At 39.2% G+C, this 72089-nt stretch overlaps 3 protein-coding genes and 2 pseudogenes across 5 annotated transcripts in view; 4 read left to right on the plus strand and 1 right to left on the minus strand.

Annotated features, from left to right (window-relative positions):
- The first annotated feature begins 290 nt into the window (after positions 1–290).
- LOC104586334 (ras-related protein RABF1-like) lies at positions 291–31984 on the plus strand. Of its 2 annotated transcripts, XM_010243522.3 has the most exons (8): positions 291–449; positions 746–825; positions 9899–9982; positions 10654–10748; positions 10956–11061; positions 30750–30839; positions 30988–31074; positions 31661–31984. In XM_010243522.3, exons 1-8 carry the CDS (start codon positions 425–427, stop codon positions 31697–31699), a joined length of 606 nt encoding a protein of 201 aa, XP_010241824.1. In that variant the 5' UTR covers positions 291–424; the 3' UTR covers positions 31700–31984. The 2 variants fall into 2 exon arrangements, with proteins under 2 accessions (XP_010241824.1, XP_088754627.1); XM_088898501.1 differs by lacking the exon at positions 9899–9982.
- On the plus strand, positions 20810–22101 carry LOC148802234 (protein JASON-like; annotated as a pseudogene).
- Positions 31985–55103: 23119 nt separating the features above from the next.
- LOC104586333 (protein SMALL AUXIN UP-REGULATED RNA 12-like) lies at positions 55104–55481 on the plus strand. Its single transcript, XM_010243521.2, has one exon. It carries the CDS (start codon positions 55104–55106, stop codon positions 55479–55481), a length of 378 nt encoding a protein of 125 aa, XP_010241823.1.
- Positions 55482–64127: 8646 nt separating this feature from the next.
- Positions 64128–68917, plus strand: LOC104586332 (thylakoid lumenal 15.0 kDa protein 2, chloroplastic-like; annotated as a pseudogene). The gene is made up of 5 exons (XR_016082007.1): positions 64128–64507; positions 65200–65340; positions 66446–66536; positions 68563–68631; positions 68720–68917. The product of XR_016082007.1 is annotated as a thylakoid lumenal 15.0 kDa protein 2, chloroplastic-like (transcript).
- Positions 68918–71973: 3056 nt separating this feature from the next.
- LOC148802235 (protein SMALL AUXIN UP-REGULATED RNA 16-like) overlaps positions 71974–72089 on the minus strand; it is a 342-nt gene continuing 226 nt past the window's right edge. The window contains exon 1 of the mRNA XM_088897849.1: positions 71974–72089. This exon is cut by the window's right edge and continues 226 nt beyond it. Within this exon, the coding sequence (XP_088753975.1) occupies positions 71974–72089 (116 nt within the window).

Raw genomic sequence — 72089 nt, forward strand, 5'->3', positions numbered from 1 at the left:
GGAAGGTCCCAATTGGATTGGGGAACAGTAATTAACACCAAAGTTCTGATATGGCCCACTCAACCGGGCCCCTGCACTCCAACCGCTGATGTAAGGCAAAGTTCTGATAATGACACACTGGGCCCACTAAACCCGGCCCATGCACTCCAACCGCTGATGTAAGGCAAAGTTTTGATAATGACAAACTGGGCCCACTCAACCCGGCCCATGCACTCCAACCGCTGATGTAAGGCAAATGGCGGCAACGCTACAACAACCTGTTTCATGGCAGTTGACTACAAGCTTTTCCTGTCACCCGTTCCTATTAAAAGGAGAAAAAGGAAAACGTGTTCATTCCTGGAACTGGAAGTTTCTTTTTATAGTGAGGACCAAACTCCTCTAATCGAATCGAGCCCTAGAAGAACCAGGCAGGTCTCACCGCGCCATGGGTTGCTCCTCCTCCCTTCCAGGTAAGCTTGGTTTCTCTTTATTTGATTGGAGTTTCTTTCCGAATTTCGAATTTCGGCCATGTGGGTTGGATCCTGGTTCACCTTTTAGGCGCCATGCAATTCCTATTTGTTCTTTTGGAGGTTTTGAGGTTGACTTAATCTTGAATTCCTTTGCATTTCATTTTCGAAATTTGCTATGTCATTACTTTTATGGTGGACATAAGCTGAATGATTGATTGTTTTCATGGTCATCTATTCATCGTCCTATTCCCAAATGAATAATTCGTTGCTTTTCATGGTCATCTTTTTTTTCCTAGAAAGCACGTCTTCTGGACGGTTGGATGGTTTCAGTTCTGAGAATGTTGAAGCAACTGACTCAAAAAATTTACGAGTGAAGGTGCGCTTGTCTCTTCCCCGGCCCCTTTTGCGTAATGATCTATGCTTCTGGTTTGTCAACTTGTATTACTGATGGATATTTGTTAGGAGTTGAATGTGTTAAATTGAAGCTTTGGTTGGTTGAAAGAATTAGGGGAGAGGAAATGGGGAACAAAATGTGAGAGATTATATATATATATATATATATATATATATATATATGTATGTATTCATAAAACAATTGTTAGAATGGAAGTCTTTGCTATTTAAGATGAGTGCCTCATGAGGTTTGTTAGTATGAACTGTCGATGAAAGAACATGCATTACTAACTACCCAATTGTTTTTTGTTGCTTAACAATCATAGGTGCTTTGACTGAAATCTATAATGCAAACTTGTCAATCAACCCTCGTCCCCCTCCCCAAAATAAAAAACGATGAGGATGTAAAACATCATCAACTTTTTGTTTTCACTTAAAATGATAATTAAAAATAGTAGGTTAGTTGGCCCCTAGCTTTAATGTTGCATGGGCTCCCCTGAATGGATGAAGTATTTGTGTTCCACATGCATTGTATTTTGATACTCCATAGATTTTTTTTTTTGAGAGAAGGGTAACACAATTTCATTAATCACAAAAGGGAAGGATGCACATTAGAAGATGTACAAAAGACCTTGATAGAACAAAAAAAGAACAAAGTCGACTTATAATGGCATTGTAATCCCTTTTGTTGGAATGCACATGTGAGTGTATGTGGAGAAAGTCCCACATAGGAAAGATACAAGAGATACAAGGGACTTATATACAAGGATTGGCCCACAACTTAATGTCTTAAGATTTTAGGTTGAAGGTGGTTTCTAACTGTTGTGTATCAGTCCTACATATATGTACATGAGCTCCTTGGTTTTGGTGACTCCCTCGATGCACAATAATTATATTAGAGCTGAAGGTTCAGCCGGGCGAGGTACTGATAGATGCATTTGGTGACTTCGATGGCTTGCTGGTTTCCCCATTGTTGAGCAGTTGGCAAGGGCGGTTAATCTCCCAAGATGACTTCACCCATGGGATTATTCTTTCATAGTTGAGAAGTTGGTGATTCCCATGGATGACTCTCCATTTGGTAGCTTGCAGTTGAGCGAGAGCTTCTATGGTCATGAGTAAAGGGCTCTTGGGTGGTGCATGTCAAACTTGATGATGTGATAATGACTTCCGTTCAATGGGGAGTATGGAGTACCTAATGTGGAAGAAAAGTCTCATATGCAAAGGGGAGATTGTTGGGATGCATGTGTGAGTGTATGAGGAGAAAGTCCCCCATTAGAAAGATGTATGAGGTGGAAGGGATTCATATAATTCTAGAAATTAAAAATAATTATGAACTGTACTGTTCTATGACATGTCTATAAGTCCATGTTTTTCCAATTGCCAAGTTGAACTCTTGAATATTGTATGGTGTAAACCTACAATGTTTTTTCCTTAGACTATATGAAGGGTATTATGAGTGTGCATGTGCATGCATTCTCCAACAAAACAAGTCTGTTTGAATTTTATGATTTACTTATTTTTTTAGTAATTTTCTTATAGGCCTTTATGATCTATACCCAATTAGATCCGTATAAAGTCCTCTCCTCACAAGATCCCAAATAGCTAGGACTAACTTTGAGTAATGGCCTATATGAACTATTCTAGATTGCCTTAGAAGGATGAGATGGGAAATGGTAAGGGACAAACAATAGATGGGAAATACTTGTGTTGAAGATGATTGCATGGCTAGCCTTATGGGATTAGTTGATTTTAGATATGCCTTCTATAAAGGTGGAGGCTATAATGCACTAACCCTACTCCCTATGGGTTACAATTGGGATTTTGCCTTCTGAATAGGTCTAAGGGATGATGAATTGACTACTTGTTTGGAACTTTGGATCTCTTACAAATTCTTTAGAATGTGTGCCTAGATCCTACTAAACCAGATAGGCATATTTGGCCCCCCCGTCCTAAGGGTTTTTTTCCTATGCTTCTTTGTTCAAGTTTCTTTGCAATTCCTTGTCCTCTCCTCCTTTTCCCTTTGATGAGTTTTGGTGTATATACCCATTCTCCCTAAAATAAGAGGTTTTGTTGGGAAGTAATTCATGGAAAGATCAATACTTTGGATATGGTACAGAAAAGAAGACCCTCATCGTGCAGTTCTCTAAACTGGCGTGTTTTGTGTAGATCTAATGGTGAGATTTGCTATCACTTACTGATATCCTGTTCCTTTGCTGCAACTATTTGTGAGTGGTTCTTTTCTTTGTTTGGGTGCAGGCGGACTCTTCCAATGGAGGTTAATATGCTATTTGATCCTTCTACGTTCACTTGGCCCAAAAAGAGGGAAAGAATAATGTGGAGATGTGTGAGATCAGCCTTGGCTTGGACCATATGGGAAGAAAGGACTGCAAGAATCTTCTTAGAGAAGGAGAGGAGCAAAGAAAAAGTGAGGGATTATGTGATGGCTAGGGTGATCCATTGGATCAAGACTGGAGTTGTTCTCCAAGTTTTCTTTTGATGATGTTTGGAGAAACTGGAAAGTTGTTGCTAGAAGCTCATCCAAAAAGAAAAAAAGTTATGTTAAGCTGAACTATGATGGGAGCAGTCAAGGTAATCTACGCCCTTTTGTAATAGGAGGGGTTTTGAGAGATTTAGAAGGAAACTTCATAGCTTTGTTTTTCTGGCCCTGTGGATATGGGTGATTCTGTTAGAGAAGAACTACTTGCTGCCTTACAAGGAGTACATATTACTAATAAACTGAATATAGTGAGTGTAGTGATTGAAGGGGACCCAAAATTGGTGGTGGGGTGGCTTAAGGATCCAAAGTCCATAATCTGGTGCTATATGAGTGAGATGAAAAAGTTTAAATGGCTTAGAACCTGAGAATACAATGGGTGAGGAGATTGGCAAATCAGATTATGGATACGTTAGCCAAGCAAGGAGTGAATAGGAATCAATTGTTTTGGGGTCAAATGTAATTTGTTTTTGTTTTATTGCAAAGAAGTAACATCTTGTGCCTCTCTAAGGGATGCTACTAATACTTTAAGCTATTATTTATTATTTAATAAAATTTGAAATTACTAGTCAAAATAAAAAATAATGCACCGACTCTTACAGTAATTGTTGCTTCTTTAGATTATAGTTACTAAATGTACCATACTGATCAACAATAGAGACAATATCACTGGCAGTGTTCTGAGCACCACACTCTTTATTTCTTCAACACACCTATGCTTCCTAAGAGAAGAGAGGGTTATTCCCAATTAAATTATCATTTGTGAACAAAATCTCCTAAGTCATAATTACTTATCATTTGTATGTTGTTTGAGAATTATTTGTCAAACATTTTTTTTTTGGGTTACCATGATAATAAGGTATATGATTTTTAGATGTCATGGTTAAAACATAGAAGAAACCTAAGAATTTTACAGAAGCCATTTAATTCCATATACTTTAAATTATCATTAATATTTTTTGATCTTTTTACTGATAAAAAAGGCATTCCACATTTCAATCACTCATGATCTCTTTTGAGTATGAATGAAATTTGTCTGTGGCTGTAAATCTTCCTAATGTTTTTGAAGTTGTGGGCAAGGACAATGTAGGGGAAACTTAATTATCTGTAGAGAACACTGATGTGGGCCCCACAGCTACGGTCCCACTGTGTTCGTAGGGCAGAAGGTGTTCTAGTCTGCCTAGGGTTAGTTATTGGTCATTTAGTTGTTTCAGTTGTTATTTATTTCAGTCTTATTTTTGCTCTATTTGTTATGTAAAGACTAAGGGTAGATCTGTCCTTTCCATGTAATGAGCATAACATATAAATATTAATTAAAGTGGTGGCGGCAGAACATTAAGCTTCTGCTCCTCCTTTCAACTCTTGTGTTCTACTGCTTCTCCTCCCTCTTCCTCTTCTTTCCTCTTACCTTTCTTCTTATTTTCGATCCTGAAATCCATTAGGGTTCAAGACTGATAACAATCCTGAACTTCTACTTGGTATCAGAGCTAGGGTTTCTCATGTGAGTCTAGTCCAGCCGACCACATGAGAACCATCTAAGGCTGGAAGCTGAGAAAGCAGAGTTCGTTGACTGGTTCTTGGAAATCTCCAGAGGATTAGCAGCTGCTTGAAGAAGTGCCACAGTTGCAGCGAGTTGGTGATCAGGAAGAATCAGAGAGGGCTAGGGTTCGGGTAACCTTGGTAGGCAGTGAACTGCATCCTATTGTAAGTCTCTTATTTTCTGAGAGAAGTAATATTAGAGAAGATAGGTTGGACCTATCTAGCAAGGGTGGCCGAACCACTCTAGGGTTTTATCTCTCTATTCTCTAGGGTTTTGTCTTATCCCTGTGACAAACCCTAGTATTGGACTGAACCTTGTGATCTTATCCCTGCGGCAAACCCTAATAGTTCTCCTCAACATTGATCAGTTTTAGGGTTTCATATTAACCCTAATACAAACCTTATCCGTACGGTACTACCTAGAGTGTACGACTTTTAGGACTGATTAAAACCTCAAATTGGCTTCAGCATATCAGATTGTTCTTCAAACTGTTTTTCAGTTTTCTTTTGGGGTTTCGAACTCTTCTAAGAGGGTGAAAATAGTTCGGACTGTTGCTGTTGTGTGTGGTTACTGATTTCAGATCAGTTTATACCTGTTTCATGTACATCTACTGTGAGTACAGATTGGTTCTATACTGATTTTGTGATTGTGGTTGATAGTCCAAGTGTTGGTTTTGACTGTTGTAACCCTTTTTTGAGACTTCTGACCGAAATGGAGTTTAAGAATCAGGCAGAAGGCAGTATTGGGAACAGCAGTTATGTGGTATGTGGGCATTGTAAGAAACCCAAACATACAAAAGAAACATGTTGGAAGCTACACCCTTATTTGGTCCCGACAAAGTTAAGAAGCAAGAAGGGTAACGTTCATGTGGCAGTGCATACTAATTCAGCACCCTCGTCTGGCACAAGAGGCACATTCTTAGAGACCTTAGCCGCATTTCGGGCTGCTCTTACACAGTTGGAAGGGGAAGTTGGGAACTCAGCTCAGCCACCGCAGTCACCATTAGCCCCCGCCACATTTGCTTCCGCAAATTCAGGTACTTGAGCCTCAGCCTGCCATGCCTTAGCTCCAGGTACCACTGAACACTGTTGGGTAATAGATTCAGGTGCATCCGACCATATGACTAGCTTGCCTTCATTGTTTACCACTTATCATTTATCTTCTGGTAGGGATAAAGTATCTATTGCTGATGGCTCTCTTGTCCCCATTTCTGGCAAGGGTGACATCAAGCTATCGGATACCATCTCCTTGTCTTCTGTCTTACATGTCCCTAAGCTTGATACTAATCTTCTTTCAGTCAGTAGTATTACCAAACACATGAACTGCTCAGTAACCTTCTTCCCTGACCGGTGTATTTTTCAGGACCTGAAGACGAAGAAGGTGATTGGGACTGGCCGTGAGACGAATGGGATCTATCTGCTCGGGGAGAGTTCTCGTCAGAAAGAGTCAGGGGATAAGAAGTCACTTGTTTCCCAGAGTGTGAGTTCGGTTATGCCAAAGCATAACCGATTGGGTCATTTGTCTTTTCGGTCCTTAAGGAGTCTGTTTCCTAATTTGTTTGAGTCTGTTGAGTTGTCCCAGTTGCAATGTGAGAGATGTGAGTTTGCTAAACATTGTAGACACTCTTATTCGTTGAGCAATAAAAGGAGCAATCGCCCTTTTGATCTTGTGCATACAGATGTTTGGGGGCTATATCACATTCCTTCCATGGGTGGGTACAGATATTTTCTGTTGTTTGTTGATGACCATACCCGATTTTCTTGGGTTTATCTTATGCGTTCACGAGATGATGTTCCCACCTTGATCCAAAACTTTCACCAAATGATCCTAACCCAGTTTGATGCCAAGATCAAAGTTCTTAGATCTGATAATGCAAAGGAATACTTTGCTAAGCCATTGGCTTTCTTACCTTCTTACTCATGGGGTTATTCACCAGAGCACTTGCCCTCATACACCTCAGCAGAATGGGGTTGCAGAAAGGAAGAATAGGCACATCTTGGAGGTGGCTAGAAGCATTATGTTTATCTCCAATGTCCCTATTTGCTTCTGGGGTGATGCTATCCTCACGGCAGTATATCTTATTAATCGGGTTCCTTCCCAGGTTCTTGATATGTCATCTCCTTTTTCCCTTCTATACCCAGATGAGGAGTTGTTCACTGTTCCCCTCAAAACATTTGGTTGTACTTGTTTTGTTCAGCTTCTCGGTCCCCATCACTCCAAGTTCGCACCCAAGGCCTCCAAATGCATATTTCTTGGTTATGCACAAACTCAAAAGGGTTATTGCTGCTATGATCCTGTCTCAGGGAAGAAGTTTGTATCCATGGATGTCACTTTCTTTGAGGAGAAGCCCTACTATTCTTGGGTCTCTCCTCAGGGGGAGAGTAGTGAGCGTGGAGTTTTGGGTTCTTTTCTTCAGGGGGAGTGCAGTGAGGGCAGGGTTAATATTAGTAGTGAGCGTGGAGATTTTGGTCCTTTTCTTCAGGGGGTGTGCAGTGAGGGCAGGGTTAATACTTTTGGGGCTGTTCCCTTACCTATTCCAGTGGGTGATGAGGGCTGCAGTAGCGAAGGTGGTCAGGGGGATCGGGAGTTGAGAGTCTATCACAAGCGATGCAGGCAGGTTGATCCCGGTCATCAGCAGTCTCGGCCAGCTCCAACCTCTTATGCGGCTCCAAGTCCAGATATTACAGTCCCAGGGCCCACAGAGACTCCGTCCATTGTTGCTACCTCACCCCCTGCAGATGACCTTGACCTTCCCATTGCCATCCGTAAAGGAAAACGACATTGCACTACATCTACAGCCCACTGCATCTCCCAGTTTTTGTCCTATGATCGCCTATCTCCCTCCTACAGGACCTATCTCACTTCTGTTGCTAATGTCCCTATTCCAAGAACAGTGCAAGAAGCCCTATCAGTCTTGGAGTGGAGAGGTGCAATGCAAGTTGAAATGGATGCCCTGCTGAAAAATAATACCTGGGAGCTAGTTGACTTGCCTAAAGGAAAAAAACCAGTTGGATGCAGATGGGTATTTACTGTGAAGCACAATGCGGATGGTTCCATTGAGAGGTACAAAGCTCGACTAGTTGCAAAAGGATTTACTCAGACTTATGGTATAGATTACTTGGAGACATTTGCCCCGGTAGCCAAGATGACCACCATTCGGGTTCTATTATCTCTTGCAGCAAACTACACTTGGCCTTTGTACCAAATGGATGTTAAAAATGCCTTCCTGAATGGAGACTTGCAGGAAGAGGTTTACATGCAGTTGCCTCCTGGATTCTATGATACAGAGGCAGGTAAGAAAGTCTGCCGGCTCAATAAGGCATTGTATGGTTTGAAGCAGTCACCTAGAGCTTGGTTCGACAGATTCAGACTAGCCCTTGGGAAGTTCGGTTATGTACAGGCCCAGTCAGATCATACACTGTTCATCAAGAGGGTGAAGTCCTCACTGACACTACTTGCAGTATATGTTGATGATATTGTGGTGACAGGAAATGACAGCCATGAGATTGAGTCCCTCAAACAGCTCCTTCATCAAGAGTTTGAGGTGAAAGATCTGGGTACACTACGATATTTTTTGGGTATTGAGGTTGCTAGATCTAAACAGGGGATCTTTGTCTCTCAGAGGAAATATGTTCTAGATCTGTTGGCTGAAACTGGAAAGTTGGGTGTCAAACCTGCAGATACACCCATTGAACAGAACCACAGGATTAGTGCAGAGAGTGGGGAGCTGCTTGAAGACAAAGTTATGTTCCAGCGGTTAGTGGGGAAGCTCCTATATCTATGCTTCATTCGGCCAGATATCAGTTATGCAGTTAGTGTTGTCAGTCAGTACATGCATTCTCCTAGAACCACGCACCTTCTAGCAGCAGAAAGAATACTAGCATACTTGAAGAGATGCCCGGGTAAAGGTATACTGTTCAAGAACAATGGCCACATAAAGGTGGAAGTCTATACGGATGCCGATTGGGCTGGGAGTGTTGATGATAGGAGGTCTACCTCTGGATATTGTTCTCTTGTGGGAGGTAACCTGGTCTCTTGGAGGAGTAAGAAACAGAGTGTTGTCTCCAGATCTAGTGCTGAAGCTGAGTACAGATCAATGGCTAACGGAGTGGCTGAAATTCTTTGGCTGAGATCACTACTTGAGGAGTTGGGTATTGAGTATGAGAAGCCCCTGATGCTGTATTGTGATAATCAAGCGGCTATTAATATAGCACACAACCCAGTGCAGCATGACAAGACTAAACATATTGAAGTTGATCGACACTTTGTACGAGAGAGGGTCTCATCACAAGAAGTTTGTCTCCCATACATCACCTCCAACATGCAGCTGGCAGATATCCTCACCAAAGCTGTACCACGGAAGAAGCTAGAGGCAGATCTATCCAAGTTGGGAATGATAAACATTTATTCCCAACTTGAGGGGGAGTGTAGAGAACACTGATGTGGGCCCCACAGCTACGGTCCCACTGTGTTCGTAGGGCAGAAGGTGTTCTAGTCTGCCTAGGGTTAGTTATTGGTCATTTAGTTGTTTCAGTTGTTATTTATTTGTCTTATTTTTGCTCTATTTATTATGTAAAGACTAAGGGCAGATCTGTTTTTTCTATGTAATGAGCATAACCTATAAATATTAATTAAAGTGGCGGCGGCAGAACATTAAACTTCTGCTCCTCCTTTCAACTCGTGTTCTACTGCTTCTCCTCCCTCTTCCTCTTCTTTCCTCTTACCTTTCTTCTTATTTTCGATCCTGAAATCCATTAGGGTTCAAGACTGATAACAGTCCTGAACTTCTACTTTATCAAAAAAAAAAAAAACAATGTAGGGGAGACTTATCAAGAAAAAAAAAATGTAGGAGAGAGAGAAAGAGACCATCATAATGAATGATGGATGAAGGTGTTGGTGGGTGGTATTGAGAAACTACCCACAAACTCACTCTCATTTCCAGTTGTTTCCCTTGTTCCCAAAATTAAAAAAATGAAAAGATAGTTAAATGCAATTGATCTTATATTTCAATATTACATGCAGCTGGTGCTTTTAGGGGACTCTGGTGTTGGAAAAAGCTGTATTGTTCTTCGCTTTGTTCGTGGACAGTTTGATCCATCATCCAAGGTAAGAAACATCTGGATTAATTTTATCCTCTGATAATCTTGTCATTGTTATTATCATCTTCCATACCCCACCTATCTGCCTTGACTACAAGGCTCCTGTTCTCTACTCTGCTATATCTAGGCTGAAATAATGAGCAGTCACATTTTACTTACCACCTGAACCTGTGTTCTCTGATGTCTTCTTGTTTTTTCTAAGTCTCTTAGAACCTTTGACTTGCACAAAAGTCCAAGTGGTTCTTCTTTCTGCTGCATCAGTTGGCAGCCCAGTGCACGATGCTCCCACCAATGAGGGGTCTGGGGAGGGACAGATGTATGCAGCCTTACCCCTGCACATACAGAGAGGCTGTTTCCAAGATTTGAACCCTGGTCGCCCAGGTCACAATGGAGCAACCCAACTGTTGTGCCAAGGCCCACCTTCTCTCTCTGGTGTATCAGTTGCTGCATTATATAAATTTCCATTTTGCTTGATTGATTGTGGCATTTTCTATTGCTTAAGAAGCTGTTTTTTTTTAGCCCATCCCCCAACCCTGGTGCAGGCGGGATTTGATCCCAAGCCTCTGCTACAACCAGCAGGAGGCCTTACCAACCGACCAGTTGGCTTGTGCCAACAGATCTCAATAGTTTGTTTCATTACATAGAGTTACTCATATTGTTGATTTATAATGATTTCAGGTGACTGTTGGAGCTTCATTTTTATCACAGACAGTAGCATTGCAAGATTCTACAACAGTCAAGTTTGAAATATGGGACACTGCAGGGCAAGAGAGGTATTTTATACTGATTGCACAATCCAAGTAGTAGCAGGAAGTAATTATTTTTGTCCTTTGGCATGAAAACTGCACTCACCATTTTGAAATGAATCCCTCCCTATTCCTGGGGAAAAAATATACTCCATTGTCCTTTTTGCCACAATTAAATCCATGGTAAAATATCAACTTGCAACTGCCTTATATGTTGATAAATATTTTTGTCAGATATGCTGCACTGGCCCCCCTTTACTACCGAGGAGCTGCAGTTGCAGTAGTTGTGTATGATATAACAAATCCACAGTCATTCAACAAAGCTCAGTACTGGGTTAAGGTATCTTTCATTGGTGATTTGAATTATATTTGATTGAGTTTCTTATTTGTTCCTTTGGTTTCTTCAGGTTGGCTGAAAATTCTTGTTGTCCACACTTGCTACTTTATTCTGTAATGGTTTCAGATGAAGTAATACAAATTAGCTGATAAATACCACTATGGTGACATGTTAACTCAGTGAGAATGTATCATGAGACCATCTAACCAAAGTGAATGAAGCATGTAATTTAGTTCTTTCTCCTTGAAGGAAATAGGTAGAGCAAAAGGATAATGATTAAAGTTATGATTTGCTATTTCTGTGATCTTGTACATAGGGAACTAGGAAAGGTTAAAATGTAAAATGGTAAGCATGTTACTTGAGTACCACATTAAGTCTCAGTTTGTTAGCACCTAAAATTTTTGAAACTGGATCTTCATGGCATGATAATATCTAAGGTGAGGTCAAGGTGGTTACTCTTCTTATTGAGGCCCTAATTGTCTCGTACTCTTGTCTCACTTAGCCTGGCAATTGAAGAGTCTAGGACCTCTAGGCCAATCAACTTGAATAAATAAAGGAGATTGAAGAGAAAGGATAAGAGAAGAGAGGAAGAAGAAGATAATGGAAGAAGTGAGAAAGAGACAAAAGAAAGAGATGGAACGAATGGGGTATGTCTTAGAGTCAGCCCACCCGTTCTAGTTTATGCTTATGTGTTTAAAACAAATAAAATTACAAATGTATACTTCTACAGAACTACGTATTCCTATAGTCCCCCTCAACTCAAGTGAACTATAGATGTCAATCATGCTCAACTTGTCAAGTACACTGTCAGGTGTCTTCTTTATCAAACCCTAGTAAAAAGATCAACAAGTTGGCCATCAGTCTTGACATATGGGAAGCAAACCTCATTCCAGTCAATCCTCTCTTTTATAAAGCGTCTTATCAATTTCCACATGTTTGGTTCAATCATGTTGCACAGGATTGTCGACTGCTTTATTGTCACAGTACAACTATGTCATCAACATATACAATAAGAGCATAGGTGAGACCATGCTCAAACTTAACAAATAAAATTTGATTTACTTGGCTCTGAGTATACCTGGATTTCTTGATGGCCATATTAAATCTGTCAAACCAAGCTCTTGGAGATTGTTTTAGTCCATAAATAGACTTTTTCAATCTGCAAACCTTACATGAAGGTACCACAATACTTGGAGGTGGAAGCATGCACATTTCTTTTAATTCACCATGGAGAAAAGCATTTTTAACATCTAGCTGATGTAGGGGCCAAGATCTATGGGCAACCAAAGCCAATAGAACCCTTATTGAGTTCATATTAGAAACAAGAGCCAATGTCTGAATATAATCAATGCCATTAGTATGGTCTAACCTTTGGCAACTAGCCAAGCCTTATATCTCTCCACATATCCATCTTATTTATATTTCACTATATAGATCCACCTACACCCAACTGGTTCCTTCCCTTTAGGTAGATTAACCAACTCTCAAGTTTCATTTTTGATTAGAGCTCCATTTCATTGTTCATGGGAGCTTTCCTTTGGGTTTAGATAAGGCTTCAGATACACTTTTGGGGATAGGGATGGATGAGATAGCAACAAGGAAGGTGTAATAGGACTGGGATAAATGATAATAGGAACAAACTTTGATATAGGATGCAAGGTGCATTTCCTGACCCCTTTTTCTCTGGGCAATTGGAAGATTAGGGTCCTCAGCAATAGGTTCAGCATGAATAGGAGAGGAATCATCAACAGGAACAATGGGTAATGAACCAACAATAAAAGGAGGAAGTTCATAATTAAATGGATTTGAATCTAGATCCACAGGAGGAGACTCAACTAGACTTTCATTGATAGTTCCCACATCTTTCCTCTTATCCAGCCACGAAGAAGAAGAAGGAAGAAAAAATGGAATAGGAAGAAGTAATGGCCTCTCTTCAATAGTAGTATTCTCTCCCTGAAGAGAGAGGAGGAAAGAAAGGAGTGTCTTCAAAGAAAGGAGTCTTTACTAGAGGTGAAATTTGTTTTGTGCAAGTTCCCTAGTTGAAAATGTGAATGAAAGTAAAAGTCTTTCTGGTTCCCTGACCCCCCTCCTATAGTAAAGATTCTAACTGATAAAGCAAGGTGCCAACTGACTAGTTGGTAAGGTCGCCAACTGGATGTAGCAGAGACTTGGGATCGAATCCCACCTGCACCAGGGTTGGGGGATGGGCTATCCTCTGTTGTGTAGCCCCATGGAGACCCCCCACCCCAAAGAAAAAAAACTGTCATGTCAGCAAAAAGACTAACTGATAAATATTGCTCATTAATTTTCTTTTCCAATCAATTAGAGTCTTTATTTGAGTATTTCTATTATTACTATTGTGGTTATATTGCCACCTAGAATTTTTGGTAATTTATAGGGCTGACATGTATATATTTTTTTTTGTTGTACATTTCGTGCATTCTCATTTTTTTCAAATGTTGATACAGTTATTCAGTTATCTACAAATGATTTAAGGGCCTATAACTTAACAATGAATATGACACTGAACAGAGAAGAGTGGGACAAGGTTTAGCTGAGTTGAGTTGAGTGTTGATTCAATTCTTTAGTTACCTTCTCCCCTTCAAGAAAAGAAGCAAGTTCATCATTTGAAGAAGGCCTAATCTTGGAGAATTGAGAATAGAGGAGATTATGATTGGTTGTTGTGTCCACAAGATAGAAATACCTTTTTGATTTGAGGTTTCTTGGCAAAAAAGTTAGTGATGAGGACCGTGATAGGATCTCACATAATAAGGGGTTATATTAGGTATTAGATTAAATTGTTACATATGATAGTTGCATTCTGTTTTGATTTCTTAGGCTAGAATTCACTTGCTATGATATAAAGCTTGTGATTTGAGCAATGTACATATTCCATGTGGAATAAAATTCAATGGTAAAGCATGACGATTTGGTGCTTATAGTGGGTTTCTTGCTTGAGCTTTCTTTAGTGGTCTTTCACTTCAGATGATCTTGAAGAATGTTTTTCTGCCTCTATTGAGAATAAGGATTTTGACTCCTACCATCCTTGTACAAGTTTGTAGGGGTGTAACTGAATCAAGTTTTAATCAAACAGTTTTGGCTTGAATTCGATTAAACTTGATTCAAGTTCGATGCTAATCGAGTTCGAATCTCAGGTAAGTTCGATTGGTTTTTCATACTTGAATTTGACCAATAAAATATTTGGCAAAGACTCACAAGTCATGTTCTGTCATCACAGTTTAGAATCACTAGAACATCTATTCTTACACTGCCCATCCAGTGCAAAGATATGGTGTTTTTTCTTGAACCTATTCAATATTAGCTTGGTCTTTCCTAACACTGTTAATGAAAGCATTGAAGACTGGTATACTGGTAGATTGAGCATGAGAGGAACGATAGTTTGGAAAACCCTTCCCACTGCTATCATGTGGTCCATAGACCAAAAGAATCTTTTGAGGGCAAATATATACAGTTTTCTGAATTAGTATGGAAAACATATTCTCCCTGTTTCTTGTTATCAGTTACACAGGAGTTTAAAGATATGGCATACCATAGCTGTTTTCGAGATGAAGTGCTTTGAAGCTGAAGGAGTGGCTCTTCATTATTGTTTTGTTGCTGAAGAGCCTTTATGTGTGCAGCTTCTTTTTTCTTTGGGAACCCTCCTACCACCTTTATTAGATATAATACAACATATTACCTGTTCTTAAAAGAAGGATATACGTGGATTATATGTGAAATCATGTTGGTGCCAAAATTTTCCATAAATGATTTCTTTTCTAAGTCCCAAGCACAAGACTTAGAAACCAAGAATCCAAATAGGGGTGGGGACTTCAGAGGGGGGGATAAATTAAGGAGATAAGAAGACCTAAAAATAGATTTAGACAAGTTAAAAGACTGAAAATGAGATATAAATGGATTAAATAAGATGGAGATACTAGTTGGTTTTATAAGAAAAGATTTAGTCCCTAGGTCTAGACATATGCTCCACACTCAACATCTTCTCATTTTTTCTACCAAAATGCTGGAAGGTGTTAAAACAATACCTTCAAGGATTTGCATGAATTCTGTTGAAGAGTTGTTTATATATACTATTATATTGGGTGGGTTTTGGGTAGGAGAGGAGGGGAGGGGGTGGTGGGGCTGCCATCCAATTTTCAAGCTTATTGGCCTTTGCAAATAATAGAGCAAGGATTCTCTCCCCTTTTCAAGGACAATATGAAAATTGTGATTGAGTAGATGGGAGGTAATATAGTTTATCCATAGCATATTACCCCTTCCATTAGAGAGGCCTATGCCTTGATATGCATGTTGAATACTTTTTTCATGTGGATGGACAAATAAAAAATTCTCTATTTGGTTTAATTTGTTTTGATGTGGCATTTCTAGGCCAATAATAGATTAATTAATTAATTAATTTTTTTTGGGTTTTGTTTGTTGCATCTTGTTTCTGTTTTTTTATTTATGCATGCATTGTATTTTCCCCATGGTTCACAGCCCTTCCATTAGAGAGGCTTGTGCCTTGATATGCATGTTGAATACTTCTTTCAGGTGGATGAACAGATAAAAAAATTCTCTATTTGGTTTAATTTGTTTTGATGTGGCATTTCTAGGCCAGATAATAGATTTATTAATAGTAGTCATACAAGACTGCAATCAGTCTTAACTAAAAGAAGAAGAGGAGAAGAGAGAGGGAGAGGGAGAACTCGTAGAGAGATTTTTGAGAAAAGAGAGAGGGGTTTTGTTGTGTATACTGCCACCCCTCTTAATTGTTATTTATAATCATTAATCTCCTTACAATGGTAGGAGTTATTCTAATACCCCTACTTAAACTCCAAGGAATAAAAAAAAGGATGGACATAAACAAGGCCCAGCCGGCCTAACTAAAAAAGGAAAACATAATAAATGTGTGGTTGGAACCACACACACTACTAACTATCTCTACACTCCCCCTCAAGTTGGGATAAATGTTTGTCATTCCCAACTTGCGTAGATCTGTCTCCAATTTTCTCTTTGTGATTGCTTTAGTGAAGAGATCAGCTAACTGCATGCCTGATGCAATGTAAGGAAGGCATACTTCTTGAGATGCAACTCGCTCTTGGATAAAATGTCTGTCTACCTCGATATGCTTTGTCTTGTCATGTTGTACTGGGTTGTGGGCAATATTAATTGCAGCTTGATTATCGCAATACAACACCAGAGGCTTCTCATAATCAATCTCCAACTCATTAAGCAAGGATTTCAGCCATAATACTTCTGCAACACCATTGGCCATGGATCTGTATTCTGCTTCTGCACTTGAGTGAGCAATAACATTTTGTTTCTTGCTTCTCCAAGAAACAAGATTTCCCCCCACAAATGCACAATATCCAAAGGTGGATCTCCTGTCATCAACACATCTAGCCCAATCTGCATCTGTATATACTTCTATTTTCATGTGACCACTACTCTTGAAGAGTATACCTTTCCTTGGATGTCTTTTTAAGTAGGCAAGAATCCTCTCTATTGCAAGGAGGTAGGTGGTCCTAGGAGAATTCATGTATTGGCTAACAATACTGACAGCATAAGAAATATCTGGCCGAGTTAGGCAAAGATAAAGAAGTTTCCCAACCAGCCTTTGGTACATAGCCCTGTCTTCAAGAAGTTCTCCATTTTGTGCACTTATTTTATGGTTAAGCTCAATAGGTGTGTCAGCAGGTTTCACTCCTAGCTTTTCAGTTTCTTCCAATAAGTCCAGAACATACTTCCTTTGAGAGATAAAAATGCCATGCTTAGATCGAATTACCTCAATTCCTAGGAAATAGTGCAATTCCCCCAGGTCTTTCACTTCAAATTCCTTGTGAAGATGCTGTTTGAGAGTTTCAGTTTCACTAATATTGCTCATTGTTATCACAATGTCATCTACATAGATCGCTAGTAGAGTATGTCTTCTTAAAGAAGAGGGTGTGATTTGACTGAGCCTGTATATAGCCAAATTTGTCCAAAGCCAGTCTAAACCTATCAAACCAAGCTCTCGAAGATTGTTTCAACCCATACAAGGCCTTCTTCAAAAGGCAAACTTTCTTTCCTGCTTCTGTACTATAAAAACCAAGGGGTAACTCCATGTATACCTCCTCTTGCAAGTCTCCGTTGAGGAAAGCATTCTTAACATCCAACTGAAATAGTGGCCATGAGAAGTTTGCAGCAATGGATAGTAGGACTCTGATAGTGTTCATCTTTGCAACAGGTGCAAATGTTTCCGTATAGTCTATACCATAAGTTTGCGTGAATCCCTTTGCAACCAATCTAGCCTTATACCTTTCTACAGTACCATCAACATTATATTTCACAGTAAACACCCATTTGCATCCAATAGGTTTCTTCCCTTCAGGTTGGTTAACTAGTTTCCATGTGTTGTTCTTAACAAGAGCATCCATTTCTACTTGCATTGATTCCTTCTATTTAGGTATCAAAAGGGCTTCTTGTACTTTTCTGGGTATAGGAATAGTAGCAATAGATGCCGGGTAAGCTCTATAGGATTTTGGGAGACAATCATAGGAAAGGAACTTGGAGATGCAATGGGCAGTGGATGAGGTGCAACGGCTATTCCTTTACGAATTGCAATTGGAAGATCAAGGTCATCTGATGGTGAGGGCTGTGCATCTGCAATAGTGGGATCAACTGTGGGAGCAGTAGTAGTGTCTAGACCTGGGGCTGTAGAAGATTTTGGAATTGACCTGGATTGTTGTTGAGCACGAGAGTCAACCTGCCTCCACCACTTTCTGTGATACACTCTCAACTCTCTGCATTTTTGACAACCCTCACCCTCTTTACAACTCTCTCCCTCAGTAACTGGGATGGGGTAAAGGAACTTTTGGGGCTGAAACTAAAATCCCTTCCTCACTACTCTCCCCCTGAGGAGAAGCCCTATAATAGTAGGGCATATCCTCAAAAAAGTGACATCCATGGACACAAAACGCTTCCCTGAAACAGGCTCATAGCAGCAATATCCTTTTTGATTTTGTGCATACTCAAGGAAAATACATTTAGTAGCTTTGGGATCAAATTTGGAGCGATGATGTCCAAGAATTTGAACAAAACAAGTACACCCAAAGGTTTTGAGGGGAATAGTGAATAGGTCCTTATCTGGATGTAGAAGACTGAATGGAGTTTGCATGTTTAGAACCCGTGAAGGAACCCTATTAATAAGGTACACGGTTATACGGATTGCATCGCCCCAGAAGCGTATGGGAACATTAGAGTTGAGCATGATGCTTCTGGCTACCTCTAAGATATGTCTGTTTTTTCTCTCAGCAACCCCGTTTTGCTGAGGTGTACGAGGACAGGTGCTCTGATGAATGACCCCATGATCAAGGAGATAGGATGCCAAGGGTTTTGCAAAGTACTCCTTAGCATTATCGGATCTAAGAGTTTTGATCTTGGTTTCAAATTGGGTTAAAACCATCTGATGGAAAGCCTGGGTTAGAGAAGGGACCTTATCTCGAGATTGCATAAGGTAAACCCATGAGAAACGGGTATAATCATCAACAAAAAACAAGAAGTACCTATACCCTCCCATGGTGGGAGTATGATATGGCCCCCAAACATCAGTATGCCCAATTTCAAAAGGAAGGTTGCTTCTTTTATTACTCAAAGGATAAGATGATCTACTGTGTTTTGCGAGCTCACAACTTTCACACTTAAATTGGACACTTCTACTAGCTCAAATAAGTTTGGAAAAAGACTCTTCAAAGACCCAAAAGATAAATGACCTAATTGGTTATGCGAAAGCATAATCTTACTCCAAGATTGAGAGACAAACAATTTCCCAACTTCACTTTGCTTCCCTTGTGAATGTTCAAGCAGGTAGACTCCATTCATCTCACGGCCAATCTCAATCACCTTGTTCGTTTCTAGATCCTGAAAAACACACCGATCAGGGAAAAAGGTTATTGAACAGTTTTGATTTTTAGTAATACTACTAACCGAAAGCAAGTTAGCACTAAGCTTGGGAACATGCAAGACTGAGGATAGGGTGATGGCATTAGACAATCTGATGTCTCCCTTGCTAGAGATTGGCACAAGAGAGCCATCGGCAATAGAAACTTTGTCTCTCCCAAAGGATAAACAATAGGTGCTAAACAAAGTAGATAAACTGGTCATATGGTTTGAAGCACCTGAATCTATTACCCAAAACAGTTCTGTATTACCTAGAGCTGAATCATGGTAAGTTGAGGCCCGATTACCTGAATGAGCAAAAACTGCGGTTGAAGGAGCTGATGATGGCTGATGAGATGGAGCTGAATTACCAACTTCATTTTCCAGCTGAGTCAAAGCAGCTCGGATTGCAACTAGTGTGTCTAGAGGAGCGCCTTTTGTGCTTGATGAGGCTGTACTATCAGTGTTAACAGCCATATTAGCATTCCCCTTTTTGTTTTTGAGTTTTACTGGAACTAGATGTGGATGCAACTTCCAACAAGTGTCTTTAGTATGTTTAGTTTTCTTGCAATGTTCACATACTAGGTCCCTCTTAGCTTCTTTCTTTACATCCCTCTCCTTATCACCCCCAGACTTGGGTCTAACTTCTGCCAAGACTGATTCGAAAGGCTGTTGTTGCAACATAACCTTTCTCCTAGTCTCTTCACTGTGCACTAGGGAATAGGCTTGTGATAGAGTCACACTGTCTCTTATCAACAACTGCTGTCTTACAATATCATATTCAGAATTCAGACCAGCCAGGAACTCAAACACTATTAGTTTCAATCTGCTTTCTGTAAGTTTGTGCATCATTCTGACTCTCCCATTCAATTGTTTCAAGGTAGTCAATTTCATGCCACAGGGATTTCAAGGTTGAAAAATAAACAGAGACCTGTTTCTCTCCTTGCTTGAGATTTCTAACCTCACATTTCAGCTCATAGGCCCTAGCAACATTAAGGGGCTGGGAGTAGGTTTCTTTCATAACATCGCATATTTCCTTAGTTGTTTTTGCCCATAAATAGTTTCAGCTGATATGTGGCTACATAGAGTTGCACAGCCATGTCATCACCAAATAATTCTCTTGAACCCACTTAGCATAAGTGGGATCCTCCTTAGTGGGTTCCTTCACATCTCCCAACAAATAGGTTAGTTTTCCTCTACCCCCAATGGCCATTATGGCTGATTGGGCCCATTCTAAGTAGTTTGATCCATCAACTAACAGTTGTAATCTGAAAAGTGTTCTCAGTCATGTTACCTGAACCACCAGTCCCAAAAACACCTTCCCGTTGGCTCTTAAACTCCAATTTTGGTTAGGAGTTAATTAAAAACACCTTCTAATCACTGTAACAGTCGTCCTACTGGGTCTAAAACTAATAACAGTCGACCTAGAGGCAGAATTCAGATTCGGCAATAAAAAAATCTAATCATTGTAACAGTCGGCCTAAGCAAGTAGTTCTTGAAACAAGTAATTAGTAGGCAGAAATCAGATTTGGCAGTGGCTCTTGAAACAAAGAACAGCTCTACTGGGTCTTCCAGAGAGCAAAAATAAACTTAAATTGAGAGAAGCAAGTTTAACTACCTATCTGGAAACAATAACAACCCTGGATTTTTTTAGGGTTTTTCTCTTAAAACCCTAAAGAGATAAAAAAGGAAATTTTTTTATAGCCACACCTCTCAGATTAAACTAACCTTGCTGCCGGGCTCAAGAAAGGATGAAAGCTTACCCAGAAAAATCTGAAAAAACTGATCGCCACCTTTAGTCTTGATCAAAAAACTGATCTTGATCTAAGAATCCTCTGGAAATTCTGGTCGCCACCTTCAGTCTTGATCAAATAACTGATCTTAGACTCTTTATCTTCCTCTGATTCTTCCTGATTATCAAGAACACAATGAATGCAGTGAGGTTGAAAATCATACATCTATCAGCATGCCAAAGGGGCAGGAGCTGGTAGGAAGGGACTATACCAGGCATCATGAATGCAGTGAGGTTGAAAATCCTAGTACAGCAATAACATTTCCTCTTCATCCTAGTACTAATGAAACATCCGCATTAGTTACTCCGGAGATACCAGCCGTTGCTTCCGAATCTAAAAACAAGTGTGTGCATTTCAAATGTGAGTTAGATACGGAAAATCTTCCTTCAAATGGCAAAAGCTTGAAATCTAACCTCGGGTAGACACAATGAATCAGAGTCTTCTCCTTATCCAACTCCATTAAAACTAACTGATGAGATGCAAACACCTGGAACCATTTATCCAGTAAACCTAGACAAATATGCAAATGTGAATAATGCCCGGATCAGGTCCCAGTATGTTTATCCAGTTCTGAACCCTGTTGAGAACTTTCTCAGTGGAAAGCACTGAAGGAAGAAGATTTTTGCACCCATCAGGAACAACTTGGTCACACAGGAGACTCTCTTGAGGAGATTGCAAGTGCAGTTCCTGAGTATGCATCTGTTTCTTACTCAAACAAGTTAGAAATGGAACAGGAGAGAGAAAATATGGCTGTCAAGGAGTCAAAGGTTGATGCAAGCTTGTCTCACTGGCTGAAGCCATCATCACCCCCAAAAGATGATGCTGATCAAAATTGTGGGGTTTTCCCGGGTGGAAGATCTTATTCTTCTAAAACTTCTGATGGGGATAGGCCTATTCTTGGAATGGTTGCTGCACACTGGAATGATGAAGAGCCTTCTCGTATCTCATCTAAGTGGTGGGATGGGAACGGGATCCCAAATTCAACTAACAAATACAAAGGGGACCAGAAAGTCCATTGGCATGCAACACCATTTGAGGAAAGGTTAGAGAAGGCATTATCAGAAGAGAGTCTTGGCTACAAAAGGAAACTTATTAATGGGAGACCAATCAACTTTGAAGAGAATGAGGAAACTGATACTGCTGTATCTCGACTACAGTCTTCTTTACATCCTGAATCAGTGGTCTCTTTCTGATCGTAGGCGGCAATGCCTTTAGTCATTGATGATGCAAGGTTGATTATAGCACTATGCATTCTTAATGGGGTCTAAGTAAAAGTTGTCTGCCATGTACTATTCGGTGTAGTGTAAGTATGCAAGGCTGATTTGGAGGATGTTATTAGACTTCGAACACACTTGGGAAAGCTTGGGTTTTCTTCGAGTTACAATGTTTAGTTGTTTTGCAGTCCAAAAGAGCTTCTTGCTATGTATATAGTAATTGACATGGTTTGTGAAACTATGCAAAGAGGTATATCAGGGTTTCAATCAAAAAAAAAAAAATTCTGTCATGCTGCACTGGGTTGTGGGCTATATTAATAGCTGCCTGATTATCACAATACAACATTAAGGGCTTTTCATAGTCAATACCCAACTCTTCGAGTAGTGACCTCAGCCACTCCATTAGCCATTGACCTGTATTCCGCTTCAGCACTGGAGCGGGAAACAACACTTTGCTTCTTATTCCTCCAAGAGACAAGGTTACCTCCCACAAGGGCACAATATCCAGAGGTAGACCTTCTGTCATCAACACTCCCAGCCCAATCGGCATCTGTATAGACTTCCACCCTCATGTGATTATTGTTCTTGAGCAATATACCTCTACCCGGGCATCTCTTCAAGTATGCTAATATTCTCTCTGCCGCAAGAAGATCAGAAGTTCTAGGGGAGTGCATGTACTGGCTAACAACACTAACTGCATAGCTGATATCCGGCCGAGTGAGGCAGAGATATAGGAGCTTTCCAACCAACCGTTGGAACATAACTTTGTCTTCAAGAGGCTTCCCACCCTCTGCACTAATCTTGTGATTTTGTTCGATGGGTGTATCAGCTGGCTTAACACCCAACTTTCTAGTTTCCGCCAACAGATCTAGAACATATTTTCTCTGAGAGATAAAAATCCCCTGCTTGGATCTAGCAACCTCAATACCCAAAAAGTACCGTAGTGCACCAAGATCTTTCACCTCAAACTCTTGATGAAGGAGCTGTTTGAGGGACTCAATTTCATGACTGTCATTTCCTGTCACCACAATATCATCAACATATACTGCTAGTAGTGTTAGAGAGGACTCCACCCTCTTGATGAATAGTGTATGATCTGACTGGGCCTGTACATAACCAAACTTTCCAAGGGCTAATCTGAACCTATCAAACCAGGCTCTAGGTGACTGCTTCAAACCATACAATGCCTTGTTCAGTCGGCAAACCTTCTTACCTGTCTCTGTATCATAGAATCCAGGAGGCAACTGCATGTAAACCTCTTCCTGTAAGTCTTCATTCAGAAAGGCATTTTTAACATCCATCTGAAACAGGGGCCAAGAATGATTTGTTGCAAGGGATAACAGAACTCGGATGGTGGTCATCTTGGCTACTGGGGCAAAGGTCTCCAAGTAGTCTATACCATAAGTCTGAGTGAACCCCTTTGCAACCAGCCGGGCTTTGTACCTTTCAATAGAGCCATCAGCATTATGCTTCACAGTGAACACCCATCTGCATCCCACCGGTTTCTTTCCTTTTGGTGGGTCAACCAGTGCCCAAGTATTATTCTTCAACAGGGCATCCATTTCGACTTGCATTGCATCTTTCCATTCTGGAACTGATAAGGCTTCTTGCATTGTTCTTGGAATAGGGACATCGGCAATGGAAGTGAGATAGGACCGGTAAGATGGAGACAGACGATCATAGGATAAGAACTGTGAGATGCTGTGAGCTGTAGAAGTGGTGCAATGTCCTTTCCCTTTGCGAATGGCAATAGGGAGATCAAGGTCATCCACAAGAGGGGAAGTGGCAACAGTGAGAGGTATCTCAGTAGGCTCTGGATTTGGAGCCGCAAAAGGAACTGGATGCTGGTCGGGACTGCCGAAGACTAGGATCAACCTGCCTGCATCGCCTGTGATAGACTCTCAACTCCGGCTCCCTCTGACCACCCTCACCACTACAACCTTCATTATCCAGTGGAATAGGTAAAGGAACAACCCCACTCAAAACAGCCCCACTTCTACCAGCCCCACTTCCACTCTCACTGCTCTCCCCCTGAGGAGAAACCCTAGGATAATAGGGTGTCTCCTCAAAGAAGGTGACATCCATGGAGACAAACCATTTCCCTGAAACCGGATCATAGCAGCAATAACCCTTTTGAGTTTGTGCATAACCAAGGAAAATGCATTTGGAGGCCTTAGGTTCAAACTTGGAATGATGAGGCCCGAGAAGCTGAATGAAACAGGTACAACCAAAGGTTTTAAGGGGAACAATGAACAACTCCTCGTCTGGGTATAGAAGGGAAAAGGGGGTTCTCATATCAAGAACCCGGGAAGGAACTCGATTAATGAGATAAACTGCTGTGAGGATAGCATCACCCCAGAAGCGAATAGGTACATTGGAGGTAAACATAATGCTTCTAGCCACCTCCAAGATATGCCTATTCTTCCTTTCGGCAACGCCGTTCTGCTGTGGTGTATAAGGGCAAGTGCTCTGGTGAATAACTCCATGGCTAAGAAGGTAGGAGGTCAATGGCTGAGCAAAGTATTCCTTTGCATTATCAGATCTAAGGACTTTGATTTTGGTCCCAAACTGAGTGAAAACCATCTGATGGAAGTTTTGGGTCAGAGCAGGAACCTCATCCCGAGAACGCATAAGATAGACCCAAGAAAAACGGGTATGGTCATCAACAAACAGTAGAAAATATCTGTACCCACCCATAGAAGAGATATGATATGGCCCCCAAACATCAGTATGCACAATATCAAAAGAGGAATTACTCCTTTTATTACTTAAAGAATAAGAGGTTCTACAATGTTTGGCAAACTCACACCTCTTAGACCTCAACTTTGATAACTCAACAGACTCAAATAAAGCAGGAAACAAACTCTTCAAAGACTTAAAAGACAAATGACCTAATCGGTTATGCCAAAGCATAACCGAACTCACAGATTGGGAAACAAAAGACTTCTTATCCACTGACTCCTCCCGACGAGAACTCTCTCCAAGCAGATAGATCCCGTTCGTCTCACGGCCAGTCCCAATCACCTTCCTCGTCTCCAAATCCTGAAAAACACATCGGTCAGGGAAAAAGGTTACTGAACAATTCATGTGTTTGGTAATACTACTAACTGAAAGCAGGTTAGTATCAAGCTTAGGAACATGCAAGACAGAAGATAAAGAGATAGTATCCGATAGCTTGATGTCCCCCTCGCCCGAAATGGGAACAAGAGAGCCATCAGCAATGGATACTCTATCTCGGCCAGAGGACAAGTGATAAGAAGTGAACAAAGATGGCAAGCTAGTCATATGGTCAGATGCACCTGAATCTATTATCCAACAGTGGTCAGTATTACCTGGAGCTGAAGCATGGTAAGCTGAGGCTTGAGTACCTGAATGTGCAAATGCAGATGTGGCAGGAGCTGATGGTGACTGAGATGGCTGAGCTGAACTCCCAACTTCCTTTTCCAACTATATGAGGGCAGCCCGAACAACAGCTAAAGTCTCTAGGGATGTGCCTGATGAGGATGCTGAATCAGTGTTCACTGCCATATGAGCATTACCCTTCTTATTTCTTAGTTTTGCTGGGACCAAGTGAGGATGTAGCTTCCAACAAGTATCTTTTGTGTGCTTGGGTTTCTTGCAATGTTCACATTACCAGATCCCGTTTATCTTCCTTCTTCCGGTCCCTTTCTGAGCCACCCCCTGGCTTAGGTTTAATAGCTGTCAAGGCTGGGAAAGAGGGCTGAGGCTGCATCATGACTTTCCTCCTGGTCTCTTCACTATGCACCAGGGAGTATGCTTGAGAAAGGGTCACACTATCTCTTGTCAATATCTGTTGTCGCACAATGCCATATTCTGAATTCAAACCAGCCAGAAACTCAAATACCCTATTCATCTTGACTTGCTTTCTGTGAGTCTGTGCATCTTTGGGACTCTCCCACTCAAGGGTCTCTAGATGGTCAATCTCATGCCACAAGGATTTCAAGGTAGAGAAGTAGACAGAAACTGGCTTCTCTCCTTGTTTAAGGTTGTTCACCTCACACTTCAGTTCATAGGCTCTGGCAACATTAAGGGGTTGGGAATAGGTTTCTTTCACAACATCTCATATCTCTTTGGCTGTCTTTGCCCACAAGTAATTTCAGCTGATATGTGGCTGCATAGAATTACACAGCCATGCCATAACCAAATAGTTCTCTTGAACCCACTTGGTGTATGTTGGGTCCTCCTTGGAAGGTTCTTTCACATCTCCCAAGAGGTAACCCAGTTTTCCCCTTCCTCCAATAGCCATCATGGCTGATTGAGCCCACTCCAAATAATTTGACCCATCAAATCTCATAGTTGTAATCTGAAACCCGGTTTCAGATACACTACCATAACTGTGGTTTCCAAAACTACTTTCTCCTTGACCCTTAAACTCCATCTTTGATCAAGATTCAGTGGCTACAAACTGTTAGAGCCACTATACCAGAAAACAGAGTCAAACAAGCAAGTCTGAAATCTGATCCGAAACCAACACAAATCTGATCTGATCTGATCCGAAATTTATGTACTTCGGTTTACTGTCTTCTAGGGTTACCTGAACCCTAACCTTCGCTGCTTCTTCCTGATTACCAACTCTCTGCAAGCCGTGGCAAGTCTTCAACTGCTGCGAACCTCTCCTGGTAATCTCCAAGATTCAGCCATATCTCTTTGGCTGTCTTTGCCCACAAGTAATTTCGGCTGATATGTGGCTGCATAGAATTACACAGCCATGTCATAACCAAATAGTTCTCTTGAACCCACTTGGTGTATGTTGGGTCCTCCTTGGAAGGTTCTTTCACATCTCCCAAGAGGTAACCCAGTTTTCCCCTTCCTCCAATAGCCATCATGGCTGATTGAGCCCACTCCAAATAATTTGACCCATCAAATCTCATAGTTGTAATCTGAAACCTGGTTTCAGATACACTACCATAACTGTGGTTTCCAAAACTACTTTCTCCCTGACCCTTAAACTCCATCTTTTATCAAGATTCAGTGGCTACAAACTGTTAGAGCCACTATACCAGAAAACAGAGTCAAACAAGCAAGTCTGAAATCTGATCCGAAACCAACACAAATCTGATCTGATCTGAAATCTGATCTGATCCGAAATCTGATCTGAAACCAACCCAAAACTGATCTGAAATCAATCGCCTATCACAGTATATGCAAGAAATCAACTCAAATCTGATCTGAAATCAATCGGCATGCACAGTACCAGGCAGCCTATCAATCTGAGATGCTATTTTCTGAAATCACTACTGTGGGGCCCACTGCTGCGAGAGCAAAATTAGGGTTTCAACTGTAGGTCTGAAGTAAGTGCTCAGCTGCACTCTCCAAGCAGTCCGCACAAGTGGGACTTGTCGTAGGGCAATATGAAACCCTAAAAACTAATCACCTCTGAAGGGGGGGGGGGGGTTTGGCCCAACAGTCAAACCCTAGAAACAAACTTAAACACAATTCGGCAAGCCAAACCCTAGAAACAAACTTGAACACAGTTCGACCCCTCTTTCTAGATAGGTCCAACCTATCTCGACTGATTGCAGTCTCTGAAACTCAATAAAAAAACTTGTGTACTTCGGTTTACTGTCTTCTAGGGTTACCTGAACCCTAACCTTCGCTGCTTCTTCCTGATTACCAACTCTCTGCAAGCCGCGGCAAGTCTTCAACTGCTGCGAACCTTTCCTGGTAATCTCCAAGATTCAGCCACCGAAAACTTCTTCAAAGCTTCCAGCCCTAGCTAGTCCTCATGTGGTCGGCTGGACTAGACACACATGAGAAGCCCTAGATAGGCTCTGATACCAAGTAGAAGATCAAGACTGTAATCAGTCTTGAATCCTAATAGGTTTTAGGTTTACAAAACAGAAGAAAAGTGAGAGAAAGGAGAGAGAATAGAAGAGAAACAGGAGAACACAAGTGGTTGAAAGGAGGGACAGATTCTAACAGATCTGCCGCCGCCACTCTCTTAATATTTATAGGTTATGTTTAGTACATAATGGAAAGGACACATCTGCCCTTAGTACTTACATAATAAATAAAGTAAATAAAAGCTGAAATAAATAACAACTGAATTAACAAACTGACTCAAACTGACACTACTATAACTGAAACAAATAACTACACTGCTGTCCTACGAACACAGTGGGGCCCACTGCAGTGGGGCCCACATCAGTGTTCTCTACACCACTCTTTGAACAGCTGCTACAATTTCTGATAACCTCCAAGAATCAGCCAAAAAAATCTTTCTAATCTTCCAGCCCTTAGGCAATTCTCATGTGGTCGGCTGGATCGGACTCACATGAGATGCCCTAAACCTTGCTCTGATGCCAAGTAGTCGTACAAGACTGCAATCAGTCGTAACTAAAAGAAAAAGAGGAGAAGAGAAGAGGAGAATAGAGAGGGAGAGGGAGAACTCGTAGAGAGATTTCTGAGAAAAGAGAGGGGTTTTGTTGTGTATACTGCCGCCCCTCTTAATTGTTATTTATAATCATTAATCTCCTTACAATAGTAGGAGTTATTCTAATACCCCTACTTAAACTCCAATGAATAAAAAAAAGGATAGACATAAACAAGGCCCAGCCGGCCCAACTGAAAAAGGAAAACATAATAAATAAGTGTGGTTGGGAACCACACACACACTACTAAAACTATAATAAGTGTGGGATTGGAACCACACACACTACTAACTATCTCTACATTAATTAATTAGTTTTTTTGGGTTTTGTTTGTTGCTTCTTGTTTCTGTTTTTTATTTACTATCTCTACATTAATTAATTAGTTTTTTTGGGTTTTGTTTGTTGCTTCTTGTTTCTGTTTTTTATTTATGCATGTATTGTATTTTCCCCACGGTTCACAGCCCAGAATTTGTCCTTTTGTGTCAGGCATTCTCAAATCACCTTTATATTAAATCTACATATTTCACAGCCCAGACTTTCTCAAATTTTTGTCCTTTTGGTGTTGTTCCAAATATCTTTGCAAAATTTCAGCTAAAAGTTCAATTACTAAAGGGCTTTTTGTTAACGACTGAAGTAGAAGATTGAATAACTTATTGCTTTGTCTTTTATGGATAAATTGTCGTATAATAAAATATTTAGGAGTATTATAATCAACTAACATGCTTTTCAGCAATTAAGGAGATTAAAGCGTACTTAATGAGATTCACTAAAAGACAGTTCAGCCACTTCGGTCATTAAAGGTCTCTAAATGTAGTTTTCAATTTCTTAGAGTTTTTCCAAGCTTCAAAGTGAATCTCCAATTCCTCCATCTTAACCTTACCCTAGAATCCTAATCACCTTTTCCAAGCAAGCCCAATAAACACTAAGACCTCACTTGCAGTTATTTTCCAACTCTTGAGTGGTTATTCTTCAATTTCCACAGCTCTGGGTCGTACCTATCCCGCATCATAATGTATTCATAAAAAAGCAGAATGGTGGGATTGAGTCCAGAATAGAAAAGTTAAACTGTTTTGGTCTGATGATGTATGTACAGTGGTATAATCTGTATATTTTCTAAAGTTAACAAAAATGATGGTTACAATCTCGAAATTCAGACAGCTCTTTCCTTCAGAAATTGTGATTGTTCCATTCTTTCCAATAACCAACATATTGCAAATGGGGTCAAGTTCCAGAGAATATGATATCTCCTAGAGAAGCCTTTCATTGGCCAAGCCTGAATAAGCAAAATCAATGTTCCTGGTTTGACCCTTTGCAGCCAGAAAGGCCTAAAGTGTAGTGTCCACACTTTGATAGATAAGGGTGATAGAGATAAATGCATAATTGCGTGGTACTAATTATCACAAATTCTATATGAGGAACGGTCATTTCTGATATTCCCATGCCTTGATAGGTTTTTGCCAATAGTTACTATCTTGTCCAAAGAACACTTTCTTTTCCATGCCAATGGTTGCAATCTTATCCAAGTATGCCAAATTATGATACTTATTAGTTACTTGCATAGTAATGAACCTAGTTTAGTGGAAACTTGTCCAAGTACAATGTGACTGACCAATTCAGCACCAAGTGTTATTGGTTTCAGTTTTCGAGAAGTTAGGTGATGAGACCAGGATTTAATTTCTTGTTCTGGAGTAAACCTAGGATTTCTGTGTTGTGTGTTTCCCTACTTTATTGTTATGTGGTACTTTCAGAGCTACAAGTTAGTATTGTTGCAGTGTCTGGTAGTATTAAAAGTTTTCTTTTCCAAGGTCCCTAGATACCTAAGTTGCTTCTATCAGAATCTCAGTAAACTCTAAGAACCATGAAGATTATAAAATGCACCATTATAGAAGATTGAAATTGTTGCTTCTAAGTTCACTTTTTAATATTTCTATAATGTGTCTATCAGGATGTATTCTTCACCAAATCTTTACATTTGTAATTGCTGTATTTATGTGTATATATGTGTATGCTGTGTATGCTTGTATGTGTATATACATAGCCATGTATTTGTGTATGTATACATGTACACATTTGTGCTTTTCGACAACTGGTTGTCTGGTTGCTTCTATTCTTTTACTGATATACTCTTTGCAGATTTGTTTTATCAAGAGACTGTCAAACTCATACATATACATAAATATTCACATACATGCATGGTGTATTAATTACTTGTTGCATTTGACAAGTCGGAAACACTGTACTAGACAAGTAGTGGATTTCAATGATGTGCCAATATATATTCACACACACACACACACACACACACATATATATATATATATATATATATATATATATATATATATTTCAAGCAATTGATGAATTTTAATTTCTATTAGGAGCTACAAAAACATGGGAGCCCCGATATTGTCTTGGCTTTGGTAGGGAACAAAGCTGATCTCCAAGAAAAACGAGAAGTATCCATTGAAGTATGTGTTTTGTGCCCAAAACTTGAAACATTAGCTTCTGTATTTGGTATTTGATATGCATTCTCAATCAGAATTTTATTTGGTGCATTTCATGAACTTTTATTAAAGACTGTAATAGTTCACATTTGTCATTATTCTTTTTGTGAAGGATGGTATGAACCATGCGGAGAAGAATGGGATGTTCTTTATTGAGACATCTGCAAAGACAGCAGATAATATTAATCAGCTATTTGAGGTACATTTGTGGTACTTATTTTTTTCTTTTCTAAGGCCTGAACATGGCTTCTTATAATTAGTATTTTAACATGAGTGGCCACTTGATGTGGAAAAGTCTAGAGTTCTGTATTTTAAGTACCAACATTTTGAACTGGAGGTCAAATTAGAAGACCTCCAGTTACGGTTTTTCCATGTTTAACCATAAGTTGGACCAGTCTGAAGGTTAATATGTCCAAAAACTGCCAATCCCGGAACCCTGTTGTTTTGTGGTTGTACCAGTAAGTTTTCAAAACATTGGTGACTAGCAGCCACATATCAGCAATGGATTTGCTCTTCTTCTGAATGTTGAGAAGAATATTGGTATAAAACAATTCAATAACTAGATCATCAATAGGTTATGTTTCCATTAATTATTTGGCTGCACGGTAGTGGTATCTGCTTTGGTTGCAATTTGCAATTTGCTGCTTCTAATGCTTGATGATGTATGGAGGAGATGATTACAAATTTGTGGCATTAGTGACATGCCCTTCATGGGTTCTTTTCCTACTTGATATGGAAAATCTATTTTATATGCAATTCGGGGACTGACTTTTCTTCCTTGACAGGAAATTGCTAAAAGGTTGCCTCGTGCTCCCTCTTCATGATTGCAGAAAGGACACCAATTGCACTACAGATTACAGAATTCCAATACCTCTCTTTCTTCTGCACTGTACTACTGAGTTTGTTTATATCGTGAATTACCCTGTTATCTTTGATCTATTTATAATGGGTTTTCGGTATGGTTCATTGATTTGACCACTTCAGGTAATTATGTTAGATACTGGCATTATACTCAACAAGTGACTGGATGTAAGCATTGGTGGATCTAATTGTTTGTGATGCTTACTGCACATAGAATTATAGAAAAAGAATCCACTCCTTGCTGAACCCACCCAATTTGCTCATTGCTTTAGTATTGGGAGTGTTGTCAAGACCTGGATAGGACGTAAAATTGTGATTAAATTGCTCATCCCTTAAAAGTTGTCAAAAAAAAAAAACCAGGATACAGAAAGATCATTGAGTCACCCATTCACCGATTCAACCATTTGATCTTATCTGATCCGGGTCTCACAAAACTGGTTTTGTTGGAACTGATCCGAAGCTCAACTCATGGGCCATTTGATAATGGCTGAAATGGCCGACTTGAAAAGCATATTGCTTATTCAGACTGGTCTCCGGTTCTTAAGTCATACGGTTAAATAATGGTTTAAGTTGGGTCACACGGTTATTCAGCCTGGTCTCTGGCTGACTTGAAAAGTTGATGACTAATTTGGAATCACCCAAGTAATGATAGATTTTTCTAAAGTTTAGTACCAAGTTATGAGTTTTGCAAGTAGCTCAAGCTTCAGCAAGGTTGATCATGGCTTTCCCTAGGCCTTTAAATCAAGCATTCTACCCATATAATCAGTAGTATATACGGATTATTACAGGTGCAAGAAGCATCAAAATTAATTTTAATTGAATTAATATCCGGGTTCTTCCAAAGAATGGGATTTATTCTAAACTCTTATCACATACCAGGCCCTTTTAAGAAAAGCGCATATTGCATAAATAAAAAAAAAATAGTTCAGACAATTGCTTCATGTATTTGGAGGAATCATGGAGAAAAGGAGAAAAGAGAATTAAAGAAGGTTTTGTCTTGTGTGTGCGTCATGTGTATATATCAGGCATTCTAACATTTTTGTCTCACTTTAGAAGACGATCTTGTTCTTATCTGATATTTACTAAAAGAGATATTTCTAGTCATGAATTTTCAAATAAAGATATAAAGTTATAAACCATTAAATCTATGCCTCCATCTTGAAAATCCAGTGAAAAGTTACATTTGGCAATTCTACACGATTTTCTCCTACTATCCAATATTGAAAATTTCAATTTGGCAATTCTACAAGGCCCCATTTGTTTCAATATGAAATGGATGGAAAAGTTTTTCTTGTCATTTGCATTGAAGCAAAGTAAGGTGCAAACAGACGAAAATAGCTGAAATAATTCAATCAGAAAAATCTGCTCTCCATTTTACAAAGAAACGACCTACTTTCAAAAACTTAAGACAAAGGCCTATGGACATATAACTAAAAGAACTCTGTTCTTGGGGGGTGTTTGACAACCGGTTTTTGAAAACAAAAACAAATGCCGCATCAAAGGGCTGTATTGCTGTATTTTCTTTGGGTGCATCAGGTTTAGGCCCCATGAGTTAATTTTTGTTATGACATTGTCCAGCGCAGGGATAAAATTGAGATCATGGCCTTAGATGCAGTGTTTTTGGAACCGCCTAGGTTTCACCCTTAACCTGGTTCTTAGCTAAAAATCATTGATTTGATCAGCAATTCGCTGGCTTGGGCTGTCGAATTATTGATTCATTCGATCCAAAAATATAATTTTTGACCATTTATTTATTTTTTATTTATTTTTAAAGTTGGAACAGGCCGTTCATTGAATTGGACGATTGAATCATTGACCCAAAAACTGTGGCTAAAACGGTTTCAAATCATTGTTTTTTAAATCTTGCTTAATGTATTATTGTGGCCCCAAAGACGTCACTTCATTTAATTGAAGGTGGGGCCATAGCATGGTGCACGACATTGTTGTAGCCAAAATGGTTCGAGGCCCTCCACCCAATCTTGGTTGTATTTTCTTTATTATTTAATAAAAAAATTATTTCTACCAAGAAAACATAAAAAATTTCAAGTCCCAAAAAATCGTAGACCGTAGAGAAATTATGGGTTAATGTAAAAAGTGAAATTCTTTAGAAGGTCCTTGTGCTTTTTCTTAGATGACTGGCTAAAAATAAATGTCAATCCATGAAATGATAGATTTTATTTACATTATTCACTTTTGTTGACTAATACAAGTGATTCATAATTAGTCTGTTTGGGAGGGTTTATGTGGTGATAGAAGTTAACCAGCTTCATCAGAAAGCCGATTTTTCAATTCATGTAACCTTGTTTTTTCAATTTGCCGGATTTTTTTACCAAATATAACTTAACTTTCTGAGTTTTTTTTGCTCATGCAAGCATGATTTTCAAAACCGGACCGGATCAAATGATTGGACCAGAAAACCTGAGAATTGATCAGGTAATCAGTTTTTTTTTCACCCTAAAGCCGTTTTCTTACCAAAAACCATTGATTTGGTCAATGACCTATTGATCCAGATGATTGAACTGTCAAACTGTTGATTTAGACAATAATTTTTGGCCATTCTTTTATTATTATTATTTTTTTATTTTTAAAGTTAAAATGGACCATCTGTTCAAACTAGATAATTGGATCATTCAACCTAAGAATTGGTCTCCAAAATGATTCCTTGTCTGCTCCGATCTTAAAAACCTTGCGTGCAAGGCCATAAACCGCTGCAAGAAAGCCCTCCCAAACGGGGCACCTAAAGTTAAAGTGTGTACCTTAACTCTTGGCTTTTCATTCATGATTTGTGACTCAAAATTAAGCTCGAAACCGAGTAGTTTTATGTCGGCAGATGGTCTGAAAGAGATGCATGTTTGCTTGAAAACTGCTTTAAATGCCATAAAATACACGTGGTACTTTGTTATGACTATATATGAGTTGCACCGTGAACCTTAGCTGTGCCCTAGAGTCCTAACCCTAGTTGATGATGTGATGCAAGGTTGCAAACCGTAAGCTTGTACCATATGTTGTATCTGCATCAAAATGGCAAATGTCACATGTGGGATATATCATATCATATACATAGCTGCAGCTGCAGGAGAGCAGAGCAGCACAATAAGGTGCCACCCATCCTTCAATCCAGCAATGAAAAGTAGTAGGACCAGAGATGTTTCCCCATTGAAATGTGGGAATTGGCTCTGGACCCTTCTTCCTACAGTTGACCTTGAGTGGCTTTACATGGGTTCCAATGGCGGGCCAAGGAAATAAGATGAACACTGCATTGATACGTACCCTCATGAAACTGACAAAACATAGCAGATACGGAATGATATTTTAATGGCATGCTCCCTTATCCAAGACATTGATGATGAGTCATGAATCAGTAATAACTAAAGCAATATTCTGGTTTACATCCTTAATTAGAGAGCTTAATTATTTCATTCTCTTTGGTTAATTAGTAGATTATTAGTTGGTAAATCCCAAGCAACTGTTTGGACAGTACTGAAAACCCACTACTGAAACTGATCTTGGGATGCTAGTTATTAGAATTGTTGAGAACAGTTACCTCAAAATACTTAATTCATTCTTTATTGAAGCTTATATTTTGATCCTAATTAAGTAGATATTGTTTTAAAAGATAAATAATCCAAAACCCTTCACTAATGTTTTTTCTTAAACATTTTTACTTGAGTGAATTGAATTAATGGTGAAAGTGGATGACAGACCACTCAATAGACCAAAATGGTATTAAATCCGGTCCCAAGAGTCTGACAACATTGATTTCAGGTAGGTGGTCGGTTTTGTGTGTTCTTACATGTATAAAAAAATATTGGTTGAGTCTATTCCTAAAAAGTTTTGGAAAGATTAATGCATAAATCAAATGGTTGGTTCTTAGCGGCATCACTGATCTGCTGGTTGGTTTTCATAATTAGTTTTCAAGCATTCAAAACGTGGCAAGTTATGGTCTATATTACTCTGCCATGTATAACAACCAGCTGCACAGTTATGGTCAAAAAAGGTTGATGCAGTTCCTTGTTATTTTGAGCACCCATTCCTTGAAAACCCTCGTCGAACACATGGTGTGGTGCTGAAGAGACAAAGCTTTTCTTTCCTGACTTTTGAGGAGGATGAAATTCAATTGTGGCAGCAAGGAGAGGGTGAGTCTCTCTTTCTCTCTCTCCTCTTTTTGGAAACAAGCTTCTTGATTTGCCCCAGTGCTGCTTGATTCATCTACCAACATTTGTTGTTTTGATGTGTTAGTATGAGAAGTGGGTCTCATTTTTTAGTAGTGTTCTAGGTTTCTGCCATCATTTGATGTTTTGATGTTTTATGAGAAGTGGGTCTCATGTTTTAATAGTGTTCTAGGTTTTTGAGCAGTAGTTATGACTAACCTAGAGTGTTCTAATGAAATGGGTTGTGTGGATCCAACACTACTTTCATGTGGAATATGGATGTTATGGTCGCATCATCTGGCAATGCACTGTGGCGCAGTCATAGGTAGTAGCACGCACAGCAGGCCGTATAGCAGCAGGCACTACCTGGCAGCACTGCGTGCACGCACCGCGCGGCAGCGGCACCATGAGCCGTGCGCATGCACCCGGCAGCAGTAGCAGAGCGGGGCCCACACGACAGTTCATAGGGGTGGGCCCATCCTTATCTGGACACATCAAGCCAATTCGTCGCCAGCTTACCTTATCCTTATCTTATCCCTTATCCCTTATCTTTACCTAATATCATCTTTATCTTATCTTAAGTAAGAGTGAGTTACCATTAAGAGTAGGTAATTAGGAGTTTGAGTTCAAGTTAGAGTTTGAGTTTAATTAGGAATTTCTTTCTGTAATCTCCTATTTAAGGAGCTATGAATTGAAATAAAGCATTCAATTTTCCAATCAAGAAAAGAGTGAGGAGAGTTCGAGTGGTCTTTTGGATAAATCACCCATTCAGCTTCCGCAATAGGGTCTGTACGCAAGGAAAGACGCAAGGAAAAGCAGGACTTCGCACCGTGGACCGACCCGTAATGGGATCCTACGCGCGAAACCATAACAATGGATGTCTGGTCGGTTGATCATACTATCAAAGAGACAGGATATCTAGCCATTAGATTAGTCACCTGTTCATTTTCACTCTTCATATCTTAGCTATTTGGCCCACCAAATATTGAAGTTTTGACCTTGCAAAACCAATTATACTACTATTGGAGATCTTCAAACTATGAATGTATACTAAGTTTTACGATGAAAGGTTCCCTCATTAGGTAAGGGCTGTGAGATTATATCACTTCAATTGCTATATCCATGCATAGATGTTATATATGTCTTGCCTAAGAATCATGTACACAAACTTGATTAGGTTTTCAGCTTTACCAGAATCTTGTTCAGTATATATCCAACAAATAGAACAGGTAACAGAACTACATTTTTGGGCTATAATCTTTGTTGGGCTATAAATCTTGCACTTGTAGGTTGTAGAAGTTGGACCAGGCCAGAGAGAGCACTGTGCACAGGTTGCAACATCACAGCATCGTGTAAATACAGTGTGCAACACTTCACAGCCTGAGCATGCAACGTTTACAGATCAACCCATCATGGTGATTTATTGTTATTTTATTTTGCTACTGTTAATTAAGTTTGTTTAATGGTGTTGCTTCAGTACTCTTGACATGGACATGTCGGTCGGTAGCTCACATCTCTTATATATATGATGAGAGAACTGTGACAGAACTGTCATCACACAAGAGGTTTCTGTTAATGGTGTTCTTCGGTGTGATTATATTGTTTTTCTTGTTGTGAGTTTCAAAAGCAAACAAAACCAGAATAAAAACACAAGAAACATTTTCTTGGTTTATGTGTTTTTTGTTTTTAAAATTGAAACCAAAATCATGCTCTTGAATTTCTGGTTTAATTAGGAACATGTTTCCATATAATTATTCAATATCATGTTTCCATTGTAGAATGCCACGTAACATGTATTGTTTTTCAAAACAAAACAAACTTATTTTTTTCCTTTTCAAAACAAAAACACAGTTCAAGAACATCTTTTTGTTTTTTTGCTGATGTGGCAATTCAAAAGACAAATGAAAATAAAAATTGATCATGTTGTAACATAGAGCGCCCCCTAAAATTTCCACATAGAGGATTTTAAATCTTGAGTGAACCAGGTATATGTATACATATGTGTGTGAGAGATACAGAAAGAGATCGCTTAGCATTGTAGTTCTGATAAGCTATGTCAAGGAACCATTCAACCTCAAATCTTAAGCTCATAGGTGAGGTATTTGAATAAATATTTATTCTCTAATACACCCTCTTACGCGAAATGATATCAGGCTTGAATTATCAACAAGCCATATCTTGTGCTGAAATTCAATTAAATTAAATATAATAGGGTGATGATGAGAATCAAACACTAAACCACTTAATCAAATACCAACATTTAGGGTCCGTTTGGTTCGTAGTTGGAATCAGAATTGAAATCCTCCGAAATTAAAATCGGAAAGTCCATTCCCATAGTTTATTTGGTTCAGACAGGAATGAGAATGTGAATTAAAATCAGCAGGAATGGGATTTCGTTCCCAAGAAAGGGGCAGGAATGGCCACTCCCTCAAATGGGAGAATGCCATTCCAGCAGGAATGAGAATGAGATTCCGATTCCATCCAACCAAACAGTTGGAATTGAAATAGCCCATTCTAATTCTGATTCCAGACCCCTATTCCTGAAAATCAAACGGACCCTTATTCTTTAACAAGTTATACATAAAATTATAATAAATATTTGAATAATGTTCTCTCTTTCTACACTTTTGGGGAAGCCATTGATACCTATTTGCTCTGCTTCGTCCCTATCAACTTGATTGACTAAAGTTGTGTCGTATTGATAAAAAGAAACTTATTATTTTGCCCTTACATCACAATGTATCATCAACCAATTAAATAAAATGAAAAATCTTCCTTTTCAGTGTAGACAAAAGCCTATATGCCTATATGCATATAATAATAAGCAGGCAGAGCACAATACTTATCAACATTCTATGTCTTGTGGCATCAATGGACCAGAAAAGGATGCTTTTATGCTTTTTAGATGGTATATTAGGAGCAGAAAGCAAACTTTAGGATGAAATCCTTTTATTAATTAAGAGGCATCTTATGTGGATTGTGTTAGAAGTTAACCAACATATCCCCCAACCTCTAACTATTGATATATTGAAAAAAAATGCATGATTGTCTAAATTTCATAGCTTGGGCTATTAACAAGGTTCTCCCCACGTGACACATTACTTGTAAATTCAAGTTGGTTTTTTCACCTTGATTTTAAGGGGGCGTGTTGAAAGAAATATTGTATTTGGATATATTTGTAATATTGATAAATTATGGGGATTTATATGTATTCATGAGAGAAAAAAGGGACTTCTATGCAACTCTAACTATAAAAAGGGGTTCCTAGATTGAGATAAATACACACTGGAACTTAAGTTCTAAGTTTTCTCTCTTATTTGGTCCAACATCTCACAATTCTCGATTAACTTGACCGCCGGAGTCTCCGCCCCTAGGATACCTCCAGGGCCTTTGACACACCTCTTCTCTCAGTAGGTTGGGCCCGTCGACCTCAGATGCTAGAAATTATGTTGTTGCCCTTGGCTCCATATTTGGTAGCAACAATTAGTGCCATCTGTGGGAACGTCTTCAAAACTTTCCCTTAAGAAAAACTAATCTAATTTAATCGACTAGCATCCCCCGAAATGGTTGACAAGCAAGACCTCGTCCCTAACGTCCGAAACTTAATCACAATCGACCAATTCGAGCTGGTCATAAGCAGACTGGACAACCTAGCCCAACAATTAGACAACATAGGACGTTCTACAGGAAGCCACCCATAGGGTAGCCGCCCTCTTAGAAGCCATGGACAACGTGGAGGGCGATCCACCCATACCCCGCTAAGCCAACGTTTGGGGGGCCCAAAAGGGGCCAACCCCTTAGATTTTGACAGCAGCAATTGACAAGCTAGCAAGCCTCTTTCCAAGACCCCTCAGCTCCCCAGCCGAGGGGGTGACCCCGTAGGATCCCATGCCGATCGCAAGAATCACGACCATTAGCACCATCGCGTTGCGACCAACCATAACGATGGCGGGCGCTCATGCCACCGCAGTCCCCCTCCGAGGGCAAGATGTCGACGCCACGCCTCTCCCTTGCCAACCTTTGACCTCCGTGACCTCCTCAATGATTGCCGTGCCTGCGAGGCTTAGGACGTGCTAGCGTCCGAGCACTCCGGGGACAAGGCTAGCCCGTCTCGCATACAAGAGAACTAAGATCGTTCCAAAGCAACGATGCCCTACATCGACTAGTGCTTCGGAGACATTCAAGCACAAATTGGCACCCTTCAGGACCAACTTTTGTAGGTAAAGGAGGGCCGAGGAGATGCCTCCACCAGTTGCCCTACCTCATATAGCTGAATGGAAGCATTTGTAGATTCCATTCTCTCTGAGCCCCTCTTGCCAAATTTCAAGGCCCTAATGTTGGAGACCTATGACAGGAGTACAGACCTTGAGGATCACCTAGAAAGCTTCTGGGCCCTCATGCTCCTGCACGGATACTCCGACGCCCTCATGTGTTGGGCCTTCCAAGCCACGTTCAAGGGGGCAACACGCCGATGGTTCTTCACAATGCCTCTACACTCCATCGGCTCCTGAGAACAGTTCGCAGATCTCTCTCAGGGCTATTTCATGAGCAACTAGCAGTGTTAGAAAACTGTCATCTCCTTAATGTCCGTCAAGCAGAAGCGTGGGGATAGCTTCCAAGCATATATGAAGAGGTTCAACCAAGAAGAACTCGAGGTCAAGGACCTAGATCCCTCAGTCTCTATGCACGCGGCCATCAGTGGCCTTTGGCCCAAACCCATTAGCTGGTCCATCTCCAAAACTCTGTCCAAGACTAAAGCCGAGTTCTAGAAGAAGGTTTAGAAGTACATCACCGTCCAAGAGGCCAAAGCTGACAAGTGCCTCCAAGAATCAGAAGCCAATGCCAACCGAGGGCCTAATGACAAGAAGAGGAAGGAAAGAGATGGCCGTGATGACGGTCTCACCAACAAAGATGGAGAGAAGAGGCCGTTGGCCCCTTCCTTCAATAAGTACATACCACTAAACTCCTCTTGAATGCACATACTTATGTAAGTACAAAAGATCCTTCACCTTGCCCTATCTTAGATACTTTTGTCGCCAAATGTTGACAAAATTTTTTTTCTTGTCCACCTTTGGTGACGTTTGTAAACGTCGCCAAATAATGACAATGTTTGACGACGTTTACAAATGTCACCAAAAGTGCACCCGAAGGAGGTGTGAACTAATTTCAGTGACATTTGCAAACGTCACTAAAAATTCCTGTAAACATCACCGAAATCTTTCCAGACTTTTATAGATGCGACATTTGCACAAACATCGCGAGAAGATTTCCACGACGTTTGTAGCGGTTTTGGTGACATTTGTCTAATGTCGCCAAAAGCCTTATTTTTTTGTAGTGCACACGACGTTGGTCAGACATATCTCGGCCATCTTGTGGACCCTGATACGTGGCATTGGCCTGATGTATCCTGACCATCCATCACCAACCACTACCAACCGTTGCCACCTACTCCCAACTACTCCTCTTCTCAGGCAGCTCTGACTATAAAAATGGGCTCCCACATTGAGGTAAACACACAATGGAACTTAAGCTCTAAATCTCATCTCTTTCTTGGTCCGACCCCTCACAACTATCGGCTAACTTGACCATTAGAGTCTCCACCCCTGAGATACCTCTCGAGGCCTCTGACGTATTTGTTCTCTCAGCAGGTTGGACCCATTGACCTTGAACACTAGAAATTACATTGTTGCCCTCGACTTCATATTTAACAGCAACAATAACCAATTATGCCACCCCATAAAGCGTATATGCCCCACAACCACTCAATATCTGGCTGACGTGGGCCATTATATTATTATTGATTACTCAGCCCCTAACACAGCCATCAAGTTCAGCTAATCCGTGACCTTCAATATTATTAAGTCAAAAGTAGTCAGGCCTATATATTTAGTCTATCCCCTCCCCCCTCTAGGGTTAGACAAATGGCTTTGGATATCTCATGAGGGTTGAACTAGCACCAAAATCTTTCCAAATTTGTAGTACAACATTGCTATAATACTTAATTATATTTAGGTAAATAAGTGAGTATTGACCACCAAAGAGAATACAAACAGAAATTGAATTTATTGGTGAAATTAATATTTCTTGAATGTGGGCACCCCTATGATCACAACTTTACCTAGAAAAGATCTCTCGTTTATATATATGAATTCATTCACCATTATCTGAACCATCTATCTTTGCCAGGCATGCGCCTCAAAGGGGTTGTTCATCTCCAGCTAGCTTCTTATCCAAATGGCTAGACTTAACTACCGACCTAGCTTCAAGGGGTGGTTCATCTCCAGCTTCTTAGCCAAATGGCTTGACCTCACAAGAAATTTCCTTCACCACCGAACACTAAGACCCAAGTGCCATCAGTAGTCCTTTTCCAACTTTCTAAGGAAGCATTGATCCCTTTCATGTTTTCTCATGATCTTAGTACAAAATCCAGTTATGGTATTCCCAATCTAAATGACCGATTCATGCATGTACCTGCGGCTGAAGTAGAATATAACTTATTTAATTAATGAAATTTTATGTTTTCCTTTTTCCTTGCACAATAGTACGTGGGTTGTAGTACAGATCTGAGGGCTCACAATTTATCTGGGGATACGACCTTTGGTAGAGGCTAGTGGCCAAATACCCATGACAAGTCATGAGATTACAACTAGCAAGGTTAGGCGGAAATAAACAGAGAACTGGAATAATTTTCGTAATTCACAAACCAGAACTCATAAGTTCTTCAAATTTTACTACTTGAAGTATCCAAGGCCTATCCTTCTGCATCTCCTCCTCTTCCTATATTCATGCTTCTTCAATTCATAGGGATGCAAATTGGGTGATGGCCCTAAGGCTGAGTTTGATTGCAGTGTAAATTTACTTGTATTAGTATAAATGCATAGGAGTGCAAATGAAAAACAAAATGCAAATTCTCATTTAATTTTATTTTGGGTTTTACTTTATTCTGCTCCATGTCTTAATTTACTTCATTTGTATTGCAATCAAACAAAATTAACTAAATTTTGAAATAAAATAGGTCAGAATTTACATTCAAATAATTTGCACTGCCATAGTTTTGCAGCAGTGCAAATTTATTTGCATTGCAACCAAACACAACCTAAAAAGAGAGACATATCATCTGTGACAAGCTGGCATACAAAGTAGTAGGAGGCCAAGACTAAAAGACACAATATAGTAGGCACGTACGTTCAATGAGTACTTGATAAATATTCTGACATGGTGTGAACACTACTGTTCACCAAAATCTTATTCTTCTCCATCTACATTGTTTTCGATCTCCCAGTGACTCAAGAAACACTAAGCATCAGCTAAGAAGCATCAACCAGAGTTAGGCTCAAGCACACAGTGAAGAAGCTGCAGAGAGGTGTCTTTTCCCTATCAAGACGGGAAGACAAGATTGGAGATGTGAAGGAGGGGAATTTTGCAGTGTTCACAACAGGTGATATGATGCCGAACCAAACAAGTTCTTTATTGCATTGAGCTATCTTGACAATCCTGAATTCATTAAGCTGCTGGAAGAAGCGAAACGAGAGTTTGGATTTGATCAGAAGGGTGTTCTAGCAGCTGTACCTTGCCAAGCAAGTGAGCTCCACAAGATCCTATTGTTAGAACGAGTTGATGATGACTGATTCGACCACCTTTTGCACTGACTGACAAACTCTACTCCTCTTAGTAAGATGTAAAAGAGATAATCAAGGACTAGTCATTGAAAAGGTTTGATCACCAAATGTAGGGATAACCTATAACTTTTAGGCTATGTTTGGTTTGAACGAAAAGGTAGGAAAAAAAAGGGAAAGACAGAAAAACCAATACAAAGGTTCATGTTGATAATAATCTCCATTTAACATTTTGTCATCAAGATGATGATGAGTGTTGTCTGAAGTAAGTCATTTTGATTTTGCACAGCCATGCCAAACAGATTGCTAATAAATGTTGCACTGATAAGGGACCTTTGATGGGGACTTGAAATATTTGCATCCCAGAGATCCTGCTGGTCAATTGAAGTATCTCCATAGAATGTTCCCATATATTTTTAGTACTGATGGAATAGTCAAATCTTTCTTGAGTGATGGAATCAGCTTGATCAAGCATATATATACCAACAAAAATTTTGTGCAAATGCATATATTATCATAGCCTTATTATATCTTAATTTTGGGGTGCAGGCACCTCCAACTCCAGCCTTTCTTATCTAAACGGCTAGAGATTACACAAGAAATTTTTGCCAAACTCTCATGATATGATATGGATGTTGATTTATCTTTATATGCTCATAGAACAGATTGTCGAAACAGGATTCATATTGTCTATCTCATATAGTTGGGCTAAGATATGGATGATGATGACGATGGATAAGAAGTAAATAAATGAAACATTGGGATCAAATGATTATCTCAAACTAGGGGTGATCATGGGTCAGGCTGGGCCTGGGCCAAGTTTAGCACCTATGATAAGAGAGATAGCCCAGGCCTGGGCTGGGCATTGGGCCTATGACTTTAAATATATTATATTTAATTTGTGTAATGCACATAATATATGTATAAAACATGTATTATAATGTGTATAGCTACAAAGATATATATATATATATATATAATATTATATATGCCATTTTATAATATTTATATATTGAATATATCACAAATAAAATAAAATAAAACTTATTTGTATTGTGTGTAATATTGCGGGTTAAAACGGGTCGGGTTAAGAATGATCACCCCTATCTCAAATCAATGGTTGGACCATTGCAATAACTCCCGTAATTTTTTTATGTTCAAAATTTTATTCTCTATGTATTTTGTTTATAATTTGTAAATAACAAAAGCAGTTGGGAATCCAATTGAACCGTGGTTTGTGTAGTTTACAAGTCATAAGTCCGATTACGTATTTACTGCATATTGTATTATAGTCATAGCTGGCTCAACATTTAAAATGACGCTGCAGGTTGGTTTAGAAACCAACAAAACTTTGACAACCAGTTATACATTTCAAATTATAAAAACCCTGCCATGTCATCAGAGGCTTATGTGACTGTTGCCAACATGAGACTCTTGATCCATGTTGGACACATCATGGATTATTTGAAAATAAAAAAGGTTTTCACTTTTTCTCCCACTCCCTCTGTCTTTCGATCTCCCTCCCACTCTCTCACTCTCACAGTTGTCTCTCCCTGCTCAACAACTGTGTGATTTGAGAAAAGGGTTTTACGTTCTCTCGGTCAATCTTTCTCGTTCTCTCCCACTCTGTCAATCTATTGTTCTCCCTCAATCTTTCTCATTTTGTTTCTCGTTTAATCTCTCATTCTCCCTCATTTTCTTTCTCGGTTGATCTCTCTTTCTCCTTCAATCTCTATCGTTCTCTCCCAGTTTCTTTCCCGTTCCCTTTCTCAATTCTTTTTCTTTTAATTTTTCTTACACACTTATATGGTATTAAATAACCGTATTAAAGAACATAAGACCAACTTGGTATGCTTCTAACTCCCTCAACTCAAATTGATAAAAATTCACAAGAAACTCTTAGCTGTGAAATTTACACCAACTTGATAGAAATTTATAACTTGATTGTACAAGTTGTTGGTCCCTTTACTAACTTATAACTTATACGGTTTGATTAATAACTATATAAGTTTCTATGAAAAATAAAAAACAACAAGGGAGGGAGCAGGAGAAAGATTTTGGGAGAACGTTAGAGATTGAGGGAGAATGAGAGATCTACAGAGAGAGAGAGAGAGAGAGAGAGAGAGATTTTGATTTGGCTGTAGACCAAAGTTAAAAGAGTGGGAGTGACAGAGGAAGTGAGACAAAAAGGGAGTGGGAGATCGAGAAGCAGAGGGATCGAGAGATAAATGTTTTGATTTTGGTATAAATTTTTTGATGTGTCTAACATGGATTAAGAGTCTCATGTTGGCAACAGCCACATAAGCCTTCGATGACATGGCAGGGGCTTTTATAATTTGAAAAGTATAGCCAGTTGTCAGAGTTTATTGGTTTCTAAACAATCTTTAGCGTAAATTTAAATGTACAGCCAACTCTAGCTATAATTTTCCCTATTTTTTTAGTTGCACACTATTATTAAAGTTCATAAAAAAGTGCAAAAAGTGAAGAGGTTAGAATAAAAACGATAGCAAAATTTACTTTGCATTCATGTTGAACAGGTTATTCAAATTAAGGGGGATATATAGCTAGCCCTCAAAAGGGACGTATCAAAAGTGAAAAGCTATCAATAAATGGTGGAAACTAGCTAGAAAGGGGTCGGTAGAAGAGAAGTGTACAATCACTTGCATCAAGTAAAAAGATGTGTTCCAATAAAATGGTAGAAAGGGGTCAGTCAAAAGAGAAAGAGAAGGGTCCATTACTTGCATCAAGTGCATGATATCTGTCCAATTAAACTCTTCTTAATTTTCCACCCATTTTGAGTCCTATAGTATTGCTCATCATAGTTTTGGAACCACCGTCAATTTAGATGGTTGAACCACCTTTTTGCCCAAAAATCATTTAGGCAATCGGTTCTGTTTCACCCTTCAACCATTCATTTTTTAAAAATTGTTGACTTGGCCAATGATTCGTTGATTCAGGCAGTCAAATCATCGACCCATTTGACCTGAACAAGGAGGATGAGGCCGGCCCTGCTGCCTTGCTGATTTGATGAGCCATTCACGTGCAGAGTCCATACTTGTGGCGGCGGGGCCGGATCCTCGGTAGTGAACGTGCATTCGGCAATGAAGTCTGCTAGGGACTGGGCCTTGATCGCGAGACGGGGTGCGTACTTGATGTCGAACTCACTCAGCTCTATGCTCCATTTGATTAGGCGGCCAGATGCTTTCGGCCTTTGGAGTACTTGCTTGAGGGGCTGGTCTGTGAGCACTTGAATGTTGTGGGCCTGGAAATATGGCCTGAGCTTTCTGGTCGAGGTGACCAGGGCTAGGCCATTTTTTCAAAGTTAGATTATCGGGTTTCTGTGTCGCTGAGGACCTTGCTGGTGTAGTTGATGGGCCTTTGTACCCGGTCTTCCTCTTTAACCAGCACCGAGCTAACGACCTTGTCCCCAGCCTAGAGGTAGAGCAATAGCTCATCCCTTGGGTTCGGTTTGGTGAGGAGAGGCGGCGAGCTCAAGTACTGCTTCAGTTCTTGAAAGGACTGTTTGCATTCCTCGGTCCAATGGAAGTCCTTCGGTCGCTTGAGGGCTTTGAAGAAGGGCAGACACTGGTCCGCGGATTTGGACATGAATCTAGTGAGGGCGGTACTCTACCGGTGAGTCGTTACACTTCTTTGTGAGTCTGGGGTGATTTCATGTCAAGGATGGCTTCTATTTTTTCTAGATTCGCTTCAATCTCCCTCTGTGTCACTATGAACCCCAGGAATTTACCGGAGCCGACCCCGGAAGCACATTTGGTTGGGTTCAACTTCATCTTATACTTCATGAGGGTGCCGAAGACTTCTTTTAGGTCGGCAAGATGGTGCTCGACCTTCTTGCTATTCATGAGCATGTCGTCGATGTATGCTTCTACGTTTCGGCCGAGCTGGTCCTTGAATACCTCATTCACCAGCCGCTGATCGGTGACGCTAGCATTCTTGAGGTTGAAGGGCATCACCTTGTAGCAGTATAGGCCATAGTCGGTGATGAAAGTCATTTTTTCCTAGTCATTTGGGTGCATTCGAATCTGGTTGTACCCCAAGAAGGCATCCATGAAGCTCAGGAGTTCATGCCCTGCCGTTGCGTCGACAAGCTGATTGATTCTCGGTAGAGGGAAGCTGTCTTTAGGGCAGACTTTGTTTAGGTCAGTGAAGTCGATGCATACCCTCCACTTCCCATTGGCCTTCTTCACCATCACCACGTCAGCTAGCTAAGCAGGGTATTTGAATTCTCGAATGAAGCCGGCGTCGAGCAACTTCTACACTTCATCAATGATCACTTGCCACCATTCTGTAGCGAAGCTTATCTTCTTTTGCTTGATAGGTCAGTAGCGAGGGTCGACATTCAGGTGGTGTGTGATGACTTCAGGGTCAATCCCCGGCATATCCGCCACCAACCAAGCGAACACGTCGGTGTGATCCCTTAGCAGCTGCACAAGTTCTTCCCGGAGGCGGTCATCTAGGAGAGAGCCGACCTGGACCGTCCTCTTGGGGTCTTTCTCGTTGAGTGGCACCTGGATGAGGTCTCCGATAGGTTTGTCGTGCTGTGTTCTCACCTTGTCTTGTAAGATCATAGGCTTCAGCCATCAATGTTTCCATGGCTGGGCGTGGTCCTCGGTAGGAGAGCAAGTAGCACTACCGCGCAGTTCTTTGGTCTCCACGTGTTACCCCTATGCCGTATTTGGTGGGGAACTTCATGGAGAGGTGGAATGTGGAGACTATAGCCTACAGAGCATTAAGGGTTGCCCTGCTGAGGATGGCATTGTACAATAGGGGCAACGAACCACAATGAAGTCCACCATGGTCATCGCAGTGATGTCTTCGTCTCCGATCAGGAGGGGAAGGGTTATCCTTCCAGTGGGCAAGAGGAACTCCCCGGAGAAGTCCACCATGCTCTTTGTCGATGCCGAGCTTCTCGAATGCATCCTTAAAGAGCACATCAGCGGAGCTACCTGTATCAACTAGAAACCACTGCATCTTGAAGTTTGCAACCTTGGTTGTGATTACCAAGGCGTCGTCGTGCGGGGTCTGAACTCCTCGGAGGTCATCGTCGGTGAAGGTGATTGACTGGTTGCGCTTCTTCTTGTGTCCTCGGTTCTCGATTTCGCATAGCCGTGCATACTTCTTGCGCCTCGAGCTGCTCTCTCCTCCTACGGTGATCCCTCTTGATATCATGTGGACCACACCGATAGGAGGAGCTCGGGGTGGTGGCCAAGCATTCTCCGCGTGCTATTCCTCCTGTGCTGGCTTCTGCTTTTGTCGACAAGCCCGCCGAGGTACCCACGCTTGATCAGGTCTTTGATGTGGTTGTGCAGGTTGAAGTAGTTCCCTGTGTCGTGGCTGTGGTCCCTGTGGAATTTGCACTACTTGTCTCGGTTTCTCTTGTTACCTTGTGTTTTCATCTTCTCGGGCCATCAAACGTAACTGCAGTCACGGATTTGCATCGGAACTTCAGACCATGGTGTATCGGAACTTCAGACCATTGGAACTTCCGATAGGTTGGCGGCGGTGTTCATGGTCTATGATCGAGTTGGCGATCCTGCCTTTTGTGGTCCCGATCTGATATTTCTGACTTCCGCTCCTTGGTATCTCTCATCTTTTTGTTGAGCCTTTCTTTTTGGTCCCACAACTATGCCTGTGCTTCTTCTGCGTTGATGTACTTTTGGGCATGAGTCATCAGGTCGGGTAATGTCTATGAAAGGTTCTTGGAGATGGAGAAGTTGAATGGTGAGGGGCGGAGTCCATGTTGTATGGCAGTGACGACCACGGACTCGTTCAGGTTCCTGACCTATAGTGCTTCAGTGTTAAACTTTGTCAGGTAGTCCTTGAGAGATTCATTCTTCCTTTTCTGCACCTGCATGAGGCTAGTCGAGGTTTTCTAATGCTTATGGCTCACCGTGAATTGTACACGGAATTGGGTCTCCAATTGAATCCATGACGCTATGGAGCGCGAGGGTAGTGAGGAGTACCAGGTTAGGGCTGGGCCCTTAAGGGTGGCCATGAGAGTCTTGCACATCAGGTCCTTAGAATATCTGTGCAACATTAGTTGAGCCTTCAAGGCCTCGATGTGGTCGATAGGGTTAGTGTTCCCATTGTATTTGTCCAGCTAAGGTGCCCGCCATCCTGTGGAAAGCACCTCGTCCATGATCTCTTGGGTGAACAATGGTTCTCTGATAAGATGAGCAGATGGTTGCACAGGTTGATCTATAGCCGGTGTCGTGCTCTTCTGGATTTGGCTGCACTCCAACTCTTCTAAGCGTTGTCGGAGTTCCCTGATTTCGGCATCCCCTATGGTCCGGTGTTGCGGTGTGTGCTGCTCTTTCTTTCTTGGGGCGTGTAGAGCGGTCTTTCACTGAGCTGGACTTGGAGACGGAGACCACACGAGGCGGTGTCCGCCTACCGAGCCTTTCTTTGGCAGGGATTCGCGTAGTTTGGTGCGTCCTGCTGTGGTTGCCAAGTTCGCAAGAGCGGACGGAGGGGGTGGGCTTTCTTGTTGTGTCCTGCTTTTCTTAATTGGACCGTGCTGCCCCCTTGTCTACCTGACATGCTTTGGGGTCCTCGGGGCAAGGATCATCCTTCGTACGCGTCGGGACATGAGGTGGAGTGGCCTTGTTGGGTGGTGCCGCGGATCCTAGGTTCTGTATCAACTCGAAGATCTTGTCGACCTTCTCTTGCATTGCTTGGAATTGCGCAGGCTTGACCGTGGTTGGGTGTTGCTGAGTTTCTTGGTGTGGAGGGCTACGACGTTGAGATTCCCGAGATGGGACCGACCTATTGATCGTTCGAACTGGTTTTTGGGCATCTTGATCGCTTTCTTGATTGCGCGGAGAGGAAGGAAAGGTTTCCAGGAAAGGCTTTTTGTGCGTTTCCCACAGGCAGTGCCAATCCGAGGTGGTGCACGAAATAAGGAGAGCAACCAGATAGTCTTTGCCAACAGGGCGGAGCTGAGGTGGAAGGACAGAACTGTGCTTCAAGACCTATGATCAAGAAAGATGTCAGAGGCCTAAGGAGTTATCCTCGGGTAGGTACTTTGATGCTCAAGTCAGTAGGAGGTAGTAGAAGGTCAAGCCGAGCAATGGGAATGCTGGGCTGAGCAAAGGGAAAGTATGGGTGTTAGAAGTTGGAATCCCTTACCTTGAGTGGGGACCGCCTCTTTATAGCCGAAGACCCGTGTCTTGGTCGGATTGGGCTTCCGAGGTTATTGGGATGAGATTGACCACCGAGGTCTTCGGGGTAGAGTCTTATTCCTCAGTGGAGTTGTCTTCGTCTCTCCTCTTATCCATAGTGTTTATCTGCGTGACGTGTAGCTGATGTGACTGAGAGGATAAGAGGGGGGGGGGCATAATAGTAGCGTAGTTTGACCGAGCTATGCCGATATGTCTAGGCTGACCGGGTGATAACTGGGCGGCCACGTATTTCTCAGGACCAGCTCAGCCATGATCCGAACACATACATATATGTTCTCTGGTTGCATTTGATAAGAATACATTTGTATAGATAGTTATCATAAATTCTAAGACATGTTTGCATTTAAAATAAGAGTAAAGTTTGCATCCCAAAAAATGGATAGAAGCTTTACATACATTTAAAGTTGTTCAATGTAAGAAAGCAAAAATAAAATTCAGTCTTGGAATTCTTGTTTGCATCCATCAAAAGCCAGAAACCATTTGGTAAGAAAGTAAACAGGTCATATGGGATCTGCTCATTCTATAAAAAGTATAGAAATACATCAACCTCTCATTTTATTATGGGAGCTGAGGTTATAAAGTTGGAGCCTCATTAGCCAATAAGTTTGTATTTGCGCTGTAAAGTGAACTGTGCTGCAATCCGGCCAATACCCCTGGGCCATGCCAGGCCGGCATGACACACACACGTATATATACTTTTATTATACTATTTTATTCTAATTATTATAACTTTTTTCATTTTTTTGTCTATCTTGTTAATTTATTATTATTATTATTATTTTATTTTAATTTGAAAAATTCACACCACCCCCGACCCGACAAAGCACAGGCCTGTTTGGGCTCATGCTGCAGGCTGTTCTGGGCTTCCCTTTCAAAGGGTTTTAGGCCAGGTAGGAACGGTTCACCCGGCCCGCACGTTCTGACCTGACCCACAAAAGTAGGCCTAGCATGACCCACATTACACCTATATATTTCTTGCAAAGGAGCCTCATCATCAAGGGAGGGAAAAGATAATTAGGGCCATACTACGTTGACAGTATTTTGAAGTACTTTCACTTCAGTGCACGATTTTGCCAAGTACCATGTTAATTGAGCTATACTAATAGGGCCATACTACGTAAAGGGGTTTCTCAATATCCCTCTCTCTTTTTCTCTCTCTCTCTCATGTATGACGTCCCGTTATCATTCAGGAGGGTCAGGGCAGTTCCGACCAAGATTCACAGTTTTCACCGTCACCCTTGAAATAACGCCAGAAAGAGTTCGCATTTGAAGGTGACTAGTCGTTGGGATGTTTTTCTTTCAAATTGTACCTGAAAGAGTCCCACTCCATAGTGATATGTCCATGTTTGTCCATTTAATGCGGCCACAGGAACGAACCCTAATAACAACCAAGGAAATTAAAAAGAAACTTTAATAGATACTAACCCATGATCGAATTTTGTTAAATTAAGCATTTTCTACACACATACCATGAAATTAGACATTGTGAAGGCTTTAAATCTTGTACGTTCAGGCTGTAAAAGTTGCACTTTGAGGCTATTGTGCACTAGCTTAGTCTATAAATGTTATTTTGTATAAAAGAAATACAACATTTATAGTTTTAGACTACATTTTGCTTTGTTATATGCAAATACATATCAGTATTTAACCTATTCAGTTCAATGAAAATCTCATCATGCAATCTTCTTCAATGTTTATAATTTCTACCCACAAAATGATCAATTGTGTATACTTTGATTTAATTGCAGTTTCCATGGAAAAGTGTACGTATGGCACAGAAAAGCTTCATTTCTATCCACAAATTTTGCCACTTTGATTTCACTGCAACTTCCGTAGAATGTAAATATGGCACGGAGGTTTTGATTAAATTCATGGTGCAGTGGCACACACATTCCAGATAGTTCTACAACTGAGTGGTGTACACAGCAGTACTTTAGCTGCTTATGTGCACTAGCACAAACCCCCACAGGTAGATAGAGAGAGAGAGAGACTGGTTATTTTAAAAGATAGGATAATGCTTTTAAGCTAAAATTGATAGGGTTTATAATTAGACCTGAGAGACTTGAAAAAAAACAAAAGAAAATCCAAGACAACCATGAGGCTGAGAGGTGGATATGTGGATTAGTTGGAGACTTCAAAACCAAATTAAACTCATCAATCTCAAAATTAAATGAGCTTAATTGTATTAGGGAAGACCTTCCATGTAGGTCTTAGGAACTGTTATGTATGGTACATGTGAGGTACAATAATCTGGATCTTTTATCCACAAGAATCTTATGTATATGACACTACAGTTGTACATTGAGAACATCGATCTCCTCTATGAATGATAACATGTAAATACAGGAAATGTTAGCTGTTAGTGTCCTGTATGATAGCTGTGGATAAGAGATCTGAACATGTACAAAAAGGTACATCTCTCTTTCTTCTGTAATTGATATGATAACTCAAAAAATGCCTATATAAATCTTAGGAAGCCGTTTGATAACAGCAGGGACTGAATGCTTTGTTCATTATAATGAATGGGTTTTCAAGGATGTTGTCCAATCCTTAATGGTTGAAGCTGAAGTTGGGTGGATCAATTAGTATAAATATCCTTAAATATTTTATCCACTAAAAAACAAAGTAATAAATAGTTCAATTCAGCAACTTCAGTGTTATAATGGGAAATGCATATCAATACAAGGGAGTTGTGTGGTCACAATTCGTTCTCATATCATAAGCTTCCACGTACTGGCATTTGCCCTTATCAAATTAATTTGAATGATTGAATCTCATGTGACAATGATTATGGAATCTCCTATATATAACTACAAATCAGAAATCAATACTTGATCTTAGGGCTAGCTTGATGCTAGGTGGGTTGGACTGTCAATTCAAGGGTGGGGTATGGATGTCATTAACTTATTAGAGCTGAGGAAAAATCAATGGTCATATATGATATATGATATTTAATTTGGATCTAATAAGTCAAGTATCTGTTTTATATAGTACTAGTGTGAGGTATGTGTTACGCATGTGTGTAGGTAAATTAACATTGTAGAATCAAATTTAACTTTTAATATTCTGCATAAAAAAAAAACTAAGGCAAATATCCGCTTTATAATAACATAGATAGATAGATAATGCACTAGGCATTTAAACTATGATATACAGAAGCTAATATAATTACATACATTATTAATTTCATCTTAATAACACAATGTTGTTCCTCGTCATCGTTGGGGAATTAATCGTGATGCACAATCTTATACACAACGAATCTTTCCCTCTTCCCATTGTGAAGTCAAGAGGAGGTAGGCACACACAGTGAGTACTAATTAAGTAAGGACTTACTAAATTTTCTAACTTCTGTCCCAATTCTATTTTCATCTTCACAAAATTGGTCCTTGCACTATCATCTTAACACTTTGTATGTGCATTTGGAACGTCTTCCCATGAATAAAAATATACAAACACGGAGAATTCCCAATGCACGGTTACAAGTGTTGTGAAGACAGTGTAAAGACCAAATTTGTGAAGGCAAAATTTGATTTACCCTTAAATTGCTCCTAATTTACCCTTAAAAAGATGAAAAACAATTTTTGATATAACTATCAGATATTTATTGAGTGCTCATTGAGTGTAGGGATGGCAACGAGATGGGTTCAGAGAGGGTTTTGTAAATTCTATACCCCACCTGCCACCCTAACCCTCCCAATCCGTACTTATTTGCCCCAAAACCTATAGTGGATTGGATTTTGAGAATCCAACACCCCCCCATATATGAAAATGCAAAACCCTCCCAGACCATACCCTCCCCACTATAGGGCAGGTTGAGTTTAGAACTTGCATCTAATTTTCTATTATCTCTTGCTATATATAAACAAAAAATAAATAAAATAACATGAACAAGGAGCAAACTTTTCAATTATTTGATTTAAGACATGTAAAAAGAAGTATCAATTATCCTTCACCTAAACTATATTTTCTATTCCCGCCGAGTTGAGTTGTGCTTAGTAGATAAAGATTCACCATTGTAATACTAAAAATGTGAAATTAAACGGATTATCTCTTTGCCAATATCTACAACATTGATAACGTGGATACCCAAGTGACGAGGAAAAAGGGACGTATCAAGGCGAGGAGGACTCAATCACATGCAATGGTCTCTCTGGCTACTTCTGCGTCTAGCTGGGTCAAACTCAAAATGTAATAGTTTCCCAAAATCTAGCTACTTCAATTATTTGTCACCACTCATCTCCTTTTTCGATACAACTTCATAGCTCTGACTTCGTTAATTCTAACAGACGTCCACCTCTGTTTGGATGTTAGTGTACAGAGGGCCTCTAGACACTATATATGAAGCAAGCTAGCCCAAGTTTGTATTCACAAGACCGACATAGAGAACCATTTGCCATGGCTAAGCGCAGAAGCAATGGCGTTGTAAACCTCAAGGTGGTGGTAGAGATGCTACAGAAGAGTCTCTCCCTGACTAGGAGACTGCTGAGTTACGATTCAGACGAAACAGAAGCAGAGATCAGTGACGAGTCTGCACAATATTCAGTGCCAGAAGACGTCAAGGAAGGCCACTTCGCAGTGATTGCAGTTGATGATGGTGAGCCCAAAAGGTTTGTTGTTGCGCTGAATTATCTGACGCATCCAGCATTTCTCAGGCTGTTAGAGCAGGCAGCGGAGGAGTTTGGTTTCGATCAGGAGGGTGCACTCACCATTCCTTGCAGACCAAGCGAGATCGAGAGGATACTGGCAGAACAGTGGGGGAGAGAGAGATGTTAGTGCTTGTTTTGATCGAAAATCCTGATGAGACATGGTAATAAAAAAAAAAAGGTTTCTAATAGAGCAAATGAATGATTTCATAAAAGATGTCTGTTACTCTGGTGCTCTCCATGATTTGTTTCTAACCTACCAGTGAGTTCTTCAAAGAGCCAGTGCTGTTTTGTTGTTTTTCTTCTCATTTCATTTGAGAGAGAGAGAGATTAAATGCCCATTTGGGAGGGTTTTCACCCAAAGTTGGAATTATATTACATTTAGATATGCTGCAAAATCCACTTTAACCTATCTCACATATTTTCTCCAAGGTGGCTCGATCAAGGCAGCTCAACCAACGCAGAAGCGACTTTGCCAAGTACAGAATATTATCCTTTTACCACCCAAAAGGAATATTATCTAGCTTCTTATTAGCTGTTGATAACAGCTGAAGCGGCTGAACCGAAAGCCAATTACTTTGTCTTTTGGTGAATAAGTTTTTTAATGAGGTTTAATTTTAAGCTCCTTAATGTCTGAAGGTGTAGTTGTTGATAACAGCTCTTGCTTCTATTAATTACTGATGGGAAAATAACTTTCACCACGGTCTTAACAGATTATTTGATTACATTTTTTCTTAAATAAATAAAACAAAATAAAGAAATATTAGATTTCTGAGCATGATGAATCAAGAAATCTTAGGGGGTGTTCTTTTTTTTGGATTTGGAGAGGGGGGAAGTTGGTCAATAGGATTTTGGTTCCCATTGACAAAGAATCCCTGGTTCTTTTTTTAGTTTTATGTGAGAACGAGGGAAAGTTTATTTTCTTGGGTATTACTTACCTAGGAAAGTGATACCTATCTCCTACGTGGATAAATAACTTTCCCACATAGGGGGGAAGTTGCCAACACTTGAATGAGACAAAAATACCTCTTTTCTATAGTTAAAATGGTCATTGCCTTATTTACATGAAAAATAAAAGAACATGGGTAAATGCACATACCTGAGTAAGTGTTCCCTAGGAAAAACTTACCCAAGTAATTACATTTCAGGTAAGTAATTTACTGCGGGGCCTTAGTGTTATTAAAGGAAGGGGATAAAAAATTATATAAAAAACCCTCTTTTTAATTAGGTAAAGACCCATGGCCCATATTATAATTGGAATTGTAAAACAATTAAGGGAAAATTCCTGAATAGTACCCTGAACTTTTAGGGTTATGTCAAGTCAGTCCCCAAATTTTAAAACGTATCTCTATAGTACCCTGAATTTTCAAATTGTGTCTAATAGGTCCCTACAATTAGTCAACACCGCTATGTGACATTAAGTGCACATTAAATAATTTCAAAATGGCAAAAATACCCTTTATGATATTTTTTGACTATTTACCCATTTTGTTTGAGTGTTAGAAGAATAAAAAGGAAAGATGGATTATGAAACCGGTCAGCAATCAACTGTTGAAGCTCCTGCTCCCCTTTTCAAGTTCCTCGGCCTGTTCAACAATCAACTGTAATCGGATGATCACTTGTCTAGTTTCATAACCGTTCTCCTTTCCTTCTTTTAACACTCAAACAAACCAACTAAAATGGTCAGAAAAATATCACAAAGGGTAATTTTGTCATTTTAAAATTATTTGATGCGCACCTGATGGTCTTTAAGATAGATCTTGCAGCAAACAACTTAATTATAACTGACATTATGAAAGCAATGGTTGCATTTTTTTTTTTTGCGTTTTTTTGTTTTGCCTTTTCCTTTCTGCTACAATAATGGTTGCTATCAACATATAAGTTTCAGAAAGTCATTGGTCAACACTGTTTCCTACCAAATCATTTATTATGATGGCAGTAATTCAAACACCATGCATTGTGGGAACCACAATCTGAAGCCATTAATGTTTTGGCTCGCAAGTTGTTTGATGTTTTATCAAGGAAACCCGACCTTAGACCTATTCAAAGAAATGGAGAAAAAGATGGGACGGGAACAGATCCCACAGACAAGTCATAACTGGAGGAATCGTAGTGACCAACTTTTCATATTAGAAAGACATCTCATGAATCTTCTTTCTTTCATGCATTCATGTATGTCTTCATTAGAGGTGCAGTTCCATATGGTTACTAAATACGCGTGTACAGCACATAATTAACATAGATGGAAAAAGTTGGTGTATAATTTGGCTTTGAAAATGAAAAACACTAAGAAATCCTGTCAAAGAAATGTGGTACTGTGAAAAGTTTGGTTAAAATAAAAACCAAAGTGTTTCTGTATTTTTTATTTCGTATCTTTGAACATCCATATTTTTCACCTACTGTATGTTTTTTTGTGGAATTTCTATATTTTTATATCATTATTAAATAGTTCAGTATTTATGTGTTTTTCAGTAAAATTATGTGCAATAGGTAAGTGGTTAATTCTGAACCCAACACATAGATTTAATTGAAATAACTCAAATTATTTAATAAGTGATGATTGTGTGCAAGAGTTGTCTCCCTGAAGATTTAAAAGCTAAAATGCTTGCAACAAAGGCCCCTTGAACTTGGGGTTTTAGCACTTTGTGGGCCCCTACTCTAAATGGAGTTAATGATGAAGGTAAAATAACAAAGTTGCTCATTCTACATTCTAGATTTAATGGGTTGAGAGAAAAAGCTTTCAAAATGATGCAAATGGGCATAGTAAAGCACAATATCTCTTTTGGATTGGGTTGTGATTCCAAACCCTTTTAAAGAATAAATACAATAACCCAACTCAAAAGAGAACCCAAATTTCCTACTCACTTTCTCTACTGGCACCCTATTTATAGTACAGTGCAGTCGCACATCTCACAATAAAAGATGGTGATGTGTGGCTACAATTCAAGACGGGTAGAGTGTGGGTTGAGAATACTGGGCAACAAATCTCATTTGCTCAAAAGAGATATTGTGTTGTAGCATATGCCCATTTTCATCGTTTTAATAGATTTTTCTCCCAGACCATAAAATCATGAATGGGTAATTTAGTAATTTTATCTTCATAGTCAATAATCCAAAGGTTTAGGTTGTCTTTATTGCTTAGATGCATGATAGTTGTATAGCCCCTACCACATACTATCATGTATTTCTTTTAAGATAATCACTTCACTTAATCCTAATTGGAAAGACTAAAACCTTAACATATTTTATGTTTTTTGAATATTTCATTCTTCATCTCCTCTCTATTGTTTTCCACCCACAAAAGATCTATCATAAGTCATAATTCATAATAAACTATAGTCATTTTAGACACTTATCTTTTTTCTGAAATTTGTACTAAAAGAACCAATAAAAACGCCAACAAACAAATAGTAATGAAACACAAGATTAATATATGTAACGAAAGTTGAGTTAAGATATGAGATTGAGAAGTTTTACGAGATTTTAAGGGATGGATAGAAGGTTGGGTTAGGGTTGAAGGAATTTAGTTAGGATTAGGGGTTTAGAACTTAGGATTGGGCTAAGGTTAGCCTCAACCTGACCTAACCCAGCCCAACTTACGGCCTTAATTGACAAGATGGCAGTTTGTGATCCCACTGCAGGTGTTGGTGCTTCTATTAGGATAGATGAGGGAATGCTGTAGTGCAAAGTGCTGCCATTGATGGTTGTGTCTTAGTGGTGGAAGGAGTGGGATCACCCAACAACTTGAAGGTTGTCCTCATAAAATTGGTTTTCACACCACTCTCACAACACTTGTAGCCGTTCAATAGGAATATCTCCATATTGTATGTTTTCGTTTATGGAAAGATGTTCCCAATGCACGGCTGAAATGTTGTAAGTACAATGTGAGGGAAAAATCCACCAGATTTGGTGTTTTAGGGGAGCGGTTTTTTGAGGTTAGAATGATGTCTTTTAGAGGCATGTTTTTGCACTGGGGTGTTGGCCTTTCCTTCTCTGGTAGGCAGGGGCGGAGCCAGAAATTTTTTGTGAGGGGGGCCAAAACTTGAAGTAAAATGGGGGAGGGGGGAATAAGTATGGATGGACCCATAGGGGGGGCAACCATTGGGGTGGAGATTTTGGAAGGGGGGACCATAGGGGGGTCATGGCTCCCCTAGGTTCCCCCTGGCTCCACCCCTGCTGGTAGGCCTATAAGCGGATTCGGATGAGGTAGGCACAAAGTTGTTAGCACGTTCAATGAGCACTTCGAATTTTTTTTTTGACACCTGCCCCTTAAAATACCCTCACTCCACACTTGAAAAAGATTAATACCCACTTTTGACAGTTGTCAAAATATTTAGCAAATGCTCATTTAACGTGCTTACTTTGATGTGCCTATTAGATCTGGTCCCAGATTTGATACATGGGGTTTTTGGGTGTTTTGGTTTTGTTTGGGCCAAGTCATCATTGTAGAAGGGTATTTTCTTTGTGGTGATTGGTTTGGATCGGATCTGCCATACCATCAATTCAAGTGACAAAAGAAGAATTGTACTTGAACCTTGCTTGGACCTTTCTATTTGTCGTTAATGGTTATAATACAATTATAAATTAAAATGGAATAGTCCTAATTTTGTGCAAGAGTTATTCAGCAATAATGCAAAAGCAGTACTAAAATTATTGGGAATCAATTGATGGTGGCTCACTTGGTAGGATCTTTAATTTGATTCCTTGTAGTAGAGACCTGAGATCAAATTCCATTGCCACCGGGGTTGGGGGTTTTGTAAGTTATTATATGACCCCATTAGAAAATATTACCCTTTAGTTGATGATTGCAAAAGTTTAATCCCTTCCTTTGCTAGTTGCACCTTCAAGCATGCCAAGAGATAGTTTAGAGTAGGGCTGTTCATAAGAAAGCCCAACCCGACCAAACTGACCAACCCAGACCGACCCAACCCAAACCGAATCGACTTAGTTTCTACTTAACTAAGTTGTCTCTATCTTAATTCCTAATTACAACCTAACCTAGTCTTCTAGTTAGGAATAACATTAATGGCAAGTATTGTAAGACAACTAGACAATGAATTTTTTTGGAAAAGTTTAAAGAAAAGAATCAAAGGATCCTAGTTTCTATAGTCTTTTACACCAAATAGGCAACCAATTAGGCAATTACAGTTAGAATTAAGTGTCCTTTTTTACTTACATTAGAACTTAGAAAGTTTCTTGAAATATACAAATTTCAGTCTTCTTTCTTTAATACAGTTTGACTTTTCTATTTTCTTGATAACTTCTGTCTTCTATTCTAATTCTAACTTGGTCCGCCCTCCTTAGCCGAAACCGACCCAAACCGACCCAACCCAACTCAAATCGATCAGGTCGGTTTTGCTTAATACTGGGTCGGTTTCGGTTTCCATCTCAAGTAACCCGACCAGGTCGGGTCGATTGGAAAAACCTCAATAAACCGACCCAACCCGACCTATGAACAGCCCTAGTTTAGAGCACTGTGAAGTCTGCTCATTCAATTCAAAGCATCTACACGTGGTTGCTTGAATTGGATTTCATTCATAGCCTTATTGTAAACGGTAAATCTTCTTAGTATGTGTTTAGTTCCGTGGGCGTTTATAGATGGGGTGTTTTTCGGATAAACTTTTAATTGAAAATTGTTACTTTAAATGTTTATTGCTTTTGTTATTTGGTTGGGCATTTCAAGTAACACTACATAAAGCTATCTTCCACCTAGGGGTGTTCACGATTCAGTTAACTAAACCGTGGGGCTCATTTTGTAATCAAACCGGTAGTACCGGTTTTTGGAAAACTGGTAACCGAAACCTATTGGTTAACCGGTTGACCGGTTCGGTTCGTTAGTTTTTTGGTTTTTTATTTTTTACAATATATATTACAAAATATATATATCAATATATAATAAAAATTTATAAATATATATAAAATATTATATTTTAAATAATAAATAATATATCATATATTATAAATAAATATATTTATATATATAATGCATATTTATTAATTTATAGTATATAAAAAATATGTATAATATACATAAATATATATATAAAATATATAGGAATATATGTATACCAGTCGTTTCGGTTTTTTGGTTTTTTTTGCTCACCCCTACTTCCACCTCAACTTTAACACTTATTGCTTTTGTTGTTTGGTTGGATGTTTCATGGGCGTTTCAAGTAACACCCCCATAAAGCTATCTTCCACCTCAGCTTATAATGCTCCTAAGAAGCATTTCATTTCAATAAACATTGGGGTGTTGGGAGAAACCAGAATTTGAAGTTTCCCCCAACACCTCGAGCACATAAATTCAAGTGTTTCTGTTTTTTACTGTTTATTTGATAAGCGATGAAACCAAACAATAATAAATGTCAAAGCCTAAGTGGTGCTCATGTGGTGGCGTTTTTCCAATAAACATCCATGAAACCAAACATAGCCTTAATAGATGCTTTGTTTTTCTCAAAAAAATAAACAAAAAACAAAATAAAAAAAAGACTAGTGAAAATTAGCTATTTTTGAAGTTTCAAAGTTCTTTCACTCCCAATTTTAAATGGCATTACCAAATAAGGCTGCAACTTGGGTGAGCCCAACCCAAGCTTTTGCTTTGCATGGTTTTAGGCGGGCTAAGCCTGGCTAAAAAATTTGGGCCTCACCTAAACTCACGTCGGGCTTGAGTTGAGACCTTGTGTAATTGAAACCTACCTGAACAAATATATACCTGTATGCGTTTTATTTATATAAAAATATATTTTTCCTAATCTCATATATATTGCATAAAAATTTGTATATATTTTCAAGAATTTTCATAAGGCAAATAAAAAACCTCAGCCTCTATCTTAATCAGGGGCGGAGACAAGTTTAAAGGTGGACCCCCTCCCCAACATGAAAGTAAAGGACTCCTCTCTAACTCTCTAACACCCCTCTACTTAACTCCCAAAATTAAAAAAAAAATTGTTAATTTTTTTTTTTTTAAGTTGTAATAGATTCAAACCCTCCCTCTCCAACCCTCACCTCCTCTATTCCCTAAAAATAATAAAAAATTGTTTACTTTTGCATAAAAAAAAGTTGTAATAGACTCACATCCTCCCTCTCCAATCCTCACCTCCTCTATTTCCTATTTCATTTTCTTGTTTTTGCCAAGAAGGCAGACCAAAGGAAAAGTAATCCCATGAGTGCCCCTCCCGCCCTCCCTCTCTCATCTATCTATCTACTTGTGTTGTTTATGCTGTGAACCTGTATAATAATTTTTTAATTATCATAAGACAAAAAAAAAAGAAAAGAAAGTTATACAACTTCCCCCACTCCCCAAAAAGAAAATTCTTGGTTCCACCACTAATTTTAATAGGACTCGGTGTCAAAAACCCCATGCCAATGCATGGAGGTGTGTGGTTTCATTCCATATCATATGATTTCCACATACTACCATTTGGCTATTTTCAATCCCTTCTACTTACTTTAAAATTGGGCATTTGGAGCTCCACTATGATACCGGAAAGACATAATATCGAAAATTTTGTGACCCAACTGGTATTATAAAATGTGTTAATCAATTAGGTGGATTTTATCAAAATTCACAAGTGGGTTTTTGATTGGTTAATACTCAATACTCTTTCGATACTATGTCTTTCCAATATCATAGATTTTTCTAGGCATTTGGGCTATAAAGCCCAATAAAATATGATTATATAAATAAATATCTATGAACTCCTTTGAACTCAACAAATCTACTCAAGTTTGACCGAACACAAGTCTAGGGATGGCAATGGAGCAGATTCGAGGAGGGTTTTGTAAATTCTAGACCCTATTCACCTCCCTAAACCTCCCAACCCATAACCATCCCAAAACCCGTAGCGGATTGGACTTTGAAAATCCAAAACTTTATCGCATATAAAATTACAAATCCCTCTTGACCCTACCCTCCCTGCATTCAAGGGCAGTATTCAGAAAACCGGATTGAACTAGTCAGTTGGACCGGTGGTTGAACCGTGATTAGCCCATGGTCGATTCGGTCATACCCCTAAAATTGTACTGGGCAAAAAACCAATCAAAACCAGTGACCCAAATGGTCGAACCAAAAAACCGATGACCCGATCCTAGTTTTTGAAAATTGGGTAGTTATTTGACAATTTTTTTGCCCATAAATGTGAACTTCTAAAGGCCATAGCTTTGCGCTCGGATGTTTGATTGGGGTGATCTTTTTTTTTTTTTTTTAGTAACTTTTTGAGATCTACGTGTTTCCAAGGTGAAAAAGGCACTTTGCCCCACTGTTTTTGTTAAAAACACCTTTTTGCTTCAAATATTAAATTTTAATATAAAAATTGAAACTAAAATAAAATATATAAGTTATAGAAGAATATAATTATATATTTTAAAAATATGCATATAATTAATACTATTATTATATATAATTATATATCATATAATCATGTATGTTACATAATATATGATTTAAAATAAAATAAAAACTGTTATAACAGAATATAATTTTATATTTTAGATATATTAAATTCTAATATATAATATTACATATAAATTATATATATATATACATATATATATATTACGTCATCACGGTTTGATCTCCACCCGGGTTGAATCTCTGACTCATGAACCTCTCCCTCTTCCGGGTTGATGCCCGGTCCAGTTATCTGAACACTGTTCAAGGCCTCAAGGGTATACGACCCTCGACTCGGCATGAGCCAACCCGTAACCCGCCCGAGTTGCATCCCTGTTACAAAATGATATCGACTCAAACCCTTTTCGTACCAAATTGCCAATTACGGAAAAATCCAACTGCGTTACTGGAGAGATCAGAACGAGCACAGTAGCAGACTCGTGAAAAGGGACAAAACAACAAACACCTTCATCTCTGACTCTGACGCAGCCACGCCCCAAGGTTTCATACACGCTTGTCTGTTGGTTCCCGCCCAACACGCGCGTCAACCAAAAACCTTTCCATCCTCCATACTTTGATTTTCAATTGAGCAGTAGGATGGTTCGAGATAGAACCCCTTCTCTGCTTTCTAGCTCCCTTGCCATATCATCTTCAACATCTTTCATCCCAAATGCACCAGCTTTAAAGAAATGGTTGGCCGAATTTCGTTCAATCTTTGCATTTCGCGCTCACAGGTGCTCTCATTCTTGGATTATCTCTTCTTACAGGTGAGTGTCTTCTTGATGCCAAGGACTCTTGAAACTCATAGCTTTCAGATGAAGGGAGAAAGGACATTTCTGGTTGTGGGTACGGTTTGATCACATTGGATTTTATTCGAATCTCGTTACTTGAGAATGGGTCATTCTTAACTCGGAGATTAAGCGCTTCATTATTTAGAACCATGTATTAAGGTCTCTCCTTGTTTCTGTTTGTTGTGGATATGATTTGATCACTTTCGATTTTATCTGAATCTCCTTATTTGAAAATTGGTTCCTTCTTAACTTGTTTTAATGAATTGAATTTAGTTCATGCCGGTCCATCATTTTACTGATGAAGAAGAAACTAGAAGAAATTGTTTGTATCCTTCTCTAGTGTTATTTAAAGGAATTTTCTTCCCTGTCTAGCAGACCCTGATACACTAATTTTTTTCTCCTTTTTTTTTTAACTCATGGCAGAGAGATAAAAAAATTTAGACCTACTTTTGTCATCGGCGCTAAAAACCGGTGTTAGGATTAGACCATGGTTACTTACTGAAGCTTTGAGCCCTACATCCTTGAATCTTTATAAAGATTTTGAATGTTCAGAGTTCACAAATTATTGTTGATTACTTTTGCTCCCTAAAGCACGTACTTACTATTCATATCTGAAATTTAATTTTAACTTGTGAACTATGGTGGAGACTTTTTTTTTCTTGGTCCAGACAGGAAAATTGAAAAGGAACAAACGAAACTTTGTAGGAGTTGGACGTGTGGAAGCAAAAGTTGGGGCTAACAAGCTAGAATTGCTTCCCAAAGAATTTAGCACTGTAATATATGTAGTTGGGTTCCTCTCTGCTAGCCAGGTATTGTTGATGTTCCTATTTTCTGGATATTGCATAGTTCAATTATATGTTTTCTACTTTGTTTTACATACTTATTAGTTTACCTTAAATTATACAATTCAATGTTATGATAAATGAAATACAAGTGCATCAGTACATAGGGAAGATTATGCTCAGATCGGATTATAATTGCCAAACCCATTATAAAAGGTTGCTAAACTTGTAGTTTGTATATATAAGAAATATGACAATTTGTCAATTGAAGGATATCCATAAACATGTGGAAATTATTGTAGCCCTTCCACTACTGTTTAGTGTTTGCGTTCATATTAGTGGCGGATGCCTTGCAAAGGTTTTATTTTCAAACTCTTCCTTCTTATGTAAGTTTTACTTGATCTCCTTCTATAAATATGACTGCATTTATATACTTCATGACCATAAAAATCTAAATCTATTAGATATTTTTATTGACCCTTCTCATGGTCCATCATAAATCTCGGGAGATGTGATTTCTAGAGGAGGTTTTGAAAAGATAACTTGAGTTAAGGACCATTACCTCTAAGGTAGTTCAATCGACTCTTGTATGTCATTATGTACTGAATGTGTTAGTGCTTGCCTCTTTTAGTGGTTCCTTTTGGCCAAACCTCTTGTATTGGGAGTTTTTGATGATTCTATATTGTGCTATATTCTTATTTTTTAATAATATTAACCCATTATTAGTTTAAAAGCATTTTTCCTTCTAAGGCTTCAAGAAAAATCATTTTATCCATTCATGTTTCACATCTTGAGATATTTGATTTCCTGGTCTTTATATTAAGCTGATCACAAGCCTTGCATACTTTCAAATGTAACTTATTCTCCTAGTTGCATGTATTTGGCTCCTAACTCCTATTGTTCATCCTCTGTGTGTGTGTGCGTGTGTGTGTGTGCGCACATGCATATCAGTTGGTTAGTATGATTTGTGAAAATTTTGATTCAGAAAAGGTTAATTCCTATTTAAAGTGGTGGCTCCTACAGTTTTATCTGAATGCATCTGTTGCTCTTACAACAAATATAGAAGCATGCCATGATAAAGTGCAGATGGAAAAAAAGATATGCTAATGCTAGTTGTAATGGATATTAGCAGGAGAAAAGGCTTGCACAGGAGATTGCTAATCTTGAAAGAGATATGGGATGCAAGCTGAGAATTCTGGCACAGAATTATCCATAAACACCAGGTAACAGGGACAGGGCCAGTCTAAATGTATTGAACATAAAGACATAAAAAATGAATATCGAAATTGTACTTGTATCAACTTTCTCACTAATTTCATATTCATAAAAATCTAAAACCGAGATAGGCCAATAGAAGAATTAATAATGAAACGAAATGAAGCAATTCATAAAGTATAAATGGAGATGAAAAAAATTCTTCTACATGACAATAAAATTCAGAGGAACTTTCTATTGTAGGATTGCATAGATGAATTCAAATTTCACATAGCTTGGATGATTGGGAAATGGTTATGGAGATTCTGTGAATAACTAGATATCTTGTTGAGGATCAAAATTGTTCTTTGATATGGAATTAGAAACTTGAATTGGGACCTGGGATGGAAACCATATCTTGGTGCTGCCAGATATGAAAGAGTACATTCTCTAGACATTTTTATGTACATTGCTCTGAAAATTGTTATATCGTATTTGATTTTATCCCCCAAAATAAATGAGGTTCTTCTTTTATTTTTCAGTTATTTCACCAAATAAATTAAAAATTAGTTATTTAAATATAAAAGGAAATTTGTTTGAATTTTTTACCAATTAAAATGAATAAATTATGTAATTCTAAAAAATTATAAGTTTTGCACTCATTTTTAGCCAAATATTTCAAAAATAAATAGGTGAAAGTTCAGATGGGATTCCAACATTTATGATTAATGAATTCAACATGTTTCTAGTTTTAAAAGAGTATGTATTTTATTAACAAATATTTTAAGATAAACATTTACAATATTGTTCTAAATTTTTTATAATAGTTTGAAACAAAAAATCTGATATTTCTGATATATTTCTTATTAAGTGGCTAACATTTTTCACTAAAACTTACATTTGAAACCTTGAATACAAATATGTCCCTCTTGCATGTAGCAATATATCCTAATGATTCTTTTTAGAAGTAATAAAGAATTGTTGTGCAGAAATTTGACCATCTATGTTACCCAGATACAGCAAGAACAAGCTGCGCACGATGTCAAATATGAATTTTACACTAAAAATTGGAGTATCTGACTGGATATGGCACCTTTGTATGAGCATCTGGGTCTAATAGGTGACCATAAGGATTAATGGCGGTTCAATAATTGAATAAAAAATAATAAGAAAAACAATTTCAACAGTTGTTCTCATTGTAGGCAAATATAAATATGGTGATGTTCTATTACAGGGGAAAAATTCTAGCAGTTAGAATTAGTGATTTGAAATGTTCATGTTGAAACTTGGGTTGGTGGGGGCTGGTCCTACAAAGAATTTCAAGAGGAGGGGCAGCAAGACAACTACATAGGCAAAAGCTATTGATGACTGATTCTTCTGCTGCTCCTAATCTAGGTTTGGGAGTGGAACTATTCCTGTTGAGGAAGTGACTAAAAAAGATGTAGAAATTGGCAAAAGTCTGGGACTGTTCTTCTGGGGAGGTGAGGAATTTGCCAGGAAAGCTCTTGAAGTGTTTGCAAAGAAAAAGAGGGAAGAAATTTCAAAGAAAGGTGCTTTGGGAGGAGGGAAGTGGGATGAAGAGGTTGTTGGTCTGGAGGAGGAGTTTGAAGGGGAAGATTAGGGCCCTGTTTCGATCTGTTTTGTTTTGTTTTTTTTTTTTCGTCTGTAGGTGACCATTTGGGTTTTTGTTTGAGGAGCTGGTGCTAGAGGAGTCAGTTTCTCTTTGTTTCTATTCATCGTTTTTTTTTTCTTTGCAGTTAGTTTGCTGTTATAGTGAAAGTTGTTGTTTTCAGTTAGTCTTCTCTTCTCTTGGGTGATATCTTATCACCTTCCCTTGTATTCTCTTTTTTTACTTTTTAATGAAAATTTTAGCTTATTCTTCAAAAAGATATATATGTTAATAGTGGTGGTTCGGTAGTTTTCTTTGGCCTCTAAATTGGTATCTAATTCACAGATTGGAGCATCATCTTATCTTTACATAGCTTCCAGCATGTGTATTGCTGTTTGTTTCTTCTACTGATTGAAGATGTTTTTATATTCCTTACTCTGTTGCAGGCTTAGAAATTAGAGATTATTGGCATGTGGATGACAGTACAATTATCTTTGTTGCTGATCTCACTTTTGGTAAAGATTCAAAATGCATTTCCAATCTTTAAGCTGAAATGTTGAATCTTTTTCTACATATGACTATGCACATTGCATTTGTTGTCAGGCAATATATTGAACTTCAATGTTGGGGATTCTGTGGGTTTGCATGTAACATGTAATTTCTGGGGTCGTGTGGCAGGGAAGCACGGAAATATGTTTTATTGGAAAGAGAAGGTGAAATTTCTTTCTGGGATTACATGCTATGTGTTGTTCATCTATTGAGTGTCCTACTTACATTATTAAGAAATATATATAGTTGTGGATGCTGTAATGGCTATAACAAATTGCCCGAGGGATTAGAGAACTCGTGGGCCCAGACAGCTTCTCAGAGGTAAAGTAGCCATAGTTGCAACAAAACCCATTTCTAGGGATGGCAATTTCCCCCGTAAAACCGGGGCCCCGCCCCAAACGGGGCAGGTTTTCCCCAACCCTAAACAAGAACGGGGTGGGGATGGGGAAAATAATTTTTCCCCGAACCGGGTACAGGGCGGGGACGGGTTTTGTATATAATTTCCCGAACCCGCCCTGAACCCGAAGGTAAATTAGTAAAATATCTCTATGTTTAATATTCATATTTAAAATATCTCTAAGTTTTTCCTAAATTTTTAAAATCCTAGGATCCCATAATTTTATTTTTGAATTACCCTTAAAGTATTATAATTCAATTCTAAAATACCCCCAAATTCCTATATCCTATGTATAAATTGTCTATAAAATAGATAACTTTTAAGTAATTGCCTTAGAGCGGGAAAAATTTAGGAATTTCTTGTCCACGATGGAGAATGGATGCCCTCCCCGAACCCACCCTGCCACCGAGGACGGGGTGGGTACGGGGCAAGGTATCATGACTTTGGGGCGGGGACGGGGAGGGGATGCCCCGCCCCGTTGCCATTCCTATCATTTCCCTTCAAAAATTCAGCCCGACAATATCTGTTGTGACAGATGCTATCAATATCGTCATCATCCAAGCCATGTCCCAACTATATGCCAGATTCTATACATATTCTAACAAATTTTTGTACGTAAGATTGTATTGGATTATGCAATAGAATGTATAATGTGTAATAAAAGTGTCATTTTTTCTTGTTAATTGTTTAACTTGGTCCTACTGGTTACCTAAATCCATGTAAGAGTGGGAAATGAAAATAACTGGTCCTATTTGTTTGATTAGGTTTACATGCATGCACACTAAAAAGTTTTTGTTCAAGATACCTCTGCTCCAACTACAAATTGAAGCAAAATTGCAGCTTCCATTACCCGGGGTAAAGATCATTCAGCACAATATCATCTGATATCTCAATTCTATCATTCTGGGCAAAGGAGTACTCTATACATTGCTTAATGATTGAACTAAAATGCTAATACTTGGTTTGAGATTTGAACCATAGATTCACATACCTACAGAGCATTAGAACATGACATTTTATGGGGCTGCATCTAAAATATTATCCCGGCTAAAAGTAGTGAACTTGATTAGATCATTGCAAGGGTTGTTTAATGTGATATTTGGCTGGTGTAGAAATAACTTTAAAACCATCTGCAAATTTGATGGTTTAAAATGATCTTTAACCATGCTCACTTTGGTATATCAATCTCTAAATGGGACTCGTTAAATATTGGATCCTGAATTTCCTTATCTTCTGTTCCATGATCAATTCATGCATGATTTGTGGCTTGAGATTTAAGTCTACCTTTTAACCTCAAGTTTTCTGTAAGCCTGATTTTTATATAAAAATAATCTTATACTTGGGTTAGATCATCAACTTAATTTGTTGAGATAGATACCACGTTGGAAGCAAGAGGTTGAATACTAAAATTTAAATAAACAAATGGAGTAATGGTCGGCAACTGAAATTTCAACCTAGGCCAATTTGTCATTGATCTCAAATAAAATGACAAGGAGTATTTAGGCTTGTGCAGTAATAGAAAAGTTCCTCTTTACTGGGTCAGCTTGTACTTCCTGATTTTTTATTAGGAATGAATCGTTAATTCAACTAAACGGTTGAAAGAGGGAAGATGCATCTTTTGTGGATGCTGTCATGTAGCTGACCCCATATGGTTGGGACAAGGCTTGGGTGATGATCACCATGGAAGTTGAGATTCAGTACATCTATACATCTCTTGTTCCCTAAGCAACTCAGTAATGGTTGTCTTGCAAGTAGCAAACTTAACAATACTCCAGTTTTTTGTCTATCTTCCCGCCTCCTAGAATCCTCTCTATGGAGGCAATTCTGTAAGATCAATTGTATTCTTACTTAGACTTCCTTGTTGACACAGATCTTCCACCTTAATTTCTAATTGCCCAGAACCTTTTTGGGTATCCATTAAATAGGATGCCAATGCTTGTAGCATAGGACAATAGACAGGTGCATATACTGTATCTCTCTACTTTGAATACAATTTAACATCAAGTCTCGCTATTCCAGGAAGTGCTAGCCACCATCGGCTGGTGGCGAAATTAATGCTGAATAGGGGCCACGCTTTTGTAGTTCTTATCACCCATTCATGAATCAATGGATGAGAAACAGTGAATTCCACTCTTGATTGAATGACTTGATGAAGCTTGAATGGAAGTATGGAACTATAATGAAAGTATGAAACTATAACAAGTTTATATGATATTGGTGACCACCTAATCATCTTGTGATTGTTTTCTTTCTTCTTTATTTTCATTCTTAGACAGATCCATGATTTAAACTTTCTATATCATAGCGTAATCTTTGCTAGTCATCTTTACAGTCAATAACTAATTTGTAAGCTTGTCTTGTTCTATCTCTGGGCTAATGAGCATATAGTAGTACAATTATGTCGACAAGTTTCAATTTCTATGACCCAACCAGCTTGGTGAAGAGGTTAGCTGCTATGGATGTTGAAGTTAATCTTGGTAATTGACTTGCAACCATAGTGTTGATAAGAGTATTCATTCTCCAACATATTGAAAGCACTGCCTCAGGATCCAGGATTAATCAGCCCATGACAATAAGCAAACCCAAAAGAGTACAAAATAATCTAGCCAATAAAAATAGTTAGATATAATTACCCTTTAATTCATTAAAAGTGAACAGAGAAAAAAAATATAAGTACAGAATGCTTCCATAGGTCTAAGAGAGTTAAAACATGGAGAGGCTACCTATAAAGAATACAAGAAGCTTTGAACATCTTATACAGGAATTTCTCATAACAACTCTTCATTTACCTACAAAAATTGCTAAATGCCTTAAAACATCCATCCACTTGATTTCTAGCAACAATCAATCGCAGGCGTCTTGCTAGTAGGCCACACATCAGTGCTGCCGCTGTTGCTCTCTTTTGTTCCTCCTAGAATCCTATGGAGATGTTCCGGCCGACAACTCCTTCCTGTTTGAACCCAAATTCCTCTTCGGCCTCCCTTAACAACAACAAGAAATGGGGATTAGTCAGATAACCCAATTCTA

Source organism: Nelumbo nucifera, chromosome 2 (genome assembly GCF_055504915.1).
Source record: "Nelumbo nucifera cultivar China Antique chromosome 2, China Antique-T2T, whole genome shotgun sequence".
Taxonomy (NCBI): Eukaryota; Viridiplantae; Streptophyta; class Magnoliopsida; order Proteales; family Nelumbonaceae; genus Nelumbo; species Nelumbo nucifera.

Bases quoted from the DNA above. Each gene is read 5' to 3' on its own strand.
- LOC104586333 (XM_010243521.2), top strand. From the start codon at position 55,104: ATGGCTAAGCGCAGAAGCAATGGCGTTGTAAACCTCAAGGTGGTGGTA.
- LOC104586334 (XM_010243522.3), top strand. From the start codon at position 425: ATGGGTTGCTCCTCCTCCCTTCCAG. The intron at 30,840-30,987 runs GTATGTGTTTTG...CTTTTTGTGAAG, and splicing joins AACGAGAAGTATCCATTGAA to GATGGTATGAACCATGCGGA. The intron at 31,075-31,660 runs GTACATTTGTGG...CTTCCTTGACAG, and splicing joins ATATTAATCAGCTATTTGAG to GAAATTGCTAAAAGGTTGCC.